The sequence below is a fragment of the Canis lupus genome, chromosome 38 (assembly GCF_003254725.2).
Source record: "Canis lupus dingo isolate Sandy chromosome 38, ASM325472v2, whole genome shotgun sequence".
Taxonomy (NCBI): domain Eukaryota; kingdom Metazoa; phylum Chordata; class Mammalia; order Carnivora; family Canidae; genus Canis; species Canis lupus.
In genome coordinates this window covers 6776737-6848825 of record NC_064280.1, presented here as the reverse complement: position 1 = coordinate 6848825, position 72089 = coordinate 6776737, and the positions used below count along the sequence as shown (strand labels likewise).

Here is a 72089-nt window from a genome sequence, read left to right as displayed (position 1 = left end):
AGAGATGGTGTATTTCTCAATTGTGTATTTTGAAGGATAAATTTCCTGGGACTGTTTGCCCTGATACTCCTTGAAAGGACTCAATTTTTCACTGGTTGTTGGCATCAAAGCATTGCTTTTGATCTTTCAGAACTCCACGGTTCCTCGTGGGGATTTCAGATCTTCAAGATTCAATCTAGAAGTTTAACATAACACAAAAGGAGTCCTTTACACTTTGCAAAAAAGGGAAAAACTGTTGATTCTAGTCTGGCGATATTCTTATTACCAACAGCAATCATGATGATTAGTTTTATGTGCCCACTTGGCTGTGCTATAGTTACCCAATTGCTTGAATACTAATCTGGGTGTTGCTGTGAAAAATCTCTTGTAGGTGTGATTTACATAAATGTAAATAATCCGCTGATTTTAAGTAAAGGAGATTGCCCTTGCTACCTAGAAATGTGGGTGTTCCATCAGTTGAAAGGCCTTAAGAGCAAAATCAAAGTTTCCCGGAGGGAAATGAAATTGTGCCTCAAGACTGTAGCATTAGTTTCAAGCCTACCAGCCTGCCCTACAGATTCAGATTTGCCAGCCCCCGCAATTATAGAATTACAAAAGCCAATGCATTGAAACACACACACACACACACACACACACACACACATTTTAAAGATATACATACATCCTACTGGTTCTGTTTCTATACAGAACTCGAATACAGTAGATAAATAGATTGCACCATAGAATCAGCAACAGGATTGCCTAATATTGACAAGAATAGATATGAGATGGTTAACTTGGCAAAAAAAAAAAATGTAATTGCTGAATTTTTTAGATTGTAGGTACCTAAGAATATCTTCTTGAACTGAGAAATTAGATAAAAGCCCATTTTTTAAAAGTCAAGCAATATGAAAGAGAGTTAAAGATAATTTGATTATTGCGCAGCCTATATTTTAAGATTGAATGAAGCAATAATCATCTTGGAGGAAAATGTGCTACTTCATTTAATACTAAAATGCATGTTTTATCCCCCTTTCTCTAAATTCTAACCTTCTGGAAGGTAAGGGACATGTCTTAGACTGCCTTGTTCAGATAGGTAAACAATTATAAATAGTTACTGAATACATTACCGTCTTGAATGTTAATCATTCAACACACATTGACTGTGGCCAGCACGGTGCTGAGTATGGAACTGCAGTGATAAATACACAGTCCTTCCCTCATAGAAGCATGTCATGGTTTATCTGACCTAGGATCTGACAAAATCATTGAGAAATACACTGGAGAAAAAGAGATTATCCTGATTTATGTCAAACTGAGAAAGGTAGCAGGGTTCCCCCACCCCCCTCCCAGAACATTTTGTTTGGCTTCCTGTTATATATTTAAATCATTTTGTGGAGGCAGTCTGGAAGTTAAGGGCATCAGTGGCATTAACAGACAGACTCTAGCCTATATTCTGACATCACTACTACCTATGTGACCTTGGACAAGTAGCTTAACATCTCTGAGCTCCAGGATTCCCAATTATAAAATGAGAACAATACCCATGTGTGTCTCTGTGTTTGCGTGTATAATGAAGTACTCTCAGCAAAGCTTGTAGCTCAACACCTAGCGCGTGGAAGGTCAGCAATAAATGGTAGCTAGATTTGATGTACCTTACGCTTTCAAACCACAGCCTCCGGGATAACAAGTTCCTTAAGAAAAATGACCACTACATGAAATAATACTTCCTCATACTTGTCAAAACATATATGCATTAAGGTCAGAGGAGCTTCCCTTCTTTTAGGATGACTTTGAGGGTGTGCTTAAAACTTTCATTTATCTAAGGGGAAATACCCAATATGTGATGGTAAGGCTCTGAAGGCTTTCCATGGAAAAGAAGAGATATGTATTTTAAATGCAATTAAATATATAATTTATAAATATAAATAATAGATATATAGAGACTATATCTATATGTATCTATCTATCCATCTATACGCTCATGAGATTCACAGACTAGTAAATCTAGAAGTACTGGAGATCATCTAGACCTCACTTTATAAAAGCTTAGAAAACAAAATAACTTCTCCAAGGGCACTAATAAGGGGCAGAGTGAGGATCGCCTATCAGTTTAAAGGTATGATCTCTCTATTATCTATAATTTATCTCTGTACTTTAGAACTATTGTTTTCCAAAGGGATAAATGCTATTCTGCCAAAAATCCTAAGACCTAACATAACTCATAATTATTTTATTTTATTTTATTTTTTTTATTTTTTTTATTTTTTTATTTATTTTTAAGGAGAGAGATAGAGAGTGTACATGAAGTGGAGGGGCGAGGGAGAAAGAGAGAATCTTAAGCAGACTCCACACTGACAGGCTCCACAATTCGGGGCTCAGTCTCACAACCCTGAGATCATGACCTGAGCTGCATTCAATAGTGAGACGCTTAACTGACTAGGCCACCTAGAAACCTCTATAACTCATAACTTTTTAAAAAGATTTTATTTATTCATGAGAGACAGAGAGGCAGAGACAGAGGCAGAGGGGGAGAAGCAGGCTCCTTGCAAGGAGCCAAATGCAGAACTCGATTCTAGGATCCCAGGATCACACCCTGAGCCACTCAGGCATCCCTAACACATGACTTTTTAATTAAAAGTCTTTGATCACTGCATGGGAGCCATAGGGGAATTATAACTGGGTGACAAGACTGGCTGTCATTCTGTGTTCCATGATCCTGTATGAACTTCAATACTTTTTATATAATGGAACTGGTTTCATTTGCTTTTATTTATTTAATGCATTTATTATGCCCATCAAATAAGAATGTTTTGGACACGAAAGTGAAAAATATAAAATGTCAAACAAATACCTGATACTGTCATTAGTAATCAGTAGTATTTGGAAGGACTTTTAGACTTGTTTATCATAGGTAGCTTACTGAGGTAACAGTGTATCAGCCCTACACTGAGGGAATGACACGAACCACTGAGGACGTCGCTGTCACCAATATTAAAGGAAAGCCCTCCTGTCCAGAACAGGTAACAGACTCCAAATAGCAGAGCCGAGAGGGATTTTTAGAAATGATGCATCCAAACCCACCTAGGGAACCAGAGTCTTAAGAAAGATGCAGGGACTTGCTCAAACCCACTCAGTTTACCCAAAGCAAAAGGGTCTAGAACTCAGCTCTCTGTGATTTTAGTCCAGAGCTCTCCTAATGTGTTTTATTCTCTTCTGCATTTTGATTATTAAAATCTAATCTTCTTTTAAAATAATCTAAAAACAGAGGATCCCTGGGTGGCTCAGTGGTTTAGCACCTGCCTTCGACCCAGGGCGTGATCCTGGAGTCCTGGGATCGAGTCCCACATTAGGCTCCCTGTATGGAGCCTCTTTCTCACTCTGCCTGTGTCTTTGTTTCTCTCTCTCTCTCTCTCTCTCTCTCATAAATAAATGAAACCTTTAAGAAAAATAATCTAAAAGGGAGATATTCATGTGACTAATCCAGTGGCCTCTAATGGTCAGACAGCATTTTCCAAAAACTTCACAGAATAACTCACATGAAAAGAAAATGACATCAGAGAGACTACGGGACATGCGCTTGCAACCATCACCCAAAATGACAAACATAATCTTGTCACTAAATGACATAACCACAAACAGTCTGACTCTTTTCCTTCTTTCAAATGTGGTTACTGGAGAGGTGACAAAGCGCATGCCCTTGGGAAACTCCTGGAAAAAAAAAAAAAAAAAAAAAGAAGAAGACTAGATGAGGCATATTTTCCCTCAAGTTTATTTAAAACCCAAGGATCGTGATTGGCTTTTGAAGAGTATTATCCACTGCTCTTTTCTTCTCAAACACTATTTTATTTCCACCCACTCAACACTTTTCATAAATAAGACCACTTAGTCACAGACTAAAAGGAAGGAACCAAGACTGATGGTTGCTCAATTATTTCATGTGTTAATAAGCTTGAAGCTTTCAATAGATATACAAATGCCAACTGAAAAGTTTAATATTGTACATACATTTTTGGAGTTGGAAGATACATTAAGAGGTTCTCTCATTCAGTCTTCCACCTGAAGAAAACATTCTCTATGTGAGATCCTGTGTAGAAAGCCATTTCTGGCAGCTCCCAGAACTGATCCATAATAAGGCTTTCCTTATGGGGAAAATGGGGACCAGGAGTCAGAAGTCCACTTCATTTCTGCATAATAATAGTTATTTAATTAAACTAATCTTGCTGCTTATATCCACTCTGACATGTGCACCTTTCATCTTTCCTCTTTATCACTAGAACCTCATACTGACTTGACTTACTTTTTATGTATGTATTTATTACCCAGGCACTGATATTAGCCCTCCACTAACTAGATCTACTAATGGATCTCCGACTAGCTCCCAATCTTCCAGGATTTGTTCGTTGACTGCTATTTCAATCTCTCTTGATAGTTAGCCATGGATAACCACCATCTACTCTCTGCTTCTGAGTCCCATGTGATTTTTTTTTTTGGATGATCCTCATTTTTAGAATGCTATACCTCTCTTCTGCAAAGCCAAATCTATCATTCAAAGCCCGTTTCAAGCCTTACTGCAACAAGAATTTCAGTGTTTGGTATAGCACCTCTGAATGTTATAATAGTTGTAATCTGTATTATAAGTAATATCTTACCTTCTCTACTCCCCGAAGTGTACAACACAATTGTTGTGAATAACATTGCAGTTTCATAACATACTTTATTTTAGCATAAAATTGAATTTCAATATTCAGGATATTTTAAAATAGGAGTTACATGGAATTTTTATAAAATACACCACAAAGCATTGGACTATAAATTCAACTTATATATAGATGGAAAGATAATTTACATGATATCAAAGCTGTAGGAAAATTTTAGATTCAAGTGTTCAGTCATTTTCCAAAATAAATCTCTCACAAATAAATAAAATCTTTTAAAAAATTACCCTTTCTTCCTCAAGACAATATTACAAAAACATGAGATAACAGATTAAAGTGCTATGCAAATAATGAATTTTTATCGAAAATTTAATTATTGCTTTATAAATAAACATAACTATCTAAAAACTAAATATTTTGATTTCCATTATATTTATTTAACTTGAAATAGTGAAAATTTTACATTAGTATCAGATCTCTTCTTCCTGCCTTGGTTACTAGTGAATGGCCAAACTCGTTGCTGTAAATAAATGGGCACTAGGATGTTTCTAAAAAATACATGTGGCTCAAGATTAGACTTCTTCCGCTTTGTGGTCTCACATGTCTGACCACAGCAACTATTTTTAATCGCAGTCTGTGCTTTTTAGTGACATCTAACTTCATACATGAGAGTCATCATCCATAGCAAGACGTAGAGATGTATGACGTGTTTGATTACAATGTACTTCTTTTTTGTGTTGTTTTTCTTCTCTTTATCTTTTTAACATGCGTTTCTATTTTGATAATTTTGAAAACATTCAGATCACTTGACAACATTGAGACGGCATTTACCATTAGTTCCTCAAGTCTATAAAGTTCTCATGTGAAAGTGTGCTAGCCAACTGTTCTTGACCTCAATGTTTCCAAAGAAAAATTACAAAATGACAACAAACTGCTATTATTTCCAACTCTAACTGAAATTTTTCAAAAAGTGCTTCAGGCTGAACAATAGTATTTTAGTAAGCACTTGGAATTCCAGCTTAGGCTGTGTTTTTATATGCTAATGCATAATGAAACATGCTTTTTACCATGTTAGCTGCTTGCAGTCTTGATGGAAAAAACATGGCAAAGACTCATGAATATGTGGTTCAGTAGGACTAACTAAAACATCATTAAAAATTTGATATTAAAAATACACATTTAAACAAAAAATAGTTTGTGGTCATAATATTCTAGAAAACCCTCTTAAGTCAAAGGAATAAAATAAAGAACAATTTGTAAAATAAAACATGCAACTATTTCAACAACAAATTTGAGAATACTATATGTAAAATCACAAGCTTGTTCCTTGTTTTTAAAAAAGGAAAATAAAAATTAAAAAAGGAAAATAAATGTGTTAAATATTTACCTCACAAAAAGAATAAGTAACCACAAGAGACAGCAGTTATTCAGTGAACAATAGTGAACAATGAAGTTATTCAATAAAGAAAATATTAGATTAAAAACAGAAAATAATAAGTTATATATTGATGATCCAGGAATAGTTAATTGGAAGAAAAATAGTTTAAAAAACTTCTGTTAACTCTAATGAAACATAAAAAAGTAATTATATCCTAAAGGAAATATAGTAACAAGGAGATGGTCCATTGTCCATTCATTCACTTGTTTGTTCAAAAAGTCTACACAGTATGAAGTGTTAAATTCTAAGTTCTAGGGACAATAATAGAGAATGATCAGGAAAAATTCTAACCTATATTTATATAAAACCAATATCCTAATGGGAAGAGACAAATTATAATAATAATGGAGCAAAAGAGGGAGGGAAGAAAGAAAAGAGAAAGAAGAAAAGAAAAAGAGGAAATCAATTAGTAGTAAGTGCTAAAATTTAAAAAAACAAGATTAAAGGCATAGAGAATATGCAAATAGAGAAGTTTACATGGTGTGTTCAGGCACAGTCCCTGGATAAGACAACAGTGAAACCTGAAGGAAGTGAAAAGATGAGCTTTGGTATTTATGGGAAGAGCATTTTAGGGAGAATGTACAGCAAGTACGAAGTACCCGACTGATCAAGTAAGGTTGATGACAAGGGAAAAATATTACAAAATCTCCATCTGGTTCTTGGGAATCCAGGTGTTGAGACAATGGTCCAGGTAGAGTCTGAGAAAGCAAACTGTCTGGCTCCCAAAGCCAGCAGGAGCAATACAGGAAGAACTGTATGGGGTCCCTAGGCAGCTGGGCTCAGGATGCTTTAGGATGCCCCTCTCTTTGGAGGAACATAGAAATAGCTGGAGAGTTAGACTTAAAAGGCCTTATAACCAGAGATGAGAAGAATTTAGTTGTTATTTGTCCCCCAACTGAGGACCAGGCAGGACCAGGGATGACTGACCATCAGTGTGGCTCAACCACCAAGGACCAGAGGGCAGCATGGAAGGACATCAAGATGGGCAGCAGATAACAGCTGAGGATCAGATGGTCCCTTCTGTTAGAAACAAGATAATGAACCCTAAAGAGAAACATTGATGCTCAGCTTTCCATCACCAAATTAAGATCCAGTTTCAGCTCTCTCGGAAATGGAATCTTAAACCAGTCAATCAGGAATCACCTGATCAGCACTAGTTAGGTAATCTGCCTGATAGACTCCCGCCATCCCCTAAAGGAAAGTAACCTTGCAATAAGCAACCCATATTTTGCCCAGTACAACTTCCTGATTCCTGCTCCATTCTGCCTATAAAAGTTTTTCATTTTGTATAGCTCTTCGGAGCTCTTTTCTATCTGGTAGATTAGACACTGCCTGGTTCGAATCACCTTTTGCTCAAATAAACTCTTAACATTTGTAATATGCCTCAGTTTATCTTTTAACACCCCCTACTCTGATACCACAATTTTATGGAAACTCTGGAACGACTGGATATTTTGAAATTAAGTTAGAAGAGATGAGAAATTTTGATTTCTTGAATACATAAGTTGATGGATTGAAGTCCACATTCACTCAACTGTTGAGAGCAACAAGAATGCAAATACATCTATTTCTACACAAATATAAAATATACATTTGGTGTGAAACATATACCAAAACATCTTTTTGCTCTGTCTCCTTGGAATTAAGGATATATCAGATATATCATCTGCCTTGTACAGACCAGATATTTGACATGCTAGGTAAATCTTCTAGTGTGATTAAGAAAATAAATTACAGCTATGAAACTGTTATGAAGAAGGAGAAGGTGTTATAGGAGGAGAGCAGGGAAACCTGACCTAGATTGCAAAATCAGGTAAAGCTCCTCTAAGCAAGCAGCATTTTAACTCAGTTACCTGCATGAGAGAGCCTCACCACAAGCTTACCTAGAAGGTTTTATCACACCTATTTTATAGGTGAGGAAAAAGGTTATGATGTTTGCCTGGGGAGAAGATCAGGCATTGAAGGGATGTCAGCAAATTTTATTTTGCCTTATTTCTGTTTACTTTTCATGAAGAAAATTGTTTGTGTATTATTATGTAACTAAAAATCCATTTTTGCATAAGTTTATGTAACTCATGCCTGAGATTACCTAGCAAATAATTGCCAATGCTAAGATATTAACTCAGGTTTATCAGACTCCAATGCTCATAACCGGTCTGCTCTGGAAAACATCTAGACTTCCAATAAAAAGCCAATGTGTATGCAAATAATAATAAAATGTCTATGAAATAAGACACTTTAATGTGGAGGTCTAAGGCTCAGATGTTTTTGAGAAATAGAATAGGTCTACCAAAGATCTACTAGCTTTTAAGATTTAAATCTTGCTGCAAGGATAGTACTGAATGCCTTTGCTCCTCTGTATTTTTATGTTCTCCATTTTTTTTTTTTTTTTTTGCATAAAGGCTGTGACATTCCCCTGGCTACAGGTACCATAACTTGTGTGTGATATTCTGAAAGATGAAGAGAAGATATAGAACACTACTGCCACCACCATTTTATCCAGCTCATGGTTGGAAGCAAAGAGAACATCTATGATCATCTGGTAAGAAAGGGTGATAGGCCTTATTTTATCAGGATGTTTTTCTGCCTTGGAAACTGGAAGTACATACGTCAGAATTCGTTGTTATAAGCAAAAATAAGACAAAACAAATTAATCATGAAAGGAATGTATGTATTAGAAAGCTATTGGCTAGCTCTTATAATCTCTAGGAGGCCCATAGTTTGGAAATTCCACCCCAAATCTTTCTGCAAAACTGTCTTATAGATTGGCGCTCACCACCCCTCAACCTCAAGGCACAGGCATGGCGCTTGTGATCCCATAAACCAAACACCAGGTACTCCATGCTGCTATGGACACTGCAGGACTTCTGCTCCTGGGGCAGAAGTGGCTACCCCACCCTCACCACTGTCATTGGAAGGATTCTGTAGTTTCCCCTTTTGTGGGACTAGCTTCTGACTCACATTATGGCACAGATACATCTGTTTGGCAGATGCTAAGACATGTATCCATGTCCTAGCTACAAGGGAGTCTGAAATATTTTTAATTTTCCTTTACACAGTGGGAGATGGGCTCTATCTTACAAGGTAAGGGATTCTTCAAGGGGTTCAGATGCTGAGAAATTCAGAGAATAACAAATATCAACCACAGAGTACCATGGCAGAGATGAAGAGAACCCCAAATGTTTTTTTTTTTCTGTCTACTTTTCTGAAATAAATAACCAAAAACCCAAATATCAATGATGGGTTGTGACAGACACTTCTGAAAACGCCTTGACTAGCCTTCATCGTTTGTCACTAGCAAATGAATATTTTACCTGAAGCAAACAAACATTCACACAGTTAAACTATAGTATTACAAACTGGGGCAGGAGAAAATAGATGCTCACCCGGCCTTCAGTCAGCCAGGCCCAAGAAGACACTCTTCAAACACCAACGCACAGGTCCTACCAAGCCATTCTAGATGAGCTTCTCCTCCTCTGCAGCCCTTGCTCTCCTCTGCCCCGAAACAAACCACCTGGGCAGATCTTGAATCTTCCCCCAACCTCCCCCCTCTCGTGAATACCATGTGCACAACGAGTGGAATTCCAAGATGTGATGAACATTGTCATTATTTGACATCAACAAAACATTGTTTTGGTTACCAAAATCCTCAGTATTACCGTTATGCCTAGTGTATGGACTATGAAAATAACTATGTGAAGTTTATTTCTAATTAATCTTTCCACCTAGAGCTTATAGAATCCCAAGAGTGAAAAACACAGGTCTAGCTCTTTAAAAATGCTACTTTATGCTTCAGCAAAGATGTTGTCCATTGACGTTTCCTACAAAATGATCATGCTGGCTTTTAATTATAGTGGGTTATGGTGACACCTAGTGGCTAATGGGCATATTTTGAAAAATTCAATTTGACAAATCAATTTTTTTTTCTCATAAATACAGTCATAATGCCCATTTATGGATTCTGGCACACGTAATTTTTTCAATATTTATTTATTTATTTATTTGAGATAGAGAGTGAGTGAGCATGAGCAGGAGAAGCAGAGGAAGGAGAGAAAGAATCTCAAGCCCACTCCCACAGAGCCGGTCGTGGGGTTCAATTCCAGGGCCCTGAGATCATGACCTGAGTCAAATCCAAGAGTCAGATGCTTAACCCACTGAGGCATTCAAGCACCTTGAGTCTAGCATATTTAAAGAAGAAATAAATATATAAAATTTTCCTTTTCCACAAAAAGAAATGCTCAAATGAACAACCTATATTTAAGAAAGGTTACCTTCTAAAACTTGTACTTAAACGAATCTTCAGAAAAAATCCAGAAAATAAAATTATGCATGACCAGAACTAATGCACATTTTGTAATCAGTTAACCCCCCAAAACTGTAGGAATGTGAGGAATAATTGCTTATACTAAAATTCATGGGATGGAAATCATAGGTTCATAGTCCCACTAATTAGCTATTGTGAACTGGAGGAAATTGTGTGACTTCTCTGTGCCATAATAGCATAATTGGTAACATAAGAAGGTTAGAATTTAGAAGACTTTTGAGAAACTCTCAACAAGAGACTCTACAAATTGCTGCCAGTCACACAATCTTCTTCATCATCTAGCCCTCTGTTCCTAACATCATAGAATATTTAGATGCTCTGTTCTGACTGAAGAGTAAAGGTTTACTATTTATCAGCACTTCTGGCACATGAATTTTAGCTTACGTCCTAAATTCTTAATAAACCTCAATACATTTCACTATAATGTCAAAAGGAATCACTGGCATGGTTTTCTTTATTTCATATTTAATGAGCAGTTCTTTTTTCACTTGATCCTTGAAATTTGTAAGTTTGCATAACTCCATCCAATCTTCTCAATGTCTTCCACTTTCTGCATCTGAAATCCTGAGAGTCCTGTCAGTTTGAGCTCATTTTATAGTTACCCCTTCTTCTCCCACTACATCTTCCCCACCACTTTTATGTCTTCACTATCTAGATTTGGAGTTTATAATCTACCTGCATATCTTTATATTTTCTTTACATATAACTAAAAATCATTGTGCATAGGTTTGCATGTATTCAAATATTATATATATTTTATGTATAAGTATATATATATCCTTATGCAATCGGTATAGAAGTTATTAATTTTAACAATAAAATTTAACATTCTTCTCCCTTAAGGTTTACACTTTTAGTTTTTTTCTTTAAGGGTCTTTCTCTAACTCAAGGTCATAAAAATACTCTCTGTTAATTTTTTTTTATTAAAGCATCAACATTTATGCCTTTAACTCATATTTTGGTAGATAATGTGAAGTTGGGATCTAAATTTATGGGAGGCTTTTTCCATGTGGCTAATCAATTATCCCAACATTATTTTTTGAACAATCTACATTTTCTGCTGATTTTCACCTGTCGTTTTATTTTTCCATATGAGTAAGAATGTTCTATCCTAGTGCATCTTTCCATTTGTCTATATTTGCACAAATATTGCACCTTCTAAATTTCTATAACTTTGAGTAAATCTAGATATCTGTTTTTTCCACCTGTTCAGAAAGTACATTCACTATTTTTGATCTTTCCTTTTATACTAAATTTTGGCAAGGACTTGTCAAATTTGAAGGAAAAATTGTAGTGTAACTCTGTTTGGAATTATATGGAATGTATAATATAATAAGGGTAGAGTTAAAATGTTTACAGAGTTCTCCTCCATGAGCATAACAAAGCTCTCCATTTATTTTGGATCTCCATTGTTTTGCAAAACAAAAAACCAAATTTTCTCTAGAAATTCTTTCATAGTTCTTGTTAAATTTATTCCTAGGTTCTATACAATTTTCATAACTATTATAAATATTATGCTTTAAGTTACATTTCTCATTGTTGATGCAATGTAAGGGAAGCAGTTTATTTTTGCATATTAATCTTGTATTTCAACAACTTTATTAAACTTTTTTTTTTTTTTTTTTTAGGTAGGCTCCACACCCAACATGGGGCTTGAACTCAGGACCCTGAGATTAAGAGCCTGTGCTCTACCGACTGAACCAGCCAGGTGCCCCTATTCAATTTTTTTGAATGTCAAATAATTTCCCTAAGTATATTTTCTAAGTAGATAATCCTACCATATCATAATAATACTAATTTTGTCTGCTCATTGCTCATAGTTATTTTTAATTTCTGCACTAGGCAGGGCCTCTCACCATCACTGCCATACAGACTTTCCTACTAACTTTAGATAGAAATAGACACATATATTTTTTAATTCTATGTTCCCTTTCTATTAAATTAGAATTATAATTGTTTTTTATTTCATTAGCTTTTGCTTTCACCTGTACTATTCCTTTTCTTTGCTTTCTATGTGTTTCCTCTACTGTTATTCCCCTAACCTTTTGTGTTGATCATTTAGCTTATTATTTTATAGTTTTTCTTCTTTTTTAAAAAAATCAGCATTAAATGCCATAAAAATATTTTGAGAGTCACTTTAGCTTTATCTCATAAGATTTGATACATAATCTTATCTTTTCTTCACGTTTTCCATTTCCCATTTTTATTCCTCTGGATTTTTATTTGATTTATTTTCATTTGGAAACTGACAGTTTTCAGAAATACTTTAAAATTTTTAGAAATATTTTAAAAATTGAATTCCAATTTATTTTTATTTTCATTTGTATTTTATTGTGAAAAAACACTTGACATGAGAGCAAGCCCTTTTAATAGATTCTTGGAAACAACAAAGAATTCTTAACTATAGACACAATGTTGTACAGCAGATTTCTAGAATGTATTGATCTCACATTAACTAAAGCTTTATACCTATTGATTAGCAACTGGCTTTCCCTCCCTCCCCCTTATCCCCTTGCAACCACCATTTTCTTATTTCTACAGACTATTTTAGAATCCTTGTGTAAGTGGAATCATGTAGTATTTGTCCTTTTGTGACTGACTTATTTCACTTAGAATAATGTCCTCAAGTTTCATTATGTTGTGGCATGTTGCAGGACTTCCTTCATCTTTAAAGTTGAATAGAATTCCATTGTTTATGTGCAACATATTTCCTTTAGTCAATCGCCCATCAATGGACATTTAGTTTGTTTCCACATTTTGACTATAGTGAGTAATGATGCAATGAACATGGGAATGCAGATATTGCTTTGAGATCCTGATTTCAACTACTTTTTGCATCTATTTTTTTTTTAATTTGGGAATTCCAGGGACTCAATGAATGGTAAGCTAGATTAAAATTACCACTCCTATGACTACAAATTCTCATCAAAGACTTCATTTTTCTATCCCCAGCCCAGGCTGAGAGTTAAGCTTCCTCATTGTCTTCTGTGCCAATGGACAGATGTTTTCTAGTTCAACCATTTCTAAAAGCTGAAAGAATTCAGCTTTAAGAGAAGAGGAAGGGTAGGTATATCAACACTACTTCCCTCCACGAACTGGCCCAAAGCCATGTCTTCTGTTCAGCACAGGCATCATAACTAAGATTCTAGCTTTCTCATGCTGACAATGCTTTTTTCCCCCTGAACCTCTACTCTCTCCAGAGAGAACCACAGTTATCAGTTTTCTTTCTTACCGTTGTCATTTCTAATTTTCTTTCTTACCGCTGTCATTTCTAATTCTCTCTATTTAAAGGGGTTTTTAACTATGTTCCCTAGCAAATCTATTTGCTTTGTTTTGTTTTTGAGTTTTTATTTGAATTCCAGTTAGTTAGAATACAGGGTAATACGGTTTTAAGTGTACAATATAATGATTCAACAATTACATACAACATCTGATGCTTTTGCAATGGGGTTACTTGGTTCAAAAAATTACTGGAAATAAATGTCATTTCTTTTCCAATTCAACTATAGTTGTATGGATAGTTGACAAGAACACTGTACATAATAAGCCAAACATAAACATGAAGAGAATGTTGTTTTCCATTATAAGAGAAAATACTCTTCAAATGATGGCCATAATCATTAACCATTTTAAAGTATAAATACTGAGTTGGCATTATTATGGAAAAATAATAACAACAGAATTAAAATAATATTAATAAAATTTACAAATCATTAAGATGTGTCAGTTATAATAATCCTCAATATCCTTCAGGAAACTAGTTGTTAAGTAAGTTGTTTGTGCAGAAAATTTGATGACTCTGCTGCGAACAAGGATCCATCAATTTCTGACTCCAAAGTTGGTCATCTTTCTACATTAGGGACTTCCATATGTCTTTCATGGATCTTAATTTATAAAGTACAGTTATTTACTTTGGGTATTTATTTGTGAGCTCTTTAACTCAAGCTTGCCTGAGGTAAACCTATGTGACTTTTCTGTTTATTCACTATATTCACCTCCAACAGCTTGTATATCCAGAACTTATTTTTTATGTGTAAACTTATTTAAGTTGTTATAAATAGAGATTAAAGTCATAAAAAATATGCAAAATTCAATTAAGTGTAGAGACTGTATCTTATTTTATTCCACTTCCTCATATAGTACCTGATTTTGCTACATAAAGTCAAAATGATCTGAAAATATTTTATCTAAGTACTTCATACATTACCTTATAGTTCATAAATAGAATATATTATTAATATAATTCTTCTTAGAAATTATTGAAAATTCAGCCCATAGCAACCATGTCTATTAAAAAAAAATTTCAGTGTAGAAATAAAGAGAAAAACTGAATTTAAGATCTAAAATTTTAAAATCATAATTTTCTCATGTAGCAATTATGAATACCAGTCAACAAAGCAAAAACTAAAGGAGTTTGTGAACACTAATCAGCTCTACAAGAAATATCAAAGGGGACTCTTTGAGCAGGAAAGAGGGTCCAAAAGCAACATAGATTAGAAAGGAACAGTGACCATACAGGTAATATAATGCCATTAAATTCATACCTGTCAATAATTATTCAGAATGTAAATGGACTTTCCTCCAATCAAAAGACATAAGGAAACAGAATGGATTAAAATACAAGACCCAGTGATATGCTACTTACAGGAGACTCATTTTATACCCAAAGACACCTCCATATTGAAAGTGAGGGGATGGAGAACCACCTGTCATGCTAAAGGACATCAAAAGAAAGTTGGAGTAGCCATACTTGTATAAGACAAACTAGATATTAAACCGAAGACTGTAATAAAAGATGAAAAAGGGTGCTATACCATAATAAAGGAATCTATCCAACAAGAAAATCTAACAATTGTAATTATTTATGCCCTCAACTTGGGAGGAGCCAAATATATAAATCAAGTAATAACAAACTTAAGGAAACTCATTGATAGTAATATAATAATACTAGGAGACTTACACACCCTTAGATGGACAGTCATCTAAGAGGAAGATCGACAAGGAAACAAAGACTTTGAATAACATGCTGGTTCAGATGGACTTAACAGATATATTCAGAGCATTTCATCCTAAAGCAGCAGAATACACATTCTTTTCAAGTGCACATGGAATATTCTCCAGAAGACATCACATGCTGGGTCACAAATTAGACCTCAACCAGTACAAAAAGATTAAGATCATACCATGCATATTTTCAGACCACAACTCCATGAAACTTGAAGTCAACCACAAGAAAAAATTTGGAAATACCACAAATACATGGAGTAAAGAACATCCTACTAAAGAATGAATGGGTTAGCCATGAAATTAAAGAAGAAATAAAAAAAATACATGAAAGCAAATGAAAATGAAAACATGACAATCCAAAACCTTTGGGTTATAGCACAAGTGGGAAGTATATAACAATACAGGCCTTCCTCAAGAAGCAAGAAAAGTCACACATACACAACCTAACCTTACACCTAATGGAGCTGAAAAAAGAACAGCCAAAAAAAAAAAAAAAAAAGCCTAACACCAGCAGAAGAAGAGAAATAATAAAGATTAGAGCTGAAATGAATTATATAGAAGTAAAAGAAACAGAAAAGCAGATCAACAAAACTAGGATATGGTTGTTTGAAAAAATTAACAAAATGATAAACCCCTAGCCAGACTTATCAAAAAGAAAAGAGAAAGGACCCAAATAAATATAACTAGGCCTCAAAGAGGAGAGATCACAATCAACACTGCAGAAATACAATTGTAAGAGAATATTATGAGCAATTATATGCCAACAAATTAGGTAATCTGGAAGAAATGGATAAATTCCTAGAAACACATAAATTACCAAAACTGAAACAGGAAGAAATAGAAAATTTAAAAAGACCTGTAATTAGTAAAGAAATTGAATCAGTAATCAAAAATCTCCCAACAAATAAGAGTCCAAGGCCAGATGGCTTCCCAAGAGAATTGTACCAAATCAATAGCTACTCTTCTGAAGCTGTTCCAAAAAAAAAAAAAAAAGAATTGGAGGGAAAACTTCCAAACTCATCCGATGAGGCCATCATTAGCTTGACTCCAAAACCAGACAAAGACTCCACTAAAAAGGAGAATTACAGACCAAAATTCCTGATGAACATGGATGTAAAAATTCTCAACAAGATACTAGCTAATCAAATCCAACAATATGTTAAAGGAAAGGATTATTCATCATGATCAAGGGAGATTTATTCCTGAGTGTTAGGAGTGGTTTAATATTCACAAATCAATCAATGTGATGCACCACATTAATAAAAGAAAAGATAAAAACCATATGGTCCTCTCAATAGATGAAGAAAAATCATTTGACAAAATACAGCATCCTTTCTTCATAAAAACTCTCAAGAAAGTATAGCTAGAAGGAACATACTTCAACATCCTAAAGGTCATATATGAAAGACCCACAGCTAATATTATCCTCAATGAGAAAATACTGAGAGCTTTTTCCCTAATGTCAGGAACATGACAGGCATATCTACTCTCATTACTGCTATTTGACTTAATGCTGAAGGTCTTAACCTTAGCAGTCAGACAATAAAAAGAAATAAAAGGCATCCAAATCAGCATGTCACTCTTAGCAGACAACATGATACTGTATCTAGAAAACCCGAAAGACTCCACCAAAAATATTGCTAGAACTGATATATGAATTCAGCAAAGTCCCAGGATATAAAATCAACATACAGAAGTCTGTTGCAGTTCTACCCACAAATAATGAAGCAGCAGAAGGAGAAAATAGGGAATTGATCCCATTTACAATTACACCAAAAATCATAAGATACCTAGAAATAAATCTAACCAAAGAGGTGAAATATCTGTACACTGAAAACTATAGAACGCTTATGAGAGAAATTGAAGAAGATACAAAGAAATGGAAAATCATTCCATGCTCTTGGATTGGAAGATCAAACACTGTTAAAATATCTATACTACCCAGAGCAATCTACACAGTCAGTGTAATCCTTATCAAAACAACACACCATTTTTCACAGAGCTAGAACAAACAATTTTAAAATTTGTATGGAGCCAAAAAAGACTCTGAATAGCCAAAGTATGTTGAAAAAGAAGAGAAAAGCAGTAGGTATCATAATTCCAGGCTTCATGCTGTATTACAAAGCTATAATCATTAGACAGAATGGTACTGGCACAAAAACAGACACATAGATCAATGGCAATGGACTCATAACTGTATGGCCAACTAATCTTTGGCAAAGCAGAAAAGAGGATTCAATGGAAAAAAAGACAGTCTCTTCAATAAATGGTGTTGGGAAGATGAACAGCGACATGAAGAAGAATGAAATTGGACCACTTTCTTACATGATACACAAATTTAAAATGGATGGAAAACAAAAATACTAGAAAACATCAAAATACTAGAGGAGAATACAGGCAGAAGCCTCTTTGATCTTGGCCACAGCAACTTCTTACTAGACACATCTCAGGGCGAAAGGGAAACAAAAGCAAAAATGAACTATTGGGATCTCATCAATATAAAAATAAAACTTTTGCTCAGTGAAGGAAATAATCAACAAAACTAAAAGGCAATAGACAGAATGGGAGAAGATATAAGCAAATAATATATCAGATAAAGGATTAGTATCCAAAATCCATAAAGAACTTATCAAACTCAACACCTCAAAAAGAAAAAAATCCAGTCAAGAAATGGGCAGAAGACATGACCAGACATTTCTCCAAAGAACACATATGAATGGCTAACAGACACATGAAAAATGTTCAACATCACTCATCATTGGGGAAATACAAATGCAAAACCACAATGAGACACCGCTTCAAACCTGTCAGAATGGCTAAAATTAACAACTCAGGAAACAGCAGATGTTGGTGAGGATGCAGAGAAAGGGGAACTGTTTTTGCAGTTGGTGGGAATGCAAATTGGCACACTCTGGAAAATAGTATGGAGGTTCCTCAAAAAGTTAAAAGTAGAACTAGTCTATGACCCAGGAATTGTGTTACTAGGTATTTATCCAAAGGATACAAAAGTAGTGATTTGAGGGGGCATGTGCACCCCAATGTTTATAGCAGCAGTATCAACAATAGCCAAAATTATGGAAAGAGCCTAAATGTCCATCAACTGAGAAGATGTGATATATATATCATGGAATATTATTTGGAGATCAAAAAGAATGAAATCATGCCATTTGCCACAACATGGATGGAACTAGAATGTATTATGCTAAGCAAAACAAGTCAGCCGGATAAAGACAAATATTATATGATTTCATTCATATGTGGAACATTTTTTGAGAATCACAGAATGAGGTGTTTATTTGGATGATCTAGAATATGACTACAATAATTTTTAGATTGTCATCAAAATAAAAATACAAAATTTAAAAATCCTTGCAGAACTTCTAGATCTCCATGAATGTAGTGATTGCTATAATTTGCAAAATAATTTATCTGCATAAATAATAATTAATATTACAAGTTATCTAAATTTTTGTGGACCATCTTGGAAACTAACCCTTCATATAAAAAGATTTGTCTAGGCAGCCAGGGTGGCTCAGCGGTTTAGCGCCCCCTTCAGCCCTGGGCCTGATCCTGGAGACCGAGGATCGAGTCCCGCGTCGGGCTCTCTGCATGGAGCCTGCTTCTCCCTCTGCTTGTGTCTCTGCCTCTCTCTCTCTGTATGTGTCACTCATGAATAAGTAAATAAAATCTTTTTTAGATTTGTCTGAAGATGTGCCAAATCCAAAATAATGGACTTGCAAGTAGGCCTTTAAATACGACCTACTGATGAATTTTCACTTCTAGATACTTTTTGGATAGTCAGTCGGATAAAAAGAAAAAAAAAATGTTCTAAAATAACTTTCTCAGACTATTCTAAAATCTACAGTGTCTCTTTGTCATCTATCAAAAAACAACATATGTGGAATTTAAGAAACAAAACAGATGAACATAAGGGAAAAGAAAGAAGAATAAAATAAGATAAAACAGACTCAAATATAGAGAACAAACGGGGTTGCTGAAGGGGAGGTGGGTGGAGGATGGACTAATGGATGATGGGTATTAAGGGGGGCAGTTGTGGGGATGAGCACTGAGTGTTATATGTAAATGATTAATCACTAAATTCTATTCCTGAAGCCAATACTACACTAACTTGAATTTTAAAATAAATAAATAAATAAATAAATAAATAAATAAATAAATAAATAATAAATACCAGTCAACAAATTCAAGTGTGCAAAAACTTCATTTCTCCAAAAGTAAATTCTCCAAAGTAAATTTACTGTCTACACAAGTAAGTTAACTATGAAATAAGCCAATGAAATTTATTACCACAACATAGAGCATGTGGTCCCAGAACTGTCTTGCTCTTTTCCACGGCACTAACTAAAAAATAGGACATAATTCTATCATCCTGTTAACTTCTTCCGGGATTGGCCCTGAGCAGATAGGCACAGCCTCTGCCCAGTAACTGACCCTCATTTCTTGCTGCTACTCAGACTTTTTTTCCTTCTACAATAGAGTCTTTATTTATTTTATTATTTTTTAAAGATTTTATCTATTTATTCATGAGAGACACAGAGAGAGAGGCAAAGACATAGGCAGAGAGAGAAGCAGGCTCCATGCAGGGAGCCCAATGTGGGACTTGATCCCAGAACTCCAGGATCACACCCAGAGCTGAAGGCAGGTACTCAACTGCTGAGCCACCCAGACTTCCATAGAATCTTTATTTAATCTAGGGACAGAGGTAGCATCTCTATTGCCCTCAAAATCTATATTTTATATTCTGATTTATGTGTTTGAACTTCAAAAGCCAAAAATCATATTTTTGTTGCTGTTTTTTTTTTTTTTCTGTGTTATGTAACATTCTTTCCTGAAGCGAAGAAAGCCACCAGTCTGACTTCTTAAATGTTTGAGACAGGTTGGGGTGGACAGGAAGGGTAAAAGAATTTCCCAAGAAATGAGATGATTTGCCTGCTTTATCAACAAAGAAGCGATAAGTCTTAGAAACCAACAAAAGTTGGCTTTAAGTATGAATAGAGATATTAGCTTGAATCACATAAAATTATTAATTTGCTGCCATCTTTTACCTCATAAAAAAAAATTTCAGGGCGCCTGGGTAGCTCAGTCTGTTAAATGTCCAACTCTTGATTTTGGCTCAGTTCATGATCTCAGAGTTGTGAAATTGAGCCCCATGTTCCTCACTGGGTGTAGAGTCTGCTTAAGATTTTCTCTCTCACCCTCTCCCTCTGTCCCATACCTCCTCTCTCTTCCTCTCTAAAAAAAAAAAAAAAAAATACAATTCATATGGCTTAACCTAATATATATTATATATATAATATATATATATTATAATGAGTCAGTTCATGAGTTTAACATATTCTCTCTTTAAAAGGGAAATCAAGCACCATTCTGATTCTGTATAATCTATATTATTCTGAAAAGGAGGACTATAACTCCTTTCATAATGCCATCCTAAGAGATGAGGTTCATAAACTCTTCATCTATGTATTAAATAATGTAAAAAACATTTGGACATTTTACAAATACCTAGATGGTGGCACAGTACATTTTGGTGGCAGAGTACATTTTGTTGTGTAAGGGTATGTAGGTTGGAGTCAATTGGTTTAGGTTCTAATTCAAGATCCACATTTGCTAGCTGAATGTCCTTTTTATACCTCAATTTTTTTAATCTATAAAGAGGGGATAATAATAGTACCTATCTCCTAGGGTTTTTATGAGGATTATATGAGTTAATGATTCTAAGTACTTGCCAGGACAGTGCTTGGTACATTCTGTGTTACGTGCATATCGTTTAGTATCATTACTAGATGTTATGGGTTGAATTGTGTCCCCCAAAGATTCATATATTAAAGTCCAAAACATCAATACCTCAGAATATGATCTTATTTGGAAATAGGATTGTTGCATGCAGTTTAGATTAAAATATTATTGCAGCAGGGTGGGACAGAAAGGGTAAATGTGAACACAGGGACAGACATGCACTCAGGAAGAACATTTTGTGAGGATGAAGGCAGAGATGTGGTATTGTTTCTTTAAGTCAAAAAATGGCAAAGATTGCCAGTAAACCACCAGAAGCTGAGTGAAAAGGCATGGAACAGATTCTTCCTCACACCCTCTGAAGGAGCCAGCTCCGCTGACAGCTTGATCTTGGATATCCAGCCTCCAGAACTGTGAGACAATATATTTCTGTTGTGTTAGCCACCCAGACTGTGGTATTTTGTTACAACAGCCCTCAGAAGCTATTAGATAAAACACGCTTGTCTAGAAATGTGATCAAGAAGCCTGAAAATAAATTTCCTTTATCTTTTATAAGACACCCTCTTTCCTTAAACATAGTACAGTTTGACAGAGAGTAGCCTACCCAAGTATTGAGCTCAGCAAGGGAGAATTCTGGCCTTGAACAGTGTAGGATAACATACTCGGAGAGTGTAGTAGGACACTGGCAGCCTATGAATTCTCAATATTTGCTAAGCAGGTTTTCTACACTCATACATACGGCCAGGATAGGTTTCACTGTGATATGTGTCGTATGCTCTTCCAACCCAGAAAATACCTGAGCCAACATGTCCAATACTGATTGATTGATTGATTGACTGAAGGAGCATGTGGGCAGGGGGAGGGGCACAAGGAGAGGAAGGGAGAGAACCTTAAGCAGGCTCCACATCCAGCCAGGAGCCCAATGCGGGACTTGATCTCAAAACTCTAAGATGATGATCTGAGCCAAAATCAAGAGTCATATGCTTAACTGACTGAGCCACCCAGGCATCTCATCGTGTCCAATATTTAAATTCAAGATCATGATGTCTGGGTGGCTCCACGGTTAAGCGTCAGCCTTTGGCTCAGGTCGTGATCCTGGGGTCCCGGGATCAAGTCCCACATTGGGCTCCCCGCATGGAGCTTCCTTCTCCCTCTGCCTGTGTCTCTGCCTCTCTCTGTCTGTCTTTCATGAATAAATACATAAAATCTTTTAAAATAAATAAATAGATAAATTCAAGATTAACTACAACTCAAGGTTAACTTAAAATTATATATTTCTTTCCTCATTGAAAAACGAAGAAGTGAAAGTACTATCACATTATTCAATCAAACACTTTCATCCAAACAAATGAGATATTTCTGGTGAAATGTCTTGATATCTAATTTATTTGTTTCATTTCTCATCTCTCTACACGTATGGCTCTTGTCCCATTTTAGTTCTGTATCAGTGAGCCCCATACAGAATTTAACCCTTACCTTTATCATTCACCTCTAAAAAAGTACAATATTAATATCACCTTTCCTAGTTATTTGTCAGGTTTTTGAAAACAGGAAACATGCTTTACTTTAAAAAAATACCCATTACAGTCACCAATTCATAGAAATTATTCAAGAATAAATTATTATGAAATGTCCAGAAAAGTCAAATCTATAGAGACAGAAAGTAGATATACTGTCAGGAGCTGCGGATAGAATGCAAATATGCACAAAGAATCTTTTGGGAGTGATGGATATGTTCTAAAATTAGATTGTGGTGAAGGCTGCACAACTGCACGTTTTTACGGAATCATTAAATTTTACAATCAAAATTGAGTGAACTTAATAGCATGTAAACTATTCCTCAACAAAGCTATTAAAAATAATAAGTTGTTGATCACTTTGAATAAAAATAGTTCTCTATACTAGTTGTATATTCATAGCTAGCAAATGGAGCTGTACACATGAGAGATGAATGGAGAAGCTTAGGGTTGTAGAAAAAGCAGTTGCCATAGCACAGCTATGAACATCTTTAACATCCATTCCATTTTCCTTCTATTAGCAAAAGTATCTCTCATCATCCTTACCATGAGAACAATCCTAGTGCTTGATTATGTGTGTTGCTTTATTATGTTTTACAGTCTTCACCTAAGGAAAAGCTAGTTGATCCCAAAAGGAACCAACTGGCGAATATTTAGGCAGCACACACTATATTTTACATTCAAACTATTGTCATTTGAGAAAGATTATTTACCATGACAAATCTTAAATGGGAAATGAAACAACATTTAACTAGAAAAACGTTTCTGTGCCAGAGTCATATGTTCATTGTAAGAGGGAAAACAAACTTCTCTTTCAAGTGGTTTTAATTATTCAGTCTTTGACGTGATTTCAGCATAATCCAACCCAAATGCTGCCTGATTCTTCTTTGCCAACTCGGATGAGTAGTACATCCACAAACTCCACTGTTTAAAGAAGAATCCTTTCCCTTTCCAGACCTTGTGGATTCCATACTCAAAGCATTCTAACTTCCCAAGAAAACTGAGTCATTGAACCAGAGCTTACGTTAACTGAGTTTCATACGTCTCTAAAAGCCCCTCTTAGATCAATTTTTAGAACAAACATTCAAGATCCAGATCAACATAACCTTAAGTCACAGATTCCCAGGCCACCAACTACCCATATTGGAAGTCTTTACTATACCCCTACAAAAACACAAAATCTCACATTATTTTTTCAATGTTATCTTGCATAATTATTTAATTGCATTTTCCAGTTCACTGCTCTCTGGCCTATTGATAGTACTCAGTACTCATTTCCACCAAGGAGCCTTGGTTGCTCTTAAAGGCAGAGACCATGTCCTTATTCATATTCAAATGTCCAATACATGAAACTGTTCAATACCACCCATTTTTTTTAAGAGCCATCCCAATGCTACCCCTTCCATAATATAGTTCTGTCACACCCAGATATAATTACCTACTCCTTTTATATCATCTCTATATTGTACCACTTTTACTACATATATTATGTTCTCTTTTGTTATGTTGAATTTTGATGATCCTTCTTATTCCCATCACACTGTAATCTTATAAAAATAAAAGGCTTATTTACTAACTTGGATTTTCCATTCTGCCTCCAAACACAATCTCACTCAGTGTCATTCTCAGAATTAGAAAGTGCTCAATAATATCAATTAAATCAAATAGTTTTGGTATGCCATTCTCACTTATAATATCCATGAGCATAGATTCAAGTGGCAGAAACAATGAACAAACATGCTTTATCTAGTTTATTGTCTAAAGAGCAAGAAATATTTGTGGGTTTTTTAAAAGATTTATTTATTTTCTTTAGAGAGAGAGAAAGAAAATATGCAAGTCAGGGGAGGGATGGGGGAGAAGAAAGAGAGAATCTGAAGCATACCCTACATTGAGTGCAGAGCCCAACTTGGGGCTCGATCCCAAGACCGATGAGATCATGACCTGAGTTGAAATCAAGAATCAGACAATTAACTGACTGAGTCACCCAGGTGCCTGGGGTAAGAAATATTTGTATTCTGTGAAAAGAACTGTAAAAAGTTTAAAGGGACTACATCTCTACCAATGTTTCTTTGTCAGAGCGTCTTACAAAGCTATCTCTCTCATACTTTGCAAGTTTCCATTAGCATCTGAGATAATTTTTATATCACTCTACATTGTGATATAGAAAGCATTGTGGTATAGTAAATAAGATGTGTTCTTGGCATTCATACTGATCCAGTTCCAAACCATATAGCTTAGCTGTATACGCCCAGAGCACATTACTTACCCTGAATTTCAGATTACTTATCTGTAATATGAAAACCAAAAGAACAGCCTCATGTGGTTATTGTGAGGACTCTATGTGTTTAAGGCACTCTTTACCATGCCTGGCATAATAAAGATTTTAAAAAATACTTGAATGAAAAGTACCAATTCAATTAAATACCTATTGAGTACCTGATGAGGCCATGCATTAATTTTTTCTGAGGACTCAATAGTGAATAAGACTGGCATAGGCTCTACTCTCCCAGAAGCTTAGAGTCCAGTGAAGGAGACAGACACCTGAACATGCAAATGTAGGCCTGTGACAAGCTCAGTAATGCAGAAGCAAATACAGTGCTTTAAGGCCCAAATGAGGGACACCTATGGAATCATAGCTGACTTTTTTTCACTCTTCTGACATCTTCAAATCTCAGTAGAAACTCTGTACCTACCAAGTATAGTCATTATTAACAATAAAATCTATTTGATAGTCCAGTGCTGGGGCTCAGAGTAGTGCCAGGGACCTTACACCACATTCTAGAATCCACAAGCACAATCTCATGGAGAAACAGGAATCAAATCTACACGCAAACATCCATCCTTTAGATTTATAGAAGAGCCTCAAGACAAAAGCATAATCAATACACATGTCTTCCATTTGCATATTTTCCTATCTTGGGTAATAACTTAAAACCCAAAGTGAAGAGACAGGGACTCTGCAAAGCAGATGCCCTTGTTATGCTTCTAAAACCTTTATTTTCTAAAATAGCATGCTAATTTTAAAAGGCAAAATAATAAAAGACATACAGGGTGGTGAATGGAAAAGTTTCAAAGCTCACAAGACCAATTTCTCATTATAAGTGGCCCCTGGGGAGTGATGAGAAACTTGCACTCCACTTGTCAAACAGGAACCTGTGTGGCTATTTTACACTTCAGTGTACTTACAGCAACGCCACCTGACCACGAATGTTCTGAGGAAGAAACAACACGAGTTTAGGTAAATGCAGCCTAGAGGCTTTGCTGTTTAATACAAATGACAGCTGTGATAGGAGGGCCTTGGGTTCATTTCCAGGGGCCATGTCCTCTGCCTCTGAACAGGGTTGCAAAGGGCTTCAGGAAGGAGGGTATACCACCTCTACGAGCTCTTCCCCAGCCTGGCATCTACCACACTCTTCTCAATTCCGTCCACTCTCCCCTGCACCCAGCAGAGGGGCAAATGTGCACCTTCTGACCTGTAGCCTAATTCTAAATGTCTTGAGCAAGCACAGCCTGAGAAAACCTTGCACTTCCCCTAGTCTCCTTCGATTTCAAAAATTGTTCTTTCTTATAATCAAAATGCTTTACTTGACTATGTCTTCCAGAGAGTTGACAAATACACACAAGTCATCATTACGTTTCCATAAAGTGCCACATTCAGAACTCTTAGTCACCGCCATTTCTCTCAACTAGATTCTACGTAAAAATGAATATGCTTTCCAACTCAGAGGTTGGACCATGACGAAAAATTTAAAGCTTCTATATCATCAGCTGGAGAAAAAAAAAACAGTGAAATGAAACATCATGAATTAATAATTTATGTAACAAAAGACTAAATACTGTAAGATAAACAAACATCCTTGTAATCAGTGCTCCGGTTCTTGCTTGGCAGTGAGAAATAGAATGGAAGATCTCCCACTAAATGCAGTGGAGTCTCAGAGACAAACAGCTTCTGAAAACTGCTCGAAGGTTGATGAAGTCCTAAAACCGATCTAATTAAGAGCCATGAGATACTGAGTCTCAATTTCCTCTTCTTGTGAAAATAGTAAAATCTGTCTCTTAAGGTTGTTAAAAGAATTAGGTCAAGTCCTGAGCTCACTATGCCCATTGCAGGACCTATATAACTGGTACTTACTAGTAGTAGCATTACCCTGATTAACAAACATCCCATAATAACCCTACAACATCCATAAACACAGACTGCAACAGAGCTCCTCAAATATACCCATAATGGACCTGACTGCCTGCAAGATATATGTGGTACAAGCGAAAAGCCCTAAACTAGAAGCTATAAGACCTAGTCACTATAGATCTGCACACTTAGCTCTGAGACCTGAGATTTTCATACCCCTTTCTCTTTCAAGTTTGTCATTTAGAAATTCACGGAGTCATCCTAAATTGTTTGTAATGCCCCTGACAGCTCACGGACTATCATTTTAATGGATCCTCTAGATTAAGCAAGGCCCACCTACAATATCTGAGAGATCTAATGTCTTGGTCTGACCCCATCCTTAACTTTATGAGGAAATATATATTAACTAGATAATATACTGGAGGTGTTTATGGGGAGGTGGATGGCTATTACCTATAAGATATCTCCCTAGAGCACCTCAGTGGCTCAGTTGGTTAAACATCAGACTCCTGGTTTCTGCTCAGGTCATGATCTCAGAGTCGTGAGATTGAGCCCTGCTTCTGGCTCCACACTCAGCACAGAGTGTACTTATGTTCCTTTCTTCCTCTCTTTCTGCCCCTCCCCACCTCTAGATCTCTCTCCTCTCTCTTTTTCTCTCCCTCTCAAATAAATTTATCAAAAAAAAAAAATATATATATATCCCTAGAGAACTGCTGACTAGAACAATTGAACTCCTAAATTTCTTTAAACCACATCCTCCTAGGCAACTCTACTAGACCCCAAATTTATTTCTGTTAGGAACAAGCTGCTGTGCTGATTGATAAAGAGCCTATCTCTCAGGAGCTTGGAGTACTTGACAGATACTATCACATTAAAACTGTTAGTTGTTGCGGGGCAGCTAGTATGAAAACTCATCCTACTGATAAGGAATCTGAAACATAGAAAATCAAGTGACTTTCTCTTAAGCACCAAATGAGTCAAGGCAATCTAACTCTCCAAATTCTATGTACTCAACTGCAATTGCCCAGGCAACTGTGATGTCCCCTGTTATGGATCTCTTACGTATCAGCCACTGCTGTGCTTTTCCCTCCGAGACCCCAGCCCTGGCCCTGTTACCCCTCCTACCCTTACCACTTCCCCCTGTACTCTGCCAGAAACATCACTATTGGCTCCACTAGCATCGCCTCTCCATTCTCAGCAACTCCATGGTCAAATGCTCTCCTGATGCTTATCCAGCCATAACATTAGGAGGATTATCTAAATGCCTTCCCTCCAAACCCCATTAGAGAGAATAGAATTTTCCATAGCTCGAATTGAAATTTACATGAAATCTGCCTTTGGCATCTATTCCCCGGCCATGTTTGTGCCCTTAGCAAGATGAGCTAAATAATTTGTGGGCCCCAGTGCAAAATGAAAATGAAAGAACTTTTGTTAAAAAAATAATTATTAGCAGAGCATTTAAACAAGGTTCCCGGGGAACTGTGGGCCATGTCCCATGCACATGGAGCTGCCCCTAACCCCCAGTGTCTCCTCTTGAGTTCTAAACATCTCCACAGATGCATACTCCAGTATCTTCATCAACTCTGAACTATTTCCTCTCTCCTCACAGCAACCTCAAGCATTTTTTTTCTTTTTTTTTTTTTTTTTTGCCAATCCCTCAGCTCCACAGGTTTATCTTGTGCACCATTGACATTTGCTATTCTCCTGTCTCAATCCCTCAGGGAGATTGTCAACTAATTAATTCACCAGATGAATAGCGTTATCTGGAAAATCATCCTCACGCTATCATTTCAAACATGGCTTCCAAAATCCTGGCTGCATTTTTATTGACTAATCCATCACTAATTGGCCAAAGGAAACCTGGGGTATGGACAGTGTGAGTCTCAGTCTCTGTCAGGTAACTTTGAATATGGTACACTTAGGAACAGGGCTTGACACCAGAGAAAGTTTCTTCAGTAGAATAATGGTGTCTTCTCTCAAGGATAACAGACAAAACATTTAATTTCCCATTATCTAAAGCCAATAAAGCATCTGTAGGCTAAGAGCAGCTCTGCCAATTAGCAGAGGCCACAGCCCGACTCAATAAACGGCAGCCTAAAAATAAAGCCACACAGTCCCTTTGGAACGCTGCTTGACTTAAAACAGACCTAAGTGGAATATTCCTTAATTACCAATGTTTCATAATACTTTTTTTTGACCCTCTTTTCTCAGGCATGTTTGATTCTCCAGGGTATTTCTAGGCATTGCAATTTAGCATGTTAAATCTGTTTTCAATCTGCAGATAGGATCATTCAGCCAACCAAACAACCCTGGGTCTTGGCAAAAAAGTAAAAATAAAATAATAAGAAATATATTAGTAAGCCTATTATCGTTTGCATTATCAGATGTAATCAGCATTTGAACGCTAGAGTTATTTAGAAAAGTTTGGGTGTTTTTCATTTATCATCAAAATTCAAAGACATGTTGCTTTATGTTATGTTCCTAAAATACTGGGCATCAACTAAATTTCAGAAATTCAAACCAGAGGAATTCACTAAAGGAATCCTTATGGAATTCTTTTGTGAAATAAATCACTATTCTCAGTATGATTAATAATTCCTCCTCAATCTATATTTTTCTGCCAGATATTTTATCATATTCTGGTGGCCGGCAGTGTATACTCTGTTTCTTTAGAGAATGATCCCCAAACTGCATCATTTGAGACCGATAAATTAGACTTATTCAACTCAATAGAAACCATGTTAATAACAATCAAGTGGCAAGACCGTCTTCTCAATATGAAATTAATTAATTATAATGACCATCATGTAGCAAGAATGGGGCAGAGTTGTGTAACTACAGCATCTGTGTCACATGTCCTTCTGGTAAAGAAAGAAAACAGCATAGATACATAGACACATGTGCCTGAAAACTCGTGGTTGTTACATAATTTGAAATGAGACTGTAAGATATATATAATTGGTTGGTTTCCAAAGAAGCAAATCAGAAAGGGAATCAGAGATCTTATAGTAAAAAGAGCACAAAATTTATGGGCCAGGGTTTTAGCCTCAATATCTCAGTTAGCTCTGATTTGAGGGGCAATGCACAGGAGATAAATGAAAATGCACAGTAAAATGGAAAAAGGTTTTCTTTTTTTTTTTTTTTTTTTGAAAAAGGTTTTCTTAATAAAATGAAATTTTTAATCTAGATTACCTCTAAAATTCCTTTAAACTTTACATTTCTCTGATAGGACTTCTATTTTAAAATGGGGTTGGAGAAGTGTGTCTCTGATACAAGTTTTTCAACTTCTTGCAGAGACCACCAAGATTTAAATATAGAAATACTTCCCTTATTGTAAAAGTCTCTTTCAGAAAGCTCTTCAGCCACGGTATTAAAAAAACAACTGACATAAATCTCACGCTCCTATTTATCTTTTGCCTACTCACTTAGAAAGGCAGTAAGAAGAAAAAAAAATAAAAAAAATAAAAAAAAAAAAAAAAGAAAGGCAGTAAGATGGGATAAGTGCCTATCAACCTGGAAAAAAATCCTCAAAATGCTCTTTACTCTAAATTGTTATATTTGAAATTTTTCAGTAGACTTAAACAAGTTTCATGGTTTATTAAATACTATTTTCTGTCCTATTTGAACATGTATTTGGGGTCCTGGGGGCTCTGTTGGTTAAGCGCCCAACTTTGGTTCGGGTCATGATCCCTGGGTCTTGGGATCGAGCCCTACCTCAAGCTCCATACTCAGCATGGAGTCTGTCCTTCTCTCTCGACCCCTCCCCCTGCTTGTGCACTCTCTCTCTCTCTCTCTCAAATAATAAATAAATAATAATAAATAATAATAAATAAATCTTTTTTTTTTTTTAGATTTTATTTATTTATTCATAAGAGACACACAGAGAGAGAGAGAGAGAGGCAGAGACACAGGCAGAGGGAGAAGCAGGCTCCATGCAGGGACCCCTATGTGGACTCAATCCTGGGACCCCAGGATCACGCCCTGGGCTGAAGGCGGCACCAAAGCACTGGGCCATGGGGGCTGCCCAATAAATAAAATCTTTAAAAAAGAAAATGTGTTTGGGGAAAAAAACAATATTTGTAATTACTGCTCAGAAATGTTTCTTTTCAAAAATAAAGTCATACTTCTTATGTCTTGGTCCCCTTCTGCTTCCTATCCTGCCCCTTTCCTTGGCTTCATCTATAAAAATAACTCAGACAATCTCTATTGGTCTGATGTCCTGCATTTAGGATGCCTTACAGGATTCTAGGCCCCCAAAATTATAACTCTCATAATGGCAATTACTTTCATTTCCCTTTTAATTTTCTTTGAGCCAAACTACTTTTCTTCTATGTAAAAAATGTTTTCAATATACATTTCCAATTTCTGAAAAAAAATTATTTGATGGACTAGTTTTAAAGGTATGAAGGTGACCACCAGGTACTCAAACCTGAGGGGGAATGTGTGTGTGTGTGTGTGTGTGTGTGTGTGTGTGTTTTGTTGTTGTTTTTTTTTTATGTTGGAAACAATATTAAAGTGGATTTCTAAAGCTGTAGGATTACATTTTTTAAAATTCTTTGCCTTTCCTAAAATTTAACGTGTTTTAACTAGTCTTATTTGCATATCTTGTCCTTCCAAAGGTTCTACGGTATAGTTCTGTTATTCTCAGATCCTAAAGACAAACGTTTGCTTTGTTTTATTCCAGTTCCTTATTCAATAGAAACACAAGGACTCCATTGTTCAAATTTGCATGCTTCATAAAAATATGTATTTCTGCAAATTATACTTACAAAGCTTGGCATTTCCAGATATATCTCATTAACTACTACACTAATTAGGGATTATAAGAAAAAGCATATCTCTAATTTTGCGATGTGGGAAAACTTATACAATATGCTCCCTCCTCCAAGCTCCACTGAATGATTTTTGTATTAATGAAAATTGGTTAAAGGGACATTGAGGGTAGTTTTTATTTTGGATGAATCTTGTTAGAAAGAGGATATATTCGTTAATTGTTTAAATATTTATTGAGTATCCACTATGCCAGTCTCAGTATTATGCCCCACCCCATATGCTTGAAGCATGCATGAGAAAAATGGGAGATTCCCTTAGTAAAGGAGGGAGAAGCCATGACCGTGCAAGCCAACCCTGAGTTCTCTATCCTTCTTATACCACCTACCAACTGACAGAAGGATCTACTCTTAAACTGCCTTGCATTGGACCCACTACCTAGCCATCCAATTCTCTGAGTCCCTGGATATCACTTAGACCTCCACCATGAATGGGTCAGATGGGACTATACATCACAATTGTCCTGGGGACAGATTTATTTCATGATTGTTAACAAGTTTTAATTTTTTAATTTTTTAAATTTATTTTTTTTTAAATTTTAAGATTTTATTTATTTACTCATGAGAGACACACAAAGAGAAGCAGAAACATAGGCAGAGGGAGAAGCAGGCTCCCCATGGGGACCTTCATATGGGGATGTATCCCAGGATCCCAGGATCATGACCTGAGCCAAAGGCAAACTCAGGAGCCACCCAGGTGCCCTTGTTAACAGGTTTTTAAATAATGATCTGCAGCAGAGCCATTTTAATCTCTGTGAAAGAAGAAACAAAGCAAAACAGGAAACATTACCACCACACAGGTATGTTTGTTCTATCCTTCCACAGCAGGAAATTCAGATATCTTGCAGAAAGTAACACTCTCATATAAAGAATGGGGCAGTGACTTGTTTGGATGATGAGAAACCAGACAGACCTCAGATTTGCAACCACATACCAGGAGGCCCAGTATATTTAAGGCAAACACAGTGCCTTAAAGGAACAAATAATGGTGCTTTCCATCTGTGATAATAAAGAAATACTGAAGTTCCAGTTTCCTTGATACTTTATTACATTTGGTCTTCTTAAAAAATGAATATAGCACATTATTTCATATAAAAGAAAGGATAGATTATGGTAGATAAGACATATCTTGAAATATCCTCTCACTACCAGAAACCTGGAAATGCTAGGAAAAATGTACAACGAATACCTCCCCATCCAATTTAAATGTATACTTAAGATCAAAAAAAGAGAGGAAAGAAAATGGTCAAGGAAAAACAGAGAATCCTAAACCAGAGGATTTAACATATAGTTGAGCTCAGCATTTGCTAATATCAGTTAGCAAATATCAGAGGGCTGGTTTTTAGTTCTTTCCAAGTCAGAAAAAGAGCTCTTGGGCTGTACTAGGTAGCAATAATTTAAATTTATTCTATCTGTGTGGTCCAGGAACCACTCCCCCTCCTTCCCCATGCCAATAAGCCAAGAAAATAACAAAGTAGTACTGGGTTGAAGTGGTTGGGTTGCCTGACAAAGCCAATGCACATCTTCTTCTAAGGAGTGTACCCTCAACCTTGTTCTCAGAGGGTTCCACAGATGAACAACATGAATGTACAATAAAGCTGAAAGACATGTCCCAGTTCAAATTAAACAACTTGAGCTGTCTTCTCTTTTCCAGGAAAAGAACATCACTTTTCTACTTACCAATGTTGCCTTAAATACACTTACAAGGATGTGGGAAAGTGAAAATGAGATTTTAACTATTCCCCTAGAATCTATTTGGTTAAGACAGAAAACGACAAACCACTAAGTGCTCAGGAGAAAATGGAAACCAAGTAGGGCTGCTGCTCCTTTTCAATTACACGCAAGAGATCAGAAACCTGAAAGCATTACTGATTTCCTGGGAAAGCCAAAAGAATGGATTTAGAGCCACTCACCGCCAAGTGGAGAAGCTATAATGATTGGGAATTAGTGACTGGACTTTATAGACTGGAGGAACCACAACTGTAATAAAGGCATCTTTAGAGCAATTCATTTGAACAAATGCAGACAAAATTGGTAGCTAGTTTTAACAGTTATTTAAGTGCATTTTTGTGCTGGCAGCAGTGTGGGGTGCTCAGTAATCTGTTTCTAATTTATGTTGTCACTATGTTTCTGGTTTACAAAAGGCAAAAGCCAAAGTTAGATTGTTTTTAGGTGGCAGCAAGCCCAAGAAGACAAAAGGAGGGGATGAGTCAAGTCTGGGTTGCAGAGTGTTCGATCACACTCTAAGATATGGACCTTGAGTCCAAAAGAGGTTGCTTTGCAAAGATACGATACGGGAAGGAAATGCAGGCTGAAGGGACAGAGTGGAAAGGCTAAGGAGGGTCAGATCCAGAGTTCAAGAAAAGCAGGGGCAACTTCCATTATTTGATGCAAAGGATGGATGTGGAACATGGGGAAATGCACTAGATGGATATCTCAGGATCTGGGAAAGGCAATTGGGCCCCCACAAAAGACAGATCATGCCTATCTGCTCCCTCCAGGAGAAGGGTGATATCTCTTACTTGATGATAAAACGAAGAGTCTGGTTTTAAAAAAATGCAAAACTAGTACTTTGAGTGGTTTCTTAAAGCAAGGTGGTATCTACAAACAGCACAGAACTCAAATGTTCCTTAACTTTTTATTAAAAACTCTGTATCGTTGTAAATAAAAACTCGAGTAACATATTTTTAAAAAATTCTTTAAGGAATGTAGAGCTAGAATAATTGCTTTTTTAAAAAACCTTCTGTTAAAGACTAAGGAGGCAACATCTGACATATTCACAGCACACGTGGTCTTTAACAGAGTGTTCCGGTATATATTTCTTGGCTTTTTTTCTCCTCTTAAATCTGTAAGCAGAAACTAGCATTTTCATACTGTACTTCAGTCTGAAGCACCATAGTAAATGTTTTCGTAATTTGTTATCTAAGTAATTTTCAGTTTATTTAAAGGGTACAAAAATTTATTCTGATTTAGTTCACTTAAGTATCAGATGTACAGAGCCAGAAATAGTTCCTGAACACCATTATAAAATCTAGTTTGAAAGGAAATTCACTTCTGCAAGTGGGTAGAAAGTAAAACTATAAAGTCTGTGCTTCCATCTAAATAGAAAACTCTCCACAGGAGTTAAAGTAGTAGCTATTGGTCTCAGTGCAGATATTTGTACTTATGGACACATCAGATTGTCTCCCCTACGTGGGAATGAAGAACATTGGCACAAACTGCTGCCTATTGGATACATTTAACTGAAGAACTCACCAGTGTCTATGAGTGAATTTACCAGTGGTTTGCTTCTAGAATATATTTTAAAGTATTATATAATAATTATATATTAAATATTTTATTATGATGTTAAAGTGTTATATGTTAGTTATATATTTTAAGTACTGTATTATTAAAATATATAGAATATATTAACAAGTTCATAGGATACTGTGAACAAATGGCAACAACTCTAGAAGCTAACAGGATGCACTGTGAATATCTGATTTCTTAAACCACCACCAATAATGAATTTCTAACGGTTCATTCATGTAAAGAAGTTCATGGAGAATTTTAACCATACAAAATGAGTAAATATATTTTTAACTTTGCACATTTGAACTTGTGTTACTTCGGTCTTAGTTGGGCCGAAACAGAGTAAAAACGCACAAGAGTAAATAGATCACAGTTCATCAAAGACCACCTTTTACAGGAAAGGGCTTTCCCACACTGCACCAGTGAAAGCCCCTTGATCCTGTTACCAGCCCTTCCCTGGCATCTCTGAATCTGTCGGGTCCACCTGCGTACTGAGGATTACATCACTCTGACCCCATTAATTCCTAGCCCGCCTTTTCCCAGAGAAGCCAGAAAAGCTTAGATATCTGCCACAAACATCTTGTTCTGGAACTCTTCTAGGACTGCCTTTTGCCCAACTATTGTGTGACTCTTCACTCTGTGGCTTTTTTGCTCTTCAGCCCTGTTGATACCCAATTGTCACTCTGTAAAAGATGCTCATGTTTTATTCTGTTCAGCAATCTTTCCACTGGCACGCTTACCGGGGGTGACTTTCAGAATCGTCCCTCCAGCTCCTTGTGCCCAAACCAAGAGAAAGAGGAAACATCCCTGAATCTCAGGCACAAATGCACACAATGCCCGGAGAAACTCCCAAATGTCCCAACATAGGAAAGGAATTGGAGAACTAGAAGTCAATGAAAATGACCTCTATCAGCAAACAACCAACCTAGATCTTTCACAACTACTCCAAACCTCGCCCCCCACTTCCTTCAGCATTGCTGTATCTACTTAGCTTCTGATTCTCTGAAGCTTGTCTGCCTTTTCTCATCCCAGACTTGGCCTCTAGATTTGATAGATTCAATTTCTCTGGGTTTGGATCTCAAAATCATGAAATACAAGTAAAAATAATCTACCTCATTAGGCTCTTAAATACTTTTAGAAATACTCTACCAACCATATTCTGATCCCCTTTCCTGCTGTCTTATTCTAGCTTTTCTTAATTCCCACCACTCTGTTTCTCTCTCTGTCTCTATATGTGTGTGTGAGACACACACACACACACACACACACACACACACAGAAGTTAGATTAGACATAGGACGAGGGTATTAATCTCACCATACTCTGCATTCATTAATCCTCATCTGGAGCTCTGTGTTCAGTTCAGATTTGAACAGGTATATTAACTGAAGAAGAGTGGTGAATCCAGCAATCATCCTATGAGGATCAACTAAAGGAACTAGAAAGGTTTAACTAGAAAGAACACCTCTTTAGAACCTTCAGTTATTACAAGACTTAGGAATTTGACTAATCTAAACAGATTGATTTTAATAGTTCTCAAGAATTTAATAACAAGTACTTGCAGGCTTAGCTTGCTCCTTGATATTCAGTTCTCTGTTTTGTAAAAGGCAGTTTGTACTTTAAGCTAAACTAGAAAAAATTTTCTAGAACCAGGAAAATTGATTATTTGGGGAAAAAAATTTAATATTACATTGAAAATTTCATGGAGCTACTGCTTCCAATCATCTGATCACTTTAGATGGGCTGATAGTGTTAGATAAAACCTCTATATCAGCAATGTGTTGGAGTCTCACAGCACTACTTTACATATTCAACAAAACCTCTCTTTGCATAGATACGTGTGTAAAAACAGAACATTCATAGAGAGGGCAGGGTGCCATCAAAGGTGATTATAGGGACAGTAAAGTTCTTTTATGCCAGGAAAAATAAAATACTGGGTGTCTAATGGAGTTTCAGAACCTGATTTCAAAAGGATCATACAGATAGAAACTAAAATTTAGCATGCTGGACCGTTCTACAGAATATATTTGTAAGTATGAGATTCCATAGAAGAGTGGATGAATAACAATGATGTGGACTTGATATAAATGACTAGTGGATGTTTACTTTAAGAGTGGGGCTGCTAGAAGTGTTAGATTTCTTCTAAGGAAAACAAACTACTAAACACATGTTTGCCTGGCCTCGCCTCTCTATACTTAAAAAATATTTACAGTCATACATGCATAAATGAAACTTCTAAATTGTGCAGCAAAAGAAATATTACAGATTTAGAGTATGGCCTTTCATTTTATGTGTTTTTTGTGTGTGTGTGTGTATGAAAATGGATGTATATGTTTAGATAAGAATATATTATAAAATCAGATGTCTCAGAATTGTTTGCTTCAAAAATCATGCATTTTCAAATAATTAGTTCCATCATTTAATTAGCTGTACTGATTCCGGGTATGGATTGTTGCAAGGCTTACATGAAGCAATGTGAATTTTGATTTTACAGAATTTCTTCATTTCTTAATGTTATGCCTAAGCACAACTACACACAAATTACTTGCTTTTTAAAAGGTAAGAATTTTACGTGTTTTGGCAAACAAAACCTCACTAAAACGTAAATTGCTCTAGGTCTTTCTAAATTTTATGTGCCATTCTATATAATAAATACATTTAAATGCAGATGTTATATTGAACAGAATGAATTTATCAACTCTTGTCAGAAAATAAAAACGTTTAAATATGTGGAAAGATGAAATTTAAGAAAATCCATTTATTTTCACATTGCTTTGAGAAAGATTTCATTTAAATGCTAGAGAAAATGTGGATCTATTCTGGCACAATATGTATCTAACTCAATTCATCACTAAAGCATTTATAATCACTCTAAAAATTAGATTGTATAGATGAAATTATGGTTTCTTTAAAATAATCAAGAAAACATTGGAAGCAAAATCATTTTGGAGACCTAACTGTTCTAAATACTCTAGGCTTAGAGTATAAAGGTGCATTCTAGTTTTACCAAGAGGATATGGAGAAAATTTAAAAGGTAGGCAAATTAATGCATAATGCTAACATAAAATAAAAAATATTTAAAGAAAAACCAATGGAAAATACAAATAAGAAACAGGAATTTTTACAATATCAACCCATGAAATTAATAAAATTTAGATAGGAAGTTAAACTAAAAATAAGGATAACTATAATCCAGCACTTACAAAGTGAAAAAATTATTTACTTAATATATAAGACAAAGTATTTATAGACATATTTTGCCAAATATGCATTCTCTGGGAAGTACACAGTAATATTTTTGGTTTTGTTATTATTTTCTTTTTAGGTCAATGGAATTTTTCCATAATCATACCACTAACATGAGAACAAAATGATTACTATTGATTTGAAACTTGGTGAGTTTCTCCAATTTAAATCAATTCTATATCAAATCTATATCATTCTTCCCCAGAGAACTCTTTTGCCAAAACAGAATTTTAATTCTGTGGAATATTTTGGGCTAATTTTTATTTTTGCCAGTAAATGACCACACATGATCTAATTCCAAGTAAATTTGTTAATTTACTTTTTTTGGAATTACCAAAAACATTTCTTAAAACTTCTCAATTATAAATGTGAAAATAATTCATTCTGCCACTCTAAATTTTGGTATTTTGATGCAGATCTATTACTTAATGATATATTCTGTTGAATGAAAGATTGCAGATATTTCTTTTCAAACCACTAGTTATTTTTGGAAACTCTTTGTCCTCAGACTTAAGTTTATTTTCTCCATTTTGCCAGACAAATTTCCAAAGGCTATCTTTTCTCTTTTCATTTTATAGGCATAAGAATTTTAATTTCTATTCTTTCATCTACTTTCCATATTCCAAAATTAGTTTAAAAGATTTTGTTGGGTTTTGTCTCCTTGTTTAATTTCTTTTTTTCTTCATGTTTAAGCCTTAACTATAATTTTCAGAAGTGTTTTGCCTAGAAGTCATAAGCTCAAGGGGCCAATCTGGTTTATTAGGAGCTAAGTTAAATATTTGTGAATTTATCTCTTGGTTTCAATGTAGAAGGAGGCATTATGAGGACATGGAGAGTGTTCTGTGGTATTTTAACAAAGAGGTGGTATATGGTGATAACGAATCCTGGAGTAAACAGAGAAGAGAGGTGCAGTGGACACTCGGTTTCTAAAATATTAGAAGATGGGTATTAGGGCTCCAGCCAGTGCGCAGGGACATGGAGCAGAACTCCAGCACTGGGACAGCCCCCCCAACAAGTTCCTTTTCTTTAATGGACTAGAAAACCAAAAAACTTTGTGAAACAAGACTGCTTTGTGATCTGGTTTCTGCATAATACATCTTTTACATAATTCTATCACTAAATACTTTATTTCATATTTTATGTCATCACAATCTATTGGCATTCTACAACTTAATCAATTTGTAAATAGTTTGACTTAGAATAGTAAACAACAACTTACACATGATTATCAAATAGCATTGGAACATAACACCTCAGGGAATTTATTATCTACTAGGATTATAGAAGTCAGAAATATAAATAACATTATTTTCATACATTTATATTTATATTACCCTCTTTTTCCAATGTCGCTCAACTAAAGAGCCACTCGGGCTAGAGAACCTCCCTCAAAATCAGTCATGTAGCTGGACACAGGGCTGCTATTGGTCTATACAGAGCCTTTGCTGGAATTCTAAAAGATAACCTTTCCACCACATGGATGAAGCCCCACTTGGAGGCTCACAGCTTGGCAAGGGCATTGTGGGTAGATCTAAGCCCCTTCTCTCCTCCAGACCAGATGTGTCCATAGGTGGAGAGAGCCTGCATACTCTAAGGAGTAGCTCTGGCTGGGCTGTCCTCTCAGAGCTCTTCTGGTCAAACAAATCCTTCCTGGCAGCTTGTCCCTTCAAAATGATACACACATCCAAGTGTCTGACTTGCTATAGGAGATCCAGCTACTTCTAAAGTTGGCAACTCAGCTATTAATATAATGTGTGAACAATAGAAATGTAGGAACACACTGGTACAAATGAAAAGAAGGAAGATTTGCAGGAGAGCATGAGAACACACCTGAAGAATGGATAAGGTTAATTGGAAGGCTTCTGAAGTCTGAGTTGAAATTTAAAAAGAGGAAGGAATGCAGTCTGACAGAATGTGTGTTTCCTGTGCATACAAAAGAGTTTAGGAAATATTTCCTGAGTGACAGAGTGCAAGAAGCTGAAGGAAGATCAGATTATAACTAGGACAGAAAGGTTTTACATACAAGCATTTTTCTGATCCTTACAATTCCATTTGAGAGACAAGGTAATTAAGAATCTAAGAGTTTATTGACTATGCCCAAGGTCACGCAGCTAATAAGACCCTGTACTCACGGCCCTGTTTGTTTGGCTTCAGAGCCTAGAATGATTATAAAATACTCGGTCACCTGTCAAGAGCTACGGGAACCCCCTAGACGCTAGTGCATCTGGAAATTACTTTACCTTTGTCATGCTTCTGACCTCAGTGGGTGTTGCATACTAAGACTGTCCTGCCTTTGCCAAAGAATTCCATCAGAGTTCTTTAAAAATATTTATGATACCTTGTCAATATGTCAATATGACATGGAAGCTCTAATACATTAAGAGAGTAGGTAATGAGATATGAAAAAAATAGTGTTAAATATAGTAGGGAGGGAAAAAGTCAAGCTACAGTGGAAGACAGGGATGACTAAACTGACACATGATGAAAGGGACTTCTTTACCAGCCTCCTACTTAGAAGAGAAGGGAGCCATTGGGTAACTGCATCTTAGAAGCGATTATAGGCATAAAGAATCTTATATTTTAATTCAGGGTCTAATTATGCACAAGATCAGTTATGAAGAGCCAGTCAACATAAGAGGTTTCTTAGCTTCAATTATTTCAGTGTTAATCATCTTTGGTCAGATTTATCTTTCTAACAAAATATATGATTTTCATCACACTATTATTTAAAGACCACAGTGAATTATTATTACTACAACAGAATAGAATCCAACATGTAAAACCATCCAGATTCTAACTGCTCACATAGCTATTCTTATAATCAACTCTCTTTTTTGCTTAAATTAGTTTGAATCTATATTCGTAATCACAAGTGTCCTAACTTTGTTTTTTTTTCCTGTAGATAGATATACTTAGCTACTCTGTCCTTTGTTCCTCCTTACAGTAAAGACTCATACAGAAAATGAAGTCCATCAGACCACAACACCCATAAATTCTTATACCCAAACCTGCAAATGTACTTAGATCTACACCCATTCCAGTCACAAGGAAACATCCATTTCTTCCTCTATTTACACTTCTCCAACATTCTATCCCCCATAATCTGAATTCTAGTTCCTTTAAAAAAAATTTTTTTTTCAAAACCTGAGAATCTATCGATTTTCCTCCTTTCTCCTATTTCTGTAACATCCTCCCAAGGACACTCACACTGTAGACTTTATGAACCATACACTTAGAGATGTGCAGGTCAGAATGGCCAGAGAGCATAGTCCTGTTTCTCTGTTACACTGTTTGGTTCATGGCTTTCATCAGAAGGGAAGAAGGCAGGGATGAAGGGAGGGAAAAGTAGAGAAAGTGCAGGTAGCCCTACGTTTGTCCAGGTCTCCATTTCCTCTTGTTTCCTTCCCTCTTGCTTCTGCCCAACCTGTTCCACCAAAACCCCTCTCACTGTTCTTGAATGGCCTTCTTGTTAGCAAATATGACAGATATTTTTCAGTCCTTTGTTCTCTCTCTCTCTCTCTCTCTCTCTTTCTTTTGAGAGGGAGAGTGCGTGCATGTGCATGGAGCGGGCATGAGGGTAGGGAGAGGGGCAAAGGGAGAAGGAGAGAGAGAGAGAGAGAGAGAGAGAGAGAGAGAGAGAACCTTAAGCAGGCTTCATTGCCCAGCACAGGGCTCAATCTCATGACCCTGAGATCATGACCTAAACTGAAATCAAAAGTAGGAAGCTTAGCCTACTGACCCACTCAAGTGCCTCCTCCCACTGCCTCCCCCATCCTTTTTTCCCTTCATCTCTTCCCAGCATTTTTGGGTTTTGTTTTGTTTTGTTTTTAAGATTTTATTTATTTATTCATGAGGGACACAGCAAGAGAGGCAGAGGGAGAAGCAAGCTCCATGCAGGGAGCCCAATGCGGGACTCGATCCCAGTACTCCGGGACCATGCCCTGAGCCAAAGGCAGATGCTCAACCACTGAGCCACCCAGGTGCCCCCATCTCTTCCTGGCTCTTAACACTCAATTGACTAGTCTTTGCTTTTGGAGAACTCATTCCTTGGTTTCTGTGATACCACATCACTCTGATTGTCCTCCTGCAGGCTCCACTTTTTCAGTGTGTCTCTGAGTCATCTGTCTTGGGCCATCTGCTTTTCTCAGTTCATATCCTCTTCCTGGACCATCTTATCTTTTCTTTTGGTTTCTCCTATGTGTTTTATAAAAACTGCCACCTTTATCTTGAGGTCAAATCTTTCATCCGAACTCGTTTCCTTCCTTTCTCCCACCTTCCATATCCAGTACATCAAGCTCTCCCCCACATCTGCAATCTGTCCCGTTCCCTCCATCTCTCCTGCCACCTTCCTAATCTAAACCTGTAACACCCTCACCTGCACTCCTGGAGGTATCCTGGAGGCTGTCTCCTACCTACTCTTCTGAAATCCATCCTTGCACCATTACAATCAATTCTACTCACAAAACCAAACTCAAATGTTAGCATGTCTATTCCATATTTTAAAACCCTCGATGATTTTCCAACTCCTAACTATGAAATTGATGATGTGTATGGCCTAACATGTTCAGCTTTTGCTATCTTCCAACTTCATCTCTCATCGCTTTCTTGCTGCCATAAGCATTTTTTTAACATGATTACTGGTCCTGTCTTAACTTTCTAGCCTATTCTCTCAGTTTTCTCCCTGCCATATTCTAGATTCTTGTGATGACTACATTCCTTTCATTTCCTCAATTAGGACATGACCCATTGCCCAAGCTGCCCTTCATCCCCTTCGCTCAGCACATTCCTGCATGCCCTATAGGTTCCAACTCAGCTATTACTGTACTGGGATGACATCTTTAGCCACCCCCAAGTCTGGCTAGGTTCTCCTCCTGTGTGTACTTATGGGCCACTGGACTTCCTGTCTCAAAGTCCCCATCACATGGATTTTAACTGCTTGCTAATGAGGACAGGAAGAGGAAAAAGACAGGATCTACATAGAACTGGCAGCCAAAATTTGACACATAACAAATGTTCAACAGATGTTTTGATTGAATCAATAAGGACTGATATAAAAACTCAGTTATCCTTAGTTCATTATGTGTAACAAAATATTTAGCAAAATGTTTAGCAAAATATTTCCAGCTCTCATTATAAATTGAAGATTTAATTATTAATAAATTTTTGAGTCGTTTTCTCAAAATCCTGAGATTAAAACCTCTGTAATGTATATTGTTATATAAAGCCTGGGCTGAGTAAACTGTACCTGAATTTTAAGCCACGGTTATACTGCCTAGAGTGGAGAAAACCAGGTAAACAACACCCTTCTCAGAGCTCACCTTTACGGAATCTTATTCTTTATTTAGCTACTTAGGCCATTGTGACTAATTACAAAGAAGTAAATTCTTGTTCGATATATTGAGAGATCTTTCTAAAACTAAGAATTACCCAAAAAAGAGAAGACTCAGGAGTTGAATTCATTGTCAGTAGGCCTTAAAGAGGAAGGTCTTTCTCAGTAAGCTGTATTTTTTTTAAATACCACTTAAATGCCATGAATAAGTGGCCCAGATGGGTTCTAAAGGCATAACTCTAAGTACTTATATTTCCAGAAAATCTTTACAAGATGAGTTATTTTATTTTTCTCTCTCCTCCCCCACCCCCATGAGTGATAATATTCCATTAATTTCAAAAACCCAAGCTTATTTTTTCATGACTTATAATTTTGTGTGTTCCTGAGACATTGCTCTAGCACATAATTATTTTAAATGATTAAATTATACTAAGATTATTCTGTATTGCTTTAGAAAAATGAGCAGGCAAAATTGTTGGATTTGCAAGATGTGCGGAGATGAATCTAAGAAGCTTCCTTCAAAGTAAGTAGCATTTAAATTCTACAGCCATTCTCATGCATATTTATCACATAATAAATAGGTGTACATTTATTCAACTGTTAATTTAATATATTTTGTTCAGAGAGTAAAATTTGCATTTACACATGAGTAATTCCACCAGAAGAGCAATCATGTATTATGCTAAGGTTTCATTTTCATTATTTATGGTTTACACTTGAGAATTAAACAAGTATAATGCTCGTACAGGGTCTATTCTGAATAACTACTGTTAAATTTTTTTGAAGTTTTATATTTTTATGCTAAAATGAGATTCCTTATCCAAAATATTTTCGTGAAAAAAAAAAAAAAAAAAAAAATATTTTCGTGATTCAAACCCTCTGTCTACAAAGTGCCAGAAACCTCATGTCTAGTTGGAAGAAGGGAGATTGATAGGGTCACTAAATGCTTACCAAGCTCCCGAGTCTCTTGGATATTTTGTCCAACTAAAAACGTAGCCATTTGGCTGGGAACCGTGACTGCTAAGATGGAAAGCGTAATGCCTGAGAAGGGTAATATACCATTTGATTGGTTTTTCCACCTCAATGATTCCCACACCGGGGATTGCTGTCTGTTGGCTTAACCAGACCTGGACTAACCAGGTCCGTGTCGTAGTGTTCAATTCTGGCCACATCTCCCTTTCTCTGGTCAGAGCTGGATGCCAGCAGTACCAAAATGTCCAAAAATACTTACAAGCATTTGTGCGAGGTGGGGAGGTGGCTGCAATGGTGGTGGAAGAGAGTGTAAGACCCAAAGTTCACCATTTTAAACAGGGGAAGCTGCTGTACTGAACGGGTGTGTGCAGGAAGGGAGATGAAACAGAATAATTTGGGAATCGCTTCCATCTCTTCTGCTGATGACTCCCAAGGAGAATCACCACTGGGGCTTGCATTTCTTTCTACTTGCCTTGCAGACCCACCATCAGGGAAAGGGAAAGCCAAGGAAAAAGAGAATTCACATTCATGGCAATCTGGTCATTTTATAGGTGCATTACATTCATGACCTTCTCTAATTTTCAAGATAATTTTGAGAGATGGGTCTTATTCCCATTTTATGTATAATACAACTAGGGCTCAAAGATTTTAGGTAAAACCAAAAGCTATTAAATGCAGCACTGGAATTCAAACTCAGGACTATCAGACTCTGAGCACCCTACATTCTTATTTCCACAATGACATGAGGGTCTCAGAATGCTCCCCTGTCTGGTATCCACTGCTTCTATTAGGAAATCTGGGTGGGTGAGGAGACAGAGACGTTTAGAACTACTCTCATATGGGCACCTGACTAGCCATGGGACAAGATGAACTTGAGATACTCAGAAAAAAGTTACAAGCAAAATGGGGTTAAACCAAAACCAAATTTCATTTCACAACTTTAACTCCGACCGTAATCACCCCAATCATGATCTATCTTCATAAATCTCATGAATTTTAGAAAGAGAAGAATTATCTCACCAACAAAGTACCAATGCTTTATTTTAAGCTAAGCCAAGACAATGATAGCATCTTCGCTCATGTAGTAGATTTTATTTTTTCCTATATAGTGGGAACAGGGGAACCAGAGAGGCATGCCACATACCTTGCCTAGGACTCACCAATTCACTGGATGGAAAAGGTTACTTTAGGTTACTGTTTTTAAAGTTCTAATAAGAGAAAAGAACAGTGAGTCAGATACCATTTCATGGAAATGTTTTTTGCAAGCAACCCTAACAGCAGTATACTGTTAAGCCTCAGGACTGATGCACATAGTCTACCTAAAACTGGCAAGGGCCATCTGAATTTGTAGAAAACAAAAGATATTTGACCTTTTAAAGACTCCTGATATGTTTCCATGTTCTGGGTTATTTTTTAACCTCTTTAACTAATCTTCCTTCATTGTATGAAGTACCTCCTAATGCTGATGGCTGTTCCCTCAACACCAATTATGGAGCTACCTCCATACCAGGTGTAGCCCATGGACAATGCTAGCTTGTCTAGCTATCTGATTATTTGACATTATGGAAAACAGGAAAATTAAGAGTGAACCAAACATAAACTGAAACAATCACAAACTGAATGTCAATAAACACACGGAGTATTTTAAAGGCGAGAAAGTAAAATGATTTATATGTAAGATTACATGGTCACTTGCCAATTCACCTCACAAAGTCCTGAAAACTGAACAGAAATGAAGCCTCAAAAGCAGTATCTTTCACAGATATTTTTGAAATTGTAAACGTTTTTTTTATACCATTTGTTCACATATTATTCACAGTAACAGACATTCAAACCCTCAGCATGTAAAAAAAAATTATAGCAACTAATAGAGAAAATATCTACATATAGTAGATATGGAGTTACTAACTTTATTATGTGAATGCATACAAATAGAGTTTGTGGATGAACTCTAGGATGTTAATAGTTAAATGGGCAAACACATTTGGTGTTAGCAGCACACAATGCAAACCCAAATGCGGTTTGACCATTTGAACCAAGAATCTTAAAAACGTACATTTCTTGACCCGCTTTAATTCTACTTCTACGAATCCCATAAGCAATTAGCAATCCTTAATCACAAATTTTTATGTTAAAAACTGAGAAATAATCAAAATTCTCATTGAGAATAATTATGTAAACTAAACAATGCCCTCTTGTAAAGGCACCTGGATGACTCAGTTGATTAAGCATCCCACTCTCGATTTCGGCTCAGGTCACGATCTCAGGGTCATGAGATCCAGCCCCACGTGCTCTGTGCTTAGAGGGAAGTCTGAAGATTCTCTCCTTCTGTACCCCACTAGCTCTCGAGGACTCTCCCTCTCTTTCTTCCTCTCCCTCAAATAACTAAATCCTTAAAAAAAAAGAATGGCCCCTTGTAGAATACTCCACAGTGACTATCAATGACCATCAAATTTATAATTGTCATAACACTATAAGTGGACTTTAAGACAATTGTGATGACATATAAAAAGCTTATTAGAAGTGAATATATACATATATATGTGTATACACACAAAGTGTGTACGCATACAAACAAACTTGCAGAGTATGGATACTTCTTGGTTAAAAACACACAAACATACATAACAAAATATTAACAGTAGTAATTTGGGAATAGGGAAATTACAGGACTATGGATATTTATCTTTTAAAAATTTATTTCATCATATTATCAAGTTTATACTACTGACATGATTTTTTAAATTTTTAACCATTTAGAAAGTAAAAATAAAATGTAGAAGATCACAGAAAGATAAGTTTCCATCCAAAACCACACAAATAGGGACCCCTGAGTGGCTCAGTGGTTGAGTGTCTGCCCTCACTCAACTCAGGGCGTGATCCCAGGGTTCAGGGATCAAGTTCCACATCAGATTCCCTGCGAGGAACCTACTTCTCCCTCTGCCTATGTCTCGGTGTCTCTCATGAATAAATAAATAAAATCTTTTCTTAAAAAAATCACACAAATAGAGTACAACATTTTGGCATTATTTTCAAGATCATAGATTTCTATGTAGCTGAGTAAAACCTTGAGAATATTTTGGTGCAATAAGCACCTTTTGTTTCTTTTCAAAGCATTACTTTGGAGGAAGTACTACAGTGGGGCCAGTCTTTTGAAAAGCTGATGGCTACAAAATGTGAGTATTATGTATACTTCATCTTTGAATAACTAGTCAGTTTTACTCCTAACAGGAAAAGGTGGCACTAGATGATGAATGCGTGCTCTCTTCTCACAGCCTTCTAAATGGCAACTGCCCCCCTGTTAAAAAAAGAAAACCTGAAAATAGTTTGTCATGTCAACCACTATTATTATCTTTGGTGTTAATTAAAACAAGATTAGTCACTGCGAATATTTAGTTTTCACAAGTATATGTGTAAAATCCCTTGGAAAATATGCTTAAATCGTAACACATACAGAAATATACCGCCTTAGCATGGCCTTCTAAAGTTAGCATTTTAGAAAACTCAACAATTTGCTGCTCTTAGTGCTTTCAAAAGTAAGAATAAATTTGAGTCTTAATGTTCTAAAACTCCGCAGAGTTAGTTTTCAACTTTATCAGTGTCTGATTTAAGTGGAATGTTATAGAAGACTGCATATAGTTGTATATAAGTATTGACATTCACATGGTAATAAATGAAAGTTAACAAAAATGCGTATTAAGAAGATAGAGTCATAGGCTCAATGCAAGCAACATGGAGAAGTATGTGCATTCATGGGAGCAGTCAGTTGTGTTTGGTTAGAAAACTGGGAAGTTGATAAACACCAGAAGACAGATACACACACAAAAAATGTAGTAGGTACTCAAAGAAAACTCTTGTTTGCTGAATTTCGTATTTTTTTAATGGAGTTTGCTCCCACCAAATGTTTCTTAATTTTTGCCTATAGACTTTTTTTTTATTGAAGTTTGATTTGCCAACATATAGTATAACACCCAGTGCTCATCCTGTCTAGTGCCCCCTTCAGTGCCCGTCACCCAGTCACCCCATCCCCCTGCCCACCTCCCCTTTCACTACCCTTTGTTTGTTTCCCAGAGTTAGGAGGCCCCCATGACTTCTTTTTATTTGAGATTCCCTATTAGACTTTCTGTTAACATTTCCTCTGTTTACACCTATTGACTATGGAAAGGGAGTTAGCTGTGCTACTTGATTAATGGTTTGATTGATGGAATGTGCCAGTGGTAACTGGATAGAGTACTTCTTGTTACTTCTAGAGGTGGCCAGGCTCCTGGGACACTTCCTGCTCTCTGACCCAAGGGCCCCTCCTGGTATGGAGACAGCTGTGTCTGTCTAACTCAGAGGGTAATGGCCAGAGATGTGGACCCCTGGCTTCTCCTATAGGAAAACCTTCATCAGCTATTCTGGGAGTTACTTCATGGCCCTTCTTAGTCCTGGGATCCACACCTCCAGACTTGGGTCACTACCTGAATTCCCATTGATCATAAAAGTCTTTCCAGTAAGCATCTGAGGCTATGGTTTTCTTGTGAATCTCCCCTGGATTTTATTCTCAAGCATTCCTCATAGTTTGTGATCCAGTTTACCAGAGTGATTGTGAATTTTTAAAAATATTTTTGGGTCAATTTTAGGACACTGGAATGAGAAGAAGAGACAAAAGCATATGTTCAGTCAGCTGGATTGACTGATCCTCTGCTAAATAATTTTAATTTCAGTCCCAATGCTCTGAAATCCATGTTTTGCAACATTGCAGGTTAATCTCCCTCTGGAAGTTTCAAATTCTCCATCTGTAGCATGGGAATACCACCCATCTTTTCAGCATTACTGTTCAGGTTAGCCATAAATGCAAATTAGGCACACAATAATTGGTAGTTATTTTAATTAATAACAAAGTGCATGTCTCTGAATATCATTCCTTTTTCTTTGCCGCTTACCAAAAAGTTCAAAATCTCTAACTTGGCCTTCAAGACTGTACCAAAGCTCGAATGCATTTTCCATGATTTACTGCAGCTCCACGCCTTCACATGACGCACCCTTCCGCTGGGGTGACCCTTGATCCATTTGCTACACCTGTGACGCACCTGCTCCAGGCTTCTGCACAAAGTCCTCTGTCTACTCTGTTATCTGCCCATCGTGGCTAGTAAAATTTAGCTTTCACCTTTTCCCTGAAACCTCTTGGAAATACTTGTGCTCTCTCTTCTGTTAGTATCATTATTTATTCTGCTTCTAAGTACAGTTATTTAGTGTGCTGGGTTTTTTCCACAGGCGGTTTCTCAGTAGATCTTAAATTCCCTGAGAACACAGATCGTTGTGCGTTTACTTTTCATCTCCCGACCCAGGGACTCAGAATGTGCTTTGTATCTAATGGGCATGCAATAAATGTTCAGTGAATATATACAAGACAAATATTGGTAAGAAAAGATCAAAATACCAAGCCATATTATGTAAAACTTTCTGTGCCGGTCCTGAAGGCCTCATAAACAAAGTGAATAAAGTTAATTTGTTTGGTAATGATCTCAAGTTAGAGCTTAGCTAGAATTAGCTATTTAGAGATCTAGTGTCATGAGAATAAGCAAAGTTTACAGAAAAGATGAGGACAGGAAGAGAGCATACCGCTCTTCATAAACATCGAAAAAGCAGCGTAAGAATCTCTTGAGAAATTTAGTTACTGTGAAATTCATGTAAAAATTTAATAATCACATAATGAAAACAGGTGATGAAAACAATTCATTCTCTGGACAACTCAAACAAACAAAAAAAAAAAGCATTAAATGTGCCAGAGAATACAGTGTGTTTACGCTAACCAAGGATACTAGTAAAATGCATTCTCTAGCTAAGATATAGTAGATGTCTCTTTCTACATAGATTAAAAGACTAGTTTCTAAGAACATGTAGTTTAAAAACCCATTTAGGAAGGAAATGTATTAAGCGTGGTCTCAATGGATGAACAGGAATTGGTTTAAGAGATGTTTGCTGAATAGTCATTAAGTGCTAGCTATCACAATACAGTTAAATTCAACTTCCTCATGGGAAGAAGGGATCCAAGAAAATCATCAGTTTAAGAACAGAATCCCAGCAAAATTAAGACCTTTGCTAGAAACTAAGAATGCTAGTAATCTAGATGCTTTTTAATGATACATTATTGACAAGTTAATTTTTCAAAAACAGTCTGTGTGCTCAATATCAATTCACTAAATCTTAAACACTTGGATAGCAGCCAATGTGCTTGAAAAAAAAATTCCATGTGTCCATGTACCACATGAAATAACATAACATTTTTCAAAACCTGAAAAATCTCCCAGAAGAGAACAGGGAAGCCTGCTATTGATAGCACATTGGGGTGAAGTGGAGAATGGTGATTGATGGAATTTCAAAGGCAAGGCAAACACAACACTTTTTAAAAATAGACTTTGACAACATTTCCACCAAGGCTGTCTTAAGGGCTGACTAGCAAGGTTTGGTTTGGTTTGGTTTGGTTTTTGGCTTCCAGATAAAGATGGTTTTATGAAGCTATCTGGGCTTTTCCCATGAAGAGCCTATTGTTAAATTCGACAGGCAGAAGGAAGCTCTAGATATAGAAAGAAAAACACAGACACATATTTCTTTGACATAAAATTACTTGTGAGGTCTAGTTAGGACAGCCTTATACAAGATCAGCACCCAAAATATATCAGCAAAGTGTGGCTTGTGACTGGAGGAAACTGTGTGGTTATGAAGTGCCCTATGTAAATATTGAGAATCTGAGGGCTGCACAGATTGCTCCAAGAACTGCTAGGAACAAACTGCTTTGAGTTTTAGCAGTACACTGTGAAGTGTGATCCCTGAGCAGTGAAGTATCTATTGAGTTCCAGCTATGTATGACACAGGGACAGAGGAAGTGCTTTCTTGAAGGTATCCACAATTAAAGATAAATAAAATATAGGTGTACCATAAGCAGTTTGTGAACTACAAAGAAGGGAGACTGGAAATAGCAGATGACCTACTAAAAACCTAGTATGTACATGCTAAGGGGCGAAGATAGTTGGAGAGAGATGGCAGGTCTCCTGGGAAAGCTTACAAGAGGCAAATCTCAGCTGGAACTTGATTCAGACTAGTGTAAAATGGTAAGGAAGTCTGACTGGCAGTATTTTAAAGATAGTCAACTGTTTTAGAAGTCCAGCAGAAATAAATGCTTCTTTGAAGAAGAGATATACTCTGTAGGATCCCTCAGGATTTAGTGTAAAAATTGGTCTCATTAAGAAATCTCCATAATGAATTAAGCAGAAAGTGCCCTGCAAAATTTGCAAATCTGCAGATGATAGAAAGTCCTCCAAGTTTCGAAACACCCAACTGTTTAGGAAAGAGTTACATTATTTGCAAATGGGCATAAATGCAGTAATAAGTCTTTTAATGGATCAGAAAAAAAATTGTCAGAATTATTAGTTAATAACTCATAAAAATATCTGAGAATTACCAAAAATATTTCCTTAAATGTTGCTGGCCCAGAATACAACACTGCACTTCGAAATACCATCAAAATGTTAAGCATCACCAAGATGAAAAACCTAGTAGAAATCTATAGTTCTGATGACTAAATTGAGTAGAACTAGACATGCATTTGAAATGACAAGGGAACCAACTATTGCCTTATACCCTCTCAGGTTTGACAAACTTTACATCTCTACAAAATGGAAAGATTGCGTGAAAAATAATCAAATCAAAATTTTAACTAATCAGTTTTATTTTTAATTTTAATTAAAATGACAGCAAATGATGCCAGAAAAAAATATATATGTAAGTATATGTATGCCCTAAATCTCAAAAGATGAGGATAGACGTCTCTCACTGATATTTGAGTAAAGTATGCTTAATATAAATAGAAAGAAATTAAACTCCAACTAACTTGCCTGGATGATTCATTCAGTCCCTGCATGTGTCTGGTATACCTTCCCAGCCCCGGGACAGAGGTGACACAGATCCACAAGGTCACTTGTGCTCAACTCATCTGCTCCCTCTAGAGGGAGGAGATAGCCAAACAAGCAAATACATTGACGAATATATTAATTCCAGAAAGTGGTAAGTGCTTTGAAGAAAATAAAACCAGGTAATATGGCAAAGAAAGGCAGGTATAAGAGGGCAGATCAACTGGGTGATTGGAGAGCAACCATCAGAAGGGGTAAAATTTGACCTTGAGAGCTGATTGATGAGAAGCAGCCAGCCAGTCTGGGATCTGGGAGCAGAGTGGCCCAAGCAGAGGAAAGCTGTGTTCAAAAGGCTCTGAGATATGAGTGAGGATAGTGTTTTCAAATAACCAAAGAAGTTCAGCATGACAGGAGTAAAGAGCCTTATTGGCCACATGAGCAATTTTAGACTACAGATTAACAGTAGATGTGCTTTTAAAAGTACCCTCTAGGGGCACCTGGACGGTCATTTAAGCCTGGGACTCTTGGTTTCCACTCAGGTCATGATCTTGGGGTGGTCAAATCCAGCCCGGCGTTGGGCTCCACACTGGGTTAAGATTCTCTCTCTCCCTATCATTCTGCTTCTGCTCCGCTTTCAAAAAAAAAAAAAAAAAAAAGTAGCCTCCAGTTTTCTTCTGAAAAAAAGAAGCAGAGAGACCAGTTGGAAGGCTATTGCAATAAACCATGAAAACACTAGAAATCAGCAAGGAAGACAAAGCCAAGAGAATATAGCATAAAGACTAATCAAAGCCGTCAGGCTATGAGATCACTTAGAGGGAGAGTTCAGAGAGAGGAGAGGAGAGATCCAGAGATGGAGCTTAGGTGCATATGCTAATATTTCCAAATCCAGAGAAGAGGAGGAATCAGCAAAGGAGATGGAAAAAGAGCATCAGGTGAGTTAAGGATGACCAAAATAATGCATCATCATTAAAGGCAAAGAAGAGCATGTTTCAGGAAGGGAGCTGTGAACTGTGTCAAAGACTGCGGAGAAGGCAGGTAAGATGAGGAAAGAACAGTGACTTTTGCTATGACAATATGGAAGTCAGTGGTGCCTTGACCGGAGTAGTTCCAGGGGTATGGGGATGGATAGGACAAGAGGAAGCAAGGCAGAGAACGTAGGCAATTATTTACGTAAGTTTTGGGGCGAAGGTCAGCAGAGAAAACAGAAGAGACTAGAAGGAGACATGAGGTCAGTACTGTGAATAGAAAGTCAATAGCCATTTTTTATTTTATTTGGGAATACACATCTTCCCTAGAGATGATGACAAACATTAGAAGAAAGTGATGACATAGAAGAGAGAGGGGATAATTTTAAGAGTGACAGAGAAATGAAAAGCCATGGAGAAAAAAAAAAAAAAAAAGAAAAGCCGTGGAGAAAGCATAACAAAACAGAAGCCAAAAAAGAACTGCTTGGACATTGTTTTCCTTTCAGGAGGCAAATTAGAAAGGACAGGTACCAGTGGAGGTGGGATGGTTGATTCGGTGGCGAGAAGACAAGGGAATCTCTCCAGGATCAAATCAGGGTTCTCAGTGAAGTCTGAGACAAGGTCATCAGCAGAGAGCTGAGGAGAGATGGGGGAAGGAGAAGATATGAAAGAGTTTCTGGAGAGTTAAAGAACCAGGACGTTATGGAAGGGTGGTAGGTGACTGGGCGGTGTTGCATGCCCGCTTCAGATGTGCTGGGGCGATTTCAATGTGAGAAAGGCCAGGTACCTATTTTTCTGTGGCCTCTTCAGTTTGCTCCAGAGCAGACATTCTAGGTAGGCAGGTGTTCTGAATCACAGAGTTTGCATCAACATTGATTTTGGTCAAAATCATCCTTCAACATATTGTCTATTTTCCTGCCTTTCTCAGTTCTCACAATTACCTGCACACAGCCTTGGAAATGCCAGGTTGGATACTATAGGACTGTCACACTGCTGAAGGCAACGAAGACTGCTCCAATTTACGCTGGCTGGAGCATCCGCATCCTGACACAAACCAGACATTAGAAGTTACTAATGGTTGCTGTTGTTCCATCACATGCAGCCTGATGCCAGAGGCAGAGCCGTTGCCTCCGCTCCCTTCAGCCGTGAGAGATTCCGTGCTGCTCGCTGTGGATTGGCAGCTTCCTATCACTCATTCTACCCTCTGCTAACCAGCTGCTGGTGCTGTGGTTCCCTTCAGCAGCCCTCCTGTTCCCTACACCACCGCCCATAGCCCCTTCCACCCAGGACCGTCTTCTCCAACTCCTCATGCACTTGTTCACCTTGCAGGGAGAAAAGCACAACAGCAAAACCTGGCCTCTTATTCACATCACTGTTCAATTAGTACATGTTGTCTCATTGTCAAAAAAAAAAAAAAAAAAAAAAAAAGTAACAACATGCCAGGGAAAATCTCTGGTCTTTGGTGCTCCCTGGGTGCTAAATAATCAGGGCCTGCTTCTTCACTTCTCAAAACTTCTGGAGAATCCCTTTCAAACACAGAAGCATGAGGAATCTGAAAGCCTTGATTGACAAACATTGGTTGAGTCAGCACTTACTGTAGGCTCTGGTGAAATGGAACCTTCCATATGAAGGTGGAACTGTGGTCCTGATTCACAAAGTGTGAGCCCATGGGTGGGAGAGTAATCAAAGTAAAGCGATGGATACAACAGACTGTGATGTAGGGTGAGGTGGAACTGTAATTAAAATAAGGTGAACCAGGTGCTATTTGTCAACTGACAGGAAACACATTTAGTGTGTGTTGGGGGTGGGGGGCCCAGAGAAATTTTTCCAGGAATTGAGATACTTGGCCTGAGTCTTAGATCCGAGTAACAAAGCCCACCTCACAGAAGGAACTGCATATACAACAGCATGGGGGTAGCACACAGCCTGGCCAGGAGCACAGCTCAGACAAAGAATGTTTCCAGAAGTGACAAGGGAAGAGAGGTAGGGAGCACCATATCCTCATGGGCCCTGTAGCCACTGCCAAGCTCTGGCTTTTCTTATTTAGGACAATAATGGGAAAAGATTGAAAGGTTACAAATATGGGTTGTGGCCAGATTTTTTACTTAGAAGTTCTTCTCTGATAAAAGTGCAAAAAAGATTGAAAGCAGGTCAGATAGATGAACTGAGACATTTTCAGATTAGAGATGGTTTACAGATATTTCTCAAAAATTATAAACAATAATAATTTGTAAGAAGAGAACAGAAGATAATGCAATAAATGTAACAGTGTCTTTCTGTTATGAAGAGATCTGAAAAAAATCCAGGAAACACTAACAATGCAAAAGACATTACAAATGATTGCAATTCACAGAAAGAAAAGATAAGGTCGGTAAGAAAAAAAAAATGCTTAGGCATTCATGCTTTAAAATTTTTAAATTAAACAATTACAAGTCACTGGTTTTACCCCATCAGATTGGAAAAGATGGAGTGAGCAGACACTTTGACAATGCTGTTAGTAATGAAAAATAAGGAAATATTTCTGAAAGCAATTTTACAACAGGTGTCAAGAATCTCCAAAAACATCGCATCTGTCAATCTAGGAATTCCATTCCTTTAAGTTAATTCTAGAGAAATAATTACAGATACAAAGATTTATACACCGAATTTTCAATGTTGGATAATTTATAGCACAAAAATGGGAAATGATATAAATATTGAATAATGGGAGGATAGCTAAATAAAATATTGAGTAGTCCTGCAATAGGGAAAGAGTGACACAAAATTGCTTTCAAGTATGATGCCAGGAGTTTGTATGTGTATCTGTGTTTGCGTAGATGAATGAATATTAGTTAGGTAGAAAGTCAAACATTAACAAAGGATTGAAAGAATAAAGGGAAATATATCCAATTGTCAACAATCATTATTATCTTTATTAGAAGTTTTCTGTATTTGAAAACAACTCCTAGTACTTTGTTATTTTTAAAATAACACAGCAAAGAGAAGTTAAGAGAAAAATCTTAAGTGATTAATATCATAGAAGCCAAACTAGAGAATCCCAGTAAAGCAGATCTACTTTAAGACTTCATGTAGAGTCTAGTACAGTTATGGAATTTGTTATCCCAAGTGGTAGAGATTGAAAATGAAATAAATTTGAAATTGTTTTAGGCACATTTCTAATGAAAAACTGCAACATAGCGAAGCATTCAGATTTAATCTACGGTGTAAGCTTTTTTCCCTTGTAGAAAACAGTCCTGGAACAGATGGGCCACTGTTCTGACTCAGCCAAGAGGAATGTCACATTTCCCTTCTGCATCAAGACACTGACACGTGTCACCTTGTATGTCATAGAAATAGTAATTTTCAGTGACTCACTTAAAGAGAACATCCTAGAGAGTCCCAAAAGCATCACTCTCATTCTTAAGAAAAAAACATGCACTATATATGACATAAACCTATTTTTTCCATCTTCTCAATTTAATGAGCAATTCTGTTGTTTGTCCTTATTCACTCTGCTCAAGCAGAATCATGGTCTCTGGAGTGTAACACTCAGGAAGAAGTATCATTTACAACTTCAAAATGGGCTACTTTGGGCTACATTGCCTGATTTGGAAAAGGCTTTTCCACCTTTAAATTCACTAGCTGTCTGAGTCATTAGAAATTCTCAACTGAGCAATTCAGTTTCAACTTTAATAGCTACTCAGATTCCTGGAACACTTTTATACAAATGCGTTTTCAGCTGCTTACTTGACTAACTTACGAAAATTCTGGAAAATATACCAGCCATGTGAGTCTATTTGTTCTATGCACCAGAATCTTACCTGAAATATCAAAGAAGTTCAAGTGGCCCAGGTCAGCTTTCAGGTCCAGCTCTGGTTATGCTGCAGGAAAATGCCACATTAAATTCCCACTATTACACAAGAAATGTTCATTTCTTGTTCATGTCACACAATGACTGGTTTCAGCTCCAGCTCTATTCCGTATCTTCATTTTGACCTTCGGACAAAAGGAGCAGTTCTTTTCTAGAATGTGACCTTCACATGACAGGTTGGAAGTGCAACAGCAGACCACCTGCTGAAACCTACCTAAAACCTTCTGCTTGCACCTGTACATGGCACTTTGCATGTAATTTCATTGGCTAAAACAAATCCAATGGCAAGGCTGATATAAATGGAACATGAAAGTATAATCCTATAAGAAAGTAGGAAGTAACTAATATTAATACTACAATCTACCTTATCTAATATCTATATAAAATATAGACTGCAATGCATGGATGGCTTCATGAGCAAAGGACTTGAGTATATGGAGGATTATTTGGGGCCAGCCCTAAAAGATCCTTCCTCCACTCAGTCAGGAGAGGAGCTAGAGAAAGTTGATACAGATGCAGGAAGGTTCTGAAATGAAAATCTCTAAATATTTTACTATACAATTAAGCTAAACATAAATATAAACACAAATGCAGAATACTATAACATAAAATCTAATATTGGTTTCCAAGTCATCCTCTTACCACCCACCCACCCATCTGCTAAAGCCAACTGAGAGTAGCCTGATGACTGACTCTCACTCCAGTATCTACAGATTTTATCTGGTATCTCATTTTTCCCTGTTCCATAGCTCATTTCTTTATTTTAGGACTCTTATTTTCTGTTCTTAATGAAGCATCAGTCAAAATTCTATTGAGTACAAAGTATATCAAATTGCTTTTTCTTTTTTATTTATTTTTTTATTATTATTATTATTTTTTATTGGTGTTCAATTTACTAACATACAGAATAACACCCAGTGCCTGTCACCCATTCACTCCCACCCCCCGCCCTTCTCCCCTTCCACCACCCCTAGTTCGTTTCCCAGAGTTAGCAGTCTTTACGTTCTGTCTCCCTTTCTGATATTTCCCACACATTTCTTCTCCCTTCCCTTATATTCCCTTTCACTATTATTTATATTCCCCAAATGAATGAGAACATATAATGTTTGTCCTTCTCCGACTGACTTACTTCACTCAGCATAATACCCTCCAGTTCCATCCACGTTGAAGCAAATGGTGGGTATTTGTCATTTCTAATAGCTGAGTAATATTCCATTGTATACATAAACCACATCTTCTTTATCCATTCATCTTTCGTTGGACACCGAGGCTCCTTCCACAGTTTGGCTATCGTGGCCATTGCTGCTAGAAACATCGGGGTGCAGGTGTCCCGGCGTTTCATTGCATTTGTATCTTTGGGGTAAATCCCCAACAGTGCAATTGCTGGGTCGTAGGGCAGGTATATTTTTAACTGTTTGAGGAACCTCCACACAGTTTTCCAGAGTGGCTGCACCAGTTCACATTCCCACCAACAGTGTAAGAGGGTTCCCTTTTCTCCGCATCCTCTCCAACATTTGTTGTTTCCTGCCTTGTTAATTTTCCCCATTCTCACTGGTGTGAGGTGGTATCTCATTGTAGTTTTGATTTGTATTGCCCTGATGGCAAGTGATGCAGAGCATTTTCTCATATGCATGTTGGCCATGTCTATGTCTTCCTCTGTGAGATTTCTGTTCATGTCTTTTGCCCATTTCATGATTGGATTGTTTGTTTCTTTGGTGTTGAGTTTAATAAGTTCTTTATAGATCTTGGAAACTAGCCCTTTATCTGATATGTCATTTGCAAATATCTTCTCCCATTCTGTAGGTTGTCTTTGAGTTTTGTTGACTGTATCCTTTGCTGTGCAAAAGCTTCTTATCTTGATGAAGTCCCAATAGTTCATTTTTGCTTTTGTTTCTTTTGCCTTTGTGGATGTATCTTGCAAGAAGTTACTATGGCCGAGTTCAAAAAGGGTGTTGCCTGTGTTCTTCTCTAGGATTTTGATGGAATCTTGTCTCACATTTAGATCTTTCATCCATTTTGAGTTTATCTTTGTGTATGGTGAAAGAGAGTGGTCTAGTTTCATTCTTCTGCATGTGGATGTCCAATTTTCCCAGCACCATTTATTGAAGAGACTGTCTTTCTTCCAATGGATAGTCTTTCCTCCTTTATCGAATATTAGTTGCCCATAAAGTTCAGGGTCCACTTCTGGATTCTCTATTCTGTTCCACTGATCTATGTGTCTGTTTTTGTGCCAGTACCACACTGTCTTGATGACCACAGCTTTGTAGTACAACCTGAAATCTGGCATTGTGATGCCCCCAGATATGGTTTTCTTTTTTAAAATTCCCCTGGCTATTCGGGGTCTTTTCTGATTCCACACAAATCTTAAAATAATTTGTTCTAACTCTCTGAAGAAAGTCCATGGTATTTTGATAGGGATTGCATTAAACGTGTATATTGCCCTGGGTAACATTGACATTTTCACAATATTAATTCTGCCAATCCATGAGCATGGAATATTTTTCCATCTCTTTGTGTCTTCCTCAATTTCTTTCAGAAGTGTTCTATAGTTTTGAGGGTATAGATCCTTTACATCTTTGGTGAGGTTTATTCCTAGGTATCTTATGCTTTTGGGTGCAATTGTAAATGGGATTGACTCCTTAATTTCTCTTTCTTCAGTCTCATTGTTAGTGTATAGAAATGCCACTGACTTCTGGGCATTGATTTTGTATCCTGCCACGCTACCGAATTGCTGTATGAGTTCTAGCAATCTTGGGGTGAAGACTTTTGGGTTTTCTATGTAGAGTATCATGTCATCGGCGAAGAGGGAGAGTTTGACTTCTTCTTTGCCAATTTGAATGCCTTTAATGTCTTTTTGTTGTCTGATTGCTGAGGCTAGGACTTCCAGTACTATGTTGAACAGCAGTGGTGAGAGTGGACATCCCTGTCTTGTTCCTGATCTTAGGGGAAAGGCTCCCAGTGCTTCCCCATTGAGAATGATATTTGCTGTGGGCTTTTCATAGATGGCTTTTAAGATGTCGAGCAATGTTCCCTCTATCCCTACACTCTGAAGAGTTTTGATCAGGAATGGATGCTGTATTTTGTCAAATGCTTTCTCTGCATCCAATGAGAGGATCATATGGTTCTTGGTTTTTCTCTTGCTGATATGATGAATCACATTGATTGTTTTACGGGTGTTAAACCAGCCTTGTGTCCCAGGGATAAATCCTACTTGGTCATGGTGAATAATTTTCTTAATGTACTGTTGGATCCTATTGGCCAGTATCTTGTTGAGAATTTTTGCATCCATGTTCATCAGGGATATTGGTCTGTAATTCTCCTTTTTGGCGGGGTCTTTGTCTGGCTTTGGAATTAAGGTGATGCTGGCTTCATAGAACGAATTTGGAAGTACTCCATCTCTTTCTATCTTTCCAAACAGCTTTAGGAGAATAGGTATGATTTCTTCTTTAAACGTTTGATAAAATTCTCCTGGGAAGCCATCTGGCCCTGGACTCTTGTGTCTTGGGAGGTTTTTGATGACTGCTTCAATTTCCTCCCTGGTTATTGGCCTGTTCAGGTTTTCTATTTCTTCCTGTTCCAGTTTTGGTAGTTTGTGGCTTTCCAGGAATGCGTCCATTTCTTCTAGATTGCCTAATTTATTGGCGTATAGCTGTTCATAATATGTTTTTAAAATCGTTTGTATTTCCTTGGTGTTGGTAGTGATCTCTCCTTTCTCATTCATGATTTTATTAATTTGAGTCTTCTCTCTCTTCTTTTTAATAAGGCTGGCTAATGGTTTATCTATCTTATTAATTCTTTCAAAGAACCAACTCCTGGTTCTGTTGATCTGTTCCACAGTTCTTCTGGTCTCGATTTCGTTGAGTTCTGCTCGAATCTTTATTAACTCCCTTCTTCTCTTGGGTGTAGGATCTATTTGCTGTTTTTTCTCTAGCTCCTTTATGTGTAAGGTTAGCTTTTGTATTTGAGTTCTTTCCAGTTTTTGAATGGATGCTTGTATTGCGATGTATTTCCCCCTTAGGACTGCTTTTGCTGCATCCCAAAGATTTTGAACGGTTGTATCTTCATTCTCCTTAGTTTCCATGAATCTTTTTAATTCTTCCTTAATTTCCTGGTTGACCCTTTTATCTTTTAGCAGGATGGTCCTTAACCTCCATGTGTTTGAGGTCCTTCCAAACTTCTTGTTGTGATTTAGTTCTAATTTCAAGGCATTATGGTCCGAGAATATGCAGGGGACAATCCCAATCTTTTGGTATCGGTTCAGACCCGATTTGTGACCCAATATGTGGTCTATTCTGGAGAAAGTTCCATGTGCGCTTGAGAAGAATGTGTATTCAGTTGAGTTTGGATGTAAAGTTCTGTAGATATCTGTGAAATCCATCTGGTCCAGTGTATCATTTAAAGCTCTCGTTTCTTTGGAGATGTTTTGCTTAGAAGACCTATCGAGTATAGAAAGAGCTAGATTGAAGTCACCAAGTATAAGTGTATTATTATCTAAGTATTTCTTCACTTTGGTTAATAATTGATTTATATATTTGGCAGCTCCCACATTCGGAGCATATATATTGAGGATTGTTAAGTCCTCTTGTTGAATAGATCCTTTAAGTATGATATAGTGCCCCTCTTCATCTCTCACTACAGTCTTTGGGGTAAATTTTAGTTTATCTGATATAAGGATGGCTACCCCTGCTTTCTTTTGAGGACCATTCGAATGGTAAATGGTTCTCCAACCTTTTATTTTCAGGCTGTAGGTGTCCTTCTGTCTAAAATGAGTCTCTTGTAGACAGCAAATAGATGGGTCCTGCTTTTTTATCCAGTCTGAAACCCTGCGCCTTTTGATGGGGTCATTAAGCCCGTTCACATTCAGAGTTACTATTGAGAGATATGAGTTTAGTGTCATCATGATATCTATTCAGTCTTTGTTTTTGTGGACTGTTCCACTGAACTTCTTCTTAAAGGGGAATTTTAAGAGGCCCCCTTAAAATTTCTTGCAGAGCTGGTTTGGAGGTCACAGATTCTTTTAGTTGCTGCCTGTCTTGGAAGCTCTTTATCTCTCCTTCCATTTTGAATGAGAGCCTTGCTGGATAAAGTATTCTTGGTTGCATGTTCTTCTCATTTAGGACCCTGAATATATCCTGCCAGCCCTTTCTGGCCTGCCAGGTCTCTGTGGAGAGGTCTGCTGCTACCCTAATACTCCTCCCCATAAAAGTCAGGGATTTCTTGTCTCTTGCTGCTTTAAGGATCTTCTCTTTATCTTTGGAATTTGCAAGCTTCACAATTAAATGTCGAGGTGTTGAACGGTTTTTATTGATTTTAGGGGGGGATCTCTCTATTTCCTGGATCTGAATGCCTGTTTCCCTTCTCAGATTAGGAAAGTTTTCAGCTAGAATTTGTTCAAATACATATTCTGGCCCTCTGTCCCTTTCGGCGCCCTCGGGAACCCCAATTAAACGTAGGTTTTTCTTCCTCAGGCTGTCGTTTATTTCCCTTAATCTATCTTCATGGTCTTTTAATTGTTTGTCTCTTTTTTCGTCAGTTTCCCTCTTTGCTATCAACTTGTCTTCTAGGTCACTCACTCGTTCTTCCACCTCGTTAACCCTCGTCGTTAGGACTTCTAGTTTGGATTGCATCTCATTCAATTGATTTTTAATTTCTGCCTGATTAGCTCTAAATTCTGCAGTCATGAAGTCTCTTGAGTCCTTTATACTTTTTTCTAGAGCCACCAGTAGCTGTATAATAGTGCTTCTGAATTGGCTTTCTGACATTGAATTGTAATCCAGATTTTGTAACTCTGTGGGAGAGAGGACTGTTTCTGATTCTTTCTTTTGAGGTGAGGTTTTCCTTCTAGTCATTTTGCTCAGTGCAGAGTGGCCAAAAGCAAGTTGTATTGGGAAAAAGAGAAAAAGAGAGGAGAGAAAGAAGGAAAGAAAAGAGAAAGAGAAAAAGAAAGGGAAGAAAAAGAAAAAAAAAAACGAAAAAAAAAAAAGAAGAAAAAGAGAAAGAAAAAGAAAGGAGAAAAAAAGGGGGTGGGGGAAGGAAACAAATCAAAAAGCAAAACAAAACAAAAACAAAAACAAAAACAAACAAACAAAAAAAAGGGACCACCGGGGAGTATCTTCTGATTCTGTGTTCTTTAAGTCCCTTGGCTTCCCCTGGAACTTGTCCGTCTAGCTGGTGTTCTGGGGGAGGGGCCTGTTGTGCTGATTTTCAGGTGTTAGCAGTTGGGGGAGCTGCTGTGCCCCTGCCTGGTGCAGGGCTCAGTGGGGGTTGTTTACCCCGTGAGGCCCCAGGAGGAACAGCCCCAGTGGCGGGGCAGCTCTGGACACCTGGATTCAGCCCCCGCAGGAACTCCGGAGCTCTCGGTCTGCAGGGCCTGGAGGCTCTGGGGCGGGGCCGCTGATCTGCTCAGCTCGGGCAGGAGCGTCCTCGCTGTCCTGGGCCCTCCCGGCCTCTGCCTGTCCCGGGGGAGGCGGGATCCTGGGCTGTGTCCCGGCGCCCTGTGCTCCGGAGCCTGCGCTGGTGGATTCGCGCTCCCGGGCCGCGCAGCCCCCTCCGCGGAGCCGCCGCCCAAGCCCCTCCGAGCTGCTCCTGGAACCGCGCAGCCCCCTCCGCACGGAGCCTCTTCCTCTGCCCGAGCCCCCCGAGCTGCTCCCGGGGACCGCGCAGCCCCCTCCGCGGAGCCGCCGCCCGAGCCCCCCGAGCTGCTCCGGGTCCCGCCGTCCGCCGTGCGCGCTGCAGCCCTTAGGGAGCTCGGCGCACTCTCCCGGGGCGCAGTTGCTCTATTACTGTCCCCGGGAGCCCGAGGGCATCCCCGCCCTCCTGGGTCCTGCTCCACCTCCCCGCGAGCCCCTTTCCCCCGGGAAGGTCGGTGCAGCTCCTGCGTCTCCGGGACGGGGCTCTCCTGTCCTGGGGACACTCGCCCCGGCCTCAGCCCGGCTCCTCCTGGGCCCCTCCCCCTTGGAGGCCTTTGTTCCTTTATGTCTTTTTCCCCGTCTTCCTACCTTGATAGATGCGCGAACTCTTCTCACTGTAGCATTCCAGCTGGTCTCTCTTTAAATCTCAGGCCGAATTCATAGATTTTCAGGATAATTTGAAGGTTTTCTAGGTAGTTTGGTGGAGACAGGTGATTTGGGGACCCTACTCTTCCGCCATCTTGCTCCTCCCCTTATCTCTTTTTTATTTTCTTAAGCAGAACTCTATTTTTTTCAACACACACTGCAAATTATTGACTTTCAGCTTTACTCTTTAAGCCAGAAATGGCTTTTTGTTTTAATTTGTTTTTGTTTTTTGTTTTTTGTTTTTTGTTTTTTGGTTTGCCTCTCCATTCAGCTACTTCTTTAATAGGAACTCCAATTGCTATGGACATTGTCTCTGGCCTCAGCTTTCTATGCCTGTGATGAGGCAAGGTACAACTTAAAGTTACTTAGGTGTGAAAATAAACTTCTTCCTTGAAATGCAAGGTCGAATATATTCCCCCATTGGGTAGAAATATCTAATTCATATCATTTTCTATGTTATATTTTTATACATGCTTTATCCCCAACTCATTGGTCCTCTCAACTCAAGTGATGTTCCTTTCAAATATTTCTTACCCAATATCATGAAGGCTAGCTACACTTACTGGTAATAATGAGACATGCTCTCATTTTGTGTATTCCTAGGATGGCACGTTTCTTGCAAATTGCCAGTTCACCATAGCCCTAATCCTCCTTAGAGGGAATTTACCTCTATTTGAGTTTTTCTCTTGAATAAAAATATCTTAATTGTTATCTTTATTTTCATATTACTGCTGACAGAGCCAAGGAGTCAAAGCTTTCTAGTGCTAGAAAACTCAATCTAATCTCTTAGGTGAAGATCTAGAAAAATTTGATTTTACATTTCTATTCCATCCGATAACCATTATTTCTTATGATGGTGATCCTATGCTTGGTCGCATATTCAATGTGCCTACACACACCTTGCTATTACTATCAATTAAAAGTTACATTGTTTCATCATTTAGCAATTTCATTTCTCAGATATGCCAAGAGACTTCCTAGTCACCAAATGAAGTTCTATGGCTGTTTATCTTCGATACTAAGAATATTTGGTCCTAAAGATTCACAGTAATATGTTGGATTTGTGAGACCTTGCTTAACCCTCCTCTAAAAATAGTGACTCAATCAGAAAAGCTCCTTCCATATGTATATCTCATCTACCCACCCCAAAAATGCAGCTTAAGACCAAAATTAAGGATGACCATCTGTTAGCATCAAGTGTCATTTGATGTCATGCTGCACATGCTCATTGTCCTGTTCTCAATTTTGAGATAATTTCCAACACCCCATCTGAATTTCATTCTTTGCCTGGTCCTTCATTTTTAATTTGAATATAAAGCGTGAATATGAAGTTAAATTTGTATTCCATTCATGTTCTCCTGCTCTGATTGGATATTGAGGAAACACTCCAGGCTGTACAACCTGATCAGTGTACTACTTCTATATGACTTGGATATTTTTCTTTCTCTTTCTTTTCCTTGACCTGCCTGTTGAGATTCTAAACCTTGTTCTGACCTTCCAGTTTAAGGTTGAGGCCTTAGATTTTTCAAGTCAGTTTCATGGTCAGAGCTCTGTCCACTGATACAACTTAAGTCCTGTTTTGGGGTCCTTTGGACCTCTCCTACCCTAGACCCAAAGGCATCAGTGGACATTTTTCTCTGAATGATTCAAAAGAAAGAAATGAAGGGATGACCACATCACTGACTGGCATTGTCAAACATGTTTCAGACGTATAGATCTAAGTGTGTGTGTGTGTGTGTGTGTGTGTGTGTGTGTGTGTTTCATTATATAACATTCACTTGTTAAATAATTTGGAACCTTTGATTCAGACTTTGGCTTTAACCTGTATTAAATATTGTTCAGATTTTGTAATGATATTGACCCACAAAAATAAGCTGATTTCTCCATTACTTTTAGATGGTCCAGTAGTCTATGCTGCATACTTAAAAATGGAGCACAGTGACGAGAATATTAAATTCTGGATGGCATGTGAAACCTATAAGAAAATTGCCTCACGGTGGAGCAGAATTTCTAGGGCAAAAAAGCTTTATAAGACTTACATCCAGCCACAGTCCCCTAGAGAGGTAACTATGTGACAGTGATGGCTAATGGAAATGAGTACATCCCGGGGAGGGCTCCAATATCTGTGAAGCACACATATGTGCCAGCACCCCATATCCAGGATCTCCTACTATGCTACAAAGTCAATCTTGTTGACTTATTTTACAGATAAGAAACCTGAGAATCTGAGGAGTTGATTAGCTTTTTCAGTGTCACATAGCAGTCAAGGCAGAGAGTTAGGATTCAAAGTTACGCCTGTCCAGCTCTAGAGCCTCTTCTCATTAAATTATCTTAAGTCCAATAAATAAATAAATAAATAATAAATAAATAATCTTAATTCCTTGAAAAATTTCTTTAAAAAAAATAAAAAAAGAAGAAGTCCTTGTAAGAAGAACTGATTTTGCTAGAAGGAACTGCAGATACCATACATGGGCAAGTTGACAGTACCAGTGGTGTTGGAAAAGTCTGTGACATCTCACTAAACTTACTGATCACCTCATTTCCTAACCAGCAAATACAGCAAACATTCATACTGATATTACTGCCAATTACTTACAACTGCTTAAAGAAAATAAAGAGTCATGAGTACATGACACACTGGGACCCCTCCTGGTGGAGACAGAATAAGTAATGAAAATTCTTGTCAAGGGGATAAGGGTAGATGATGATATATGAGACTCCTATCATGCAGGACAGTCCTACATTATTAACTTTTTCCTCAAAACTCTTATCTGGAAAATACTTGGTTTATTGAAATAACCACTTCTCTCCTTTATTTCTCCACTTCTCTTCACTCTCTTCCCATTTCAGGGCATATTCAGTGAAATCAGCATTCATGACTACTAAGAAAGATAAACTTTAAAAATAGCACTAACTTCCCTTTTCCTTAAAAGAGGCCTTCATCTCATAAACTTCCTTGTTTGTAGACTCCACTAACAAACCAGTTGCATCTGCCTAAATAAGCAAGAGTTTCTGAGATTTCCCTGGTCTCGGGCTGTGTGTTTTTTTTGTTTTGTTTTGTTTTGTTTTGTTTTTTAATCTGAGATATGTAGGTGGATGTTTGGTTTTTAAAAAGCCACATTTGTTTCTCATAAATCTTTTTAGATACCTATGAAATTCCAGACAAAATTACCCTTTCCACTAAAAGAAAAAAAAAGAAAGAAAAAGGAGAGGGGGAAATAAATTAAACCTTTCCATTATCTATCTTCAATTATGCCTACTTATGTTCTACATGTAATTTCACTTTTCAGATTAACATTGACAGTTCAACAAGAGAAACTATCATCAGGAATATTCAAGAACCCACTCAAACGTGTTTTGAAGAGGCTCAAAAGATAGTGTATATGCACATGGAAAGGGATTCCTATCCCAGATTTCTAAAGTCAGAAATGTACCAGAAACTTTTGAAGACTATCCAGCCCAACAACAATTCCTAACTACCACTCAAAAGTTTAAATTGAAGATGGTGTATTGAAAGTACTGGCTTTGTTTTTTTAATTAATACACAAATACAGACACAATCAGAAATAGAATAGGAATGAAATAGAAGAAATCAAACTATAAATTAATTTTTTCTAATTCTCAAAGAGAAACAGATCCCCAAAGGGATGGCCCTTAGAACAGTTATAACATGAAAAACACAATTTATGGGCATGCCTGTGTAGCTCAGTTAACATATAGGAAAAAGGAAGGTCTTCATGACACCAATATTATAAGGCTTGTACTGAGTAGTCAACTAATGGATATTTTCTTATTAATGAAATTTTGCTGTAATAATGCACAGATCAGTTCTTTTAAAAGTGTGGCTATACGAGTTGTCTCTAGCATGAGTGTATTCTAGAAATGGAGTGCTTGTAATAGCCTTAATTAGTAGAAAGACTTAGTATTTGAAGTACAATCAGTGGTATAATATCATGAGCAATGAAAGATGTGTTCTTGAGATAGATTTTATCTGTAAAAATTTCCTACTATTATATTAACCATTGAACTTCTATATCACAAATATCTTCTACACAGGAAAAATTCCTGATGATTCTAAGCTATTAAGAATGTATAAAATTCTTTTTTATTCTTATGTTGATATAAGGGTAGAAAATGGTTCATACATTTTAAGTATTGTTTCTTCACAATGTGAATTTATCGTGGTCCCAACAATCAATAAACCCAAATGTAAACTAAAAACTTACAAATCTATGCTTTTTTTCAAAGACAAAGTGAGGTTACTATTCCAGCAAAAGAGTTTTTTTATCTGTACTGTCATAGCAGCTTCTTAGAGTTTGCTAGGAGATTCCGGAGGAAACAACTCATATCTATTTCATTGTTTTGTTTAGCATATAGCATAGCATATAACATTCTATACAGATGGATAAATATTCTATGTTTTTGATGAAGAATAAAATGCACAAAATATTTAATATCATTTTGCCAAAGATTTAACTATAGAAAAATTGTGTCCAAGATTTTTAGTTTTACTATGAAAAGTGTTTCTCAGGCCTCATATTTGACTGGAATGGCATTACTATTTTAAATGCCTATAAACCTATGCTGTATGACATGAAAATGAATATCAACTGTAATTCTTCTCCATCAGCAAAGGGATATTATAACATAGAAAAAAATATTTGAGGGTTTATTTCTGAGAAAATACTTGAGATATTTTCGTGAAAAAATATATCATTAATTAATGTGGATTCTAGTTAAAGTAGAAAGTATTACCACAGAGGTCCAATTTTATTTTCTCTTAAAAACAAAAACATCAATATAAAATACAGATTGACATTTTAGACATCTGAAGTTGATGATGATCCCTAGCCATAATAAACCAAAAAAAAAAAATGTTTCCACATATTTCAGATAGTTTCATATCACTCTGACAGCGAATGAGTATATTTATAGACATATGTTTAGGAAGTGTTATACATATATGGTCACAATACACATGGTTAAAGCAGTTTCAGAAAACCTTGAGCCCTTACTATTCAAATCGTGCTAAATCAGCCACTGATATAATGAATAAATGGAATAATCAGCATTCTTTACTACTTATCTCTCCCCTCCAGTGGATGAATATTTGTGCTCCAATACAGGATAAGTCTAGAACTTTCAGTTTTGCTTATACACTGATTTTACTTCCCAAATAGAGTCCCTCTGTTTAGCTATCCCAGCACCTTCACTCATGTTGGGTAAACAAGGTGCCACATGGTAACATGAAACAAAAAGCTTTGGACTGAGGTACAAGGCAACTGGATTAGTGCCTGTTCGCTCACCTGATGTCATTGTACCTATAGTACCAGTAGGTCTCATTTTCCTCATCTACCAAATAAAAGGATGGGACCAGCTTATTGGACTGAGCCACACACACAGCCTGTGCTTTATTACATACCATTACTAATAAATTCATTATTCTTTTACTCTGTAACAAGCTTGAATTCATTTTAGAATTCCTCCAAAAATCAATGTTTTCGTTAGGAAATGGATAATACTATTTTGCATTTAATACTGTTTGAGGGAGTGCTGAAATTTTTTGCTTCAAAACAGAGAATTTAAACTGCCATCTTTTCAAGAATTCTACATGGCAGCATGCGTTTTATGTTAGTAGCAGTTAAAATAGCTTTCAGATCATTTTTACCTAAAAACATACTAAATCTTATTCATTTTCCATAGGATAGTAAAACAATTCAAAAATTGATGATACTTGCCAAATGGCTATGAGGGTATGCCCACATCAACACATTTTTACATGGTATTTGTTTTATCATAAGTGCTTTGAGATTAATAAGTCAAAAACGTATTGTTAGATTTCTGATGTCAGAACCTGGATTTATTTATGATTTTTTTCTTTTTTTAGATATACATTTTCAAACTCTGAAGATGTATGAGATAAGCCTTCATTGTATCTGCATAAAAATAAAATCTTATCTTCTCCAAAGAAGATAGTGACAGAAATTTATACAGTTCAGATTCAAATATCTTGGCAGAGATGAACACTTTCCTATTTATAATTCATCAGTCACACCATAGTTTCATCAACTGCAAAAGACTTTTTACCAATTTGGGAAGAACGATTACAGAAAAGAGATATGTAAAGCTTTCTCCAAATACATAATAGGGTGTGATTTGAAGAAAATCATAAGATACCACTGCCCAAAAATATCTTCTCCCATATCTAGGACCTGAAATTCCCATCACTGGTCATAAAAGGTGAAAAATGGGGTTGAAATTCAAGCTGTAAGTGAAGAATGAAACACTAGTGCTGACACTTTACCTGTTGCCTAGTAGAAAGTAAAACTTAGGAAAATAGAATGTGGGCCTATAGGATGGCACAGGGAAATAGGTTGAGAGAACAAAGATATTAGGGTAACTAGAAGTCACAAATGGAAAGAGACTGCTTATTAACATCTTCCTATACTGTTAAGTAGAAAACCAAAAAGACAGGAGAGCTTTGCTTAAAAACAAGTATTCTAAAATGCTAATAATACATTTTTGTGGAAAATAATAGCATTCCTATAGAAATAAAAGAGCAGGTATTAAATTCCTCAGCAAATAGCATTTATAGAGGCATTCTTTCAATGAAACTTTATCTAGCTCCTATTGAGTACAGATATTGTATATTCAAACATTAATTAGGTGAGGCTTCTGCTCACAAGCTTGTATGAACCGATAATTAAAATACAAACTAATAATGAGAGTCTAAGTGAGGCAAATGAAGAAAAGAGAGGGAGAGATTGTGAACTGATCAGATACAGGGAATGGTCAAGTTTGATCCAAAGTTTCTAATCTGAGCATCAGAGTAAGTATAGGATGCTATTAACCAAAAAAAAAAAAAAAAACAGTTCAGAAGGAGGAGGAGCAGGTTTGGGAAACAAGTTGAGTATGAGGTGCCTAGATGCCATAAGTGGGATTCCAGAGTAGAAATGTAGATCTGGGAATTGTTAGCATGGCTGTCTCAATGATCAGAAGAGATCTTTTAGTGAAGCTGTGCCGGACAGAGAGCAAAAACCCAAATGACCCAAACATACCTTAAGGAACAAGATAACATATTAGTAACTCTTAAATTCTCATTGAGAGCTCATCACATCATTTATAGTAATGATAGGGATTATTTACTGAATTTTACTATGTGGTGGATACTATGCTAAGTTTTTGGATATGTTATTCACTCATTCAATATAGAGAATCTACCATATAGCAAAATGGTTGTTAGATAAAAGGAGCCACCAATAAACCAAGCAGAAAATATGTCTGCTTTCAAGGAGCTTACATCGTCTTTATGTGATAAAATAGTAATCAGACAATCATATTGGCTACAAAACAAAAAGACAAAATAATAGGATAAAGAGTAGCACGGTGGAGGAGATAGGGGTGCTCTGGAGAAAATAGGTAAGGAATCCTCCCTACATAATTCATATACTCCTCTCTCTCTTTTTTTTTAAGATTTTACTTATTTATTAATCAGAGACACAGAGAGAGAGGCAGAGACATAGGCAGAGGAAGAAGCAGGCTCCATGCAGGGAGCCCGATGTGGGACTCCATCCTGGGACTCGATCCTAGGACTCCAGGATCACGCCCTGGGCCAAAGGCAGATGCTCAACCGCTGAGCCGCTCAGGCGTCCCTACTCTTCCCTTTTGATAACTCTAAACAAGGATGAGGAATCCAAGGTTTTGAGAGGTGAAATAACTTTTTCAATATCTCTCACTAGAACCAAGATTTTTCTAACTCTAATACCTTAATCCTTTTAAGTTGAGCCTCCCATAAACAAGCCGAATAGGAAAGCAAACGTACAATGATCTAATATATAAAAATATTCA

The 72089-nt window shown here is 37.0% G+C and overlaps 1 protein-coding gene across 2 annotated transcripts; it reads left to right on the top strand.

The window, feature by feature from the left end:
• Positions 1 to 36804: 36804 nt before the first annotated feature.
• Positions 36805 to 70663, top strand: RGS13 (regulator of G protein signaling 13). 2 transcript variants are annotated; one of them, XM_025421019.3, is made up of 6 exons: positions 36805 to 36961; positions 38258 to 38327; positions 43962 to 44030; positions 47594 to 47655; positions 66138 to 66304; positions 67532 to 70663. In XM_025421019.3, the coding sequence occupies exons 3-6, from the start codon at positions 43966 to 43968 to the stop codon at positions 67715 to 67717; spliced, it is 480 nt and encodes a 159-aa protein (XP_025276804.1). In that variant the 5' UTR covers positions 36805 to 36961; positions 38258 to 38327; positions 43962 to 43965; the 3' UTR covers positions 67718 to 70663. The 2 variants fall into 2 exon arrangements, with proteins under 2 accessions (XP_025276804.1, XP_035567080.1); XM_035711187.2 differs by lacking the exon at positions 38258 to 38327.
• The last annotated feature ends 1426 nt before the right edge of the window (positions 70664 to 72089 follow it).

What these genes read in the sequence shown, in the direction of transcription:
- RGS13 (XM_035711187.2), top strand. Translation starts at nt 43,966, where the DNA reads ATGAGCAGGCAAAATTGTTGGATTTGCAAGATGTGCGGAGATGAATCT. An exon ending in AAAGCTGATGGCTACAAAAT is followed by an intron (nt 47,656 to 66,137) that starts GTGAGTATTATG and finishes CATTACTTTTAG; the next exon opens with ATGGTCCAGTAGTCTATGCT. An exon ending in AGCCACAGTCCCCTAGAGAG is followed by an intron (nt 66,305 to 67,531) that starts GTAACTATGTGA and finishes TTCACTTTTCAG; the next exon opens with ATTAACATTGACAGTTCAAC.